Here is a 72,089-nt window from a genome sequence, read left to right as displayed (position 1 = left end):
TGACTTTGAACATGGAGCAGCTCCTCTCGGCCCTCCTGCACTTGCACAGCCACCACTCCTTGGATGAGGGGTTGCTTCTCTCGGCCGCCAGCCCTCTGTCTGAGGAGGCCTTACAAATAGCTGTGAAAAGAAGAGAAGCAAAAAGCAAAGGAGAAAAGGAAAGATATTCCCCTTTGAATGCAGAGTTCCAAAGAATAGCAAGGAGAGATAAGAAAGCCTTCCTCAGCAATCAGTGCAAAGAAATAGAGGAAAACAACAGAATGGGAAAGACTAGAGATCTCTTCAAGAAAATTAGAGATGCCAAGGGAACATTTCATGCAAAGATGGGCTCAATAAAGGCCAGAAACAGTATGGACCTAACAGAAGCAAAAGATGTTAAGAAGAGGTGTGCAAGAATACACAGAAGAACTGTACAAAAAAGATCTTCACAACCCAGATAATCACAATGGTGTGATCACTCACCTAGAGCCAGACATCCTGGAATGTGAAGTCAAGTGGGCCTTAGAAAGCATCACTATGAACAAATCTAGTGGAGGTGGTGGAATTCCAGGTGAGCTATTTCAAATCATAAAAAAAATGATGCTGTGAAAGTGTGGCACTCAATATGCCAGCAAATTTGGAAAACTCAGCAGTGGCCACAGGACAGAAAAAGGTCAGTTTTCATTCCAATCCAAAGAAAGGCAATGCCAAACAATGCTTAAACTACCGCACAATTGCACTCATCTCACACGCTAGTAAAGTAATGCTCAAAATTCTCCAAGCCAAGCTTCAGTCTTATGTGAACTGTGAACTTCCAGATGTTCAAGCTGGTTTTAGAAAAGGCAGAGGAACCAGAGATCAAATAGCCAACATTTGCTGGATCATCAAAAAAGCAAGAGAGTTCCAGAAAAACATCTATTTCTGCTTTATTGACTATGCCAAAGCCTTTGACTGTGTGGAACACAATAAACTGTGGAAAATTCTGAAAGAGATGTGAATACCAGACCACCTGGCCTGCCTCTTGAAAAATCTGTACGCAGGTCAGGAAGCAACAGTTAGAACTGGACATGGAACCACAGACTGGTTCCAAATAGGAAAAGGAGTACGTCAAGGCTGTATATTGTCACCCTGCTTATTTAACTTCTATACAGAGTACATCATGAGAAACTTTGGGCTAGAAGAAGCACAAGCTGAAATCAAGATTGCCGGAAGAAATATCAATAACCTCAGATATGCAGATGACACCACCCTTGTGGCAGAAAGTGAAGAGGAGCTAAAAAGCCTCTTGGTGAAAGTGAAAATGGGGAGTGAAAAAGTTGGCTTAAAGCTCAACATTCAGAAAACGAAGATCATGGCATCTGGTCCCATCACTTCATGGGAAATAGATGGGGAAACAGTGGAAACAGTGTCAGACTTTATTTTGGGAGTTCCAAAATCACTGCAGATGGTGATTGCAGCCATATAGTTAAAAGACGCTTACTCCTTGGAAGGAAAGTTATGACCAACCTAGATAGCATATTGAAAAACAGAGACATTACTTTGCCAACAAAGGTCCATGTAGTCAAGGCTATGGTCTTTCCAGTGGTCATGTATGGATGTGAGAGTTGAACTGTGAAGAAAGCTGAGCACCAAAGAATTGATGCTTTTGAACTGTGGTGTTGGAGAAGACTCTTGAGAGTCCCTTGGACGGCAAGGAGATACAATCAGTCCATCTTAAAGGAAATCAGTCCTGGGTGTTCATTGGAAGGACTGATGCTGAGGCTGAAACTCCAATACTTTGGCCACCTCATGTGAAGAGTTGACTCATTGGAAAAGACTCTGATGCTGGGAGGGATTGGGGGCAGGAGGAGAAGGAGATGACAGAGAATGAGATGGCTGGATGGCATCATCGACTTGATGCACATGAGTTTGGGTGAACTCTGGGAGTTGGTGATGGACAGGGAGGCCTGGCGTGCTGTGATTAATGGGGTCACAAAGAGTTGGACACGACTGAGAGACTGAACTAAACTGAACTGAAATTTTATGCACTCAGTCAAATCTTCACAAAGTCCTTGATTATTGTATAAGTACCGAGACAGTCTACAGTAAAGAAACAGATTCAACTTATTTAGCCACATAGTATCCTCTGATTCTTTATAGGAACATCTACCAATAACCTAAGATACAGCATTTGTTGGAAATAGGAACCATCCTCCCTGGATGTGTTTATGGCCCCTTTTAACTTTGACACCATTGAAGGGTTATAGAATTTCAGTCAGCTGAGCTCTGTTTACAATTTGACCCATGTAATTTAGCATATATCAATGCCGTTCCTATAAAGCCCAACTATAAGGACTCTGCTACGTATAGTGTAGTGGGTCACAACAACTCAATCATCAAGGGAGATTAACTCTCTCCTGGTCACAAAAGGTGGATTCCCTTAAACACACTAAGAAAACAACAACTTAGCTGGTATTAATATCTTATGTATGACATAGATTGTCATCACCGACATTAATCTTTGTAATATAAAGCTTGTAATTTTTCATTTTACCTCAATCAGTTTGTAATAACTTGTCAGCAAAGGGTACCTAGGTTTATATTTACATAGCATCAATTTTGTTACACTTTTGTCTTAGAATATTTCTAATATTTCTAATATATTTCTAATAAAATTATTCTTAAAATAATATCTATATTTTAAGGAATGAAGTCATGCTTTTACAAGCAGCACACTGTCAGATTGTAAATCTGGTTAAAGTTGTAAAATAAAAAAGATCAGTTATTTAGTATAGAAAAAAGACAATTTATAGATAAATACTTCCTACTTAGCAAATATTATGAAAAATTATTCAAAAATAAGGACATAAACACATGACAAGGCCATATAACCTCTCAAATTTGAAACCGTGGCACTAGACAGGAAAAAAAGAATACACATATGGAAATATTTAATTTAGTGATGTAACTGTAAAACATCTAAAGTGTGTTAACATCAAAATGATTGTCTCACGCCTGGATCACAACAGCTATTTAGACACTGACTGGTAGTGGTTTCTTGGGACCTCAGGGACTGTAGCCCATCAGGCTTCTCTGTCCTTCTCTGTCTGGGATTTCCCAGGTTAAAATACTGGACTTGGTTACCATTTCCTTCTCCAGGGGAGTCTTCCCAACATGGGGATTGTCTCCTGCATTGCAGGCTGATTCTTTACTGCTAATCCACCAGAGAAGCCTGGATACTGACTACCAGGCCTAAAACTTACCTGATTGAATTATTGCCAATATATAATCTATCTCCAATCAAGCTTAAATTCAAGCCATTATTTACAACGATGTAGCAAGGATAGTTTCCCTAGAGCCATTTGATTTCTGCTTTTTAACTTCCCCCCCAGGTTCATGATTGACTCAAGCTACTCAAACTTAATGACAATTATCAATGGATATTTCCCATCTCCCAAGTTCATAACTGATTCATATTTCTCAGTTTATGAAAGTCACATTTTGTGTCAATGCTTCTTTTGTGAACTGAGAGATGTGACCATGCCACACTTTTCATTTATGAACTCTACTTTGACCCTCTTCTGTCTAACCTGGGCTATTAAAAAAATAGCTTTTAATAGATAAGGAAAATCTCAGGTTTATGCACAGCTGTTAATTTTCCTTAGAGCATTACTTCACAGAGCCTTCTTTCCAGGAAGATATCCTCTTAGGAAAGACTTCTTACCAGGAGAGCAACTGTTACGAAAGCAACCAAATAATTTTGATTAAAAAAAAATCCCAAACACCTTAAAATATTTTCCCTCATGACCTCAATTCCTGGGAGGCTTTCATTTTCATCTACTATTTCTGTGTTGCTTTGACATAATTAGAGCAAAGTATCACAGATGTTTGGAATAATTTTTTTTTTTTAATTTGGGCTGAGGTTTACCAGATGTCTAAATCCCCCACTGTGAATTATTTACAAATTTTTAAAAAGTTGTCCTGGGAACATAAATCTACCTCAAGAGTCCCAGCAACTAACCGAATTTCTACTCTTTGAGTGTATATGTACTCAAATATGATTGAGTTTTGATTTATAAATAAGTATCATGGGTAAAATCCATATTATTTAATGGAATCTTAAAAATATATACACCATAAACATTACACTATTGGCCTAAGATCAGAAGTTTGTGGCTTATTGAGAATAATAAATGTCAAAGTAATTTCAACCTATGAGATTGTAAGCATTCATAAAACTGGCATTCACCTCTTATGATACCTTGTTGGTTAATCAGTTATGTTTGAGAAACTAATGGTTTTTATGAGGAAAGGCAAAAATGCTTTACTTTTAATTATCCAAATTTGAAAAAAATTAAACAGACTGCTTTGTTTAAAACAATACAGATTAAAAACAATTAATTTAATCAGTTATCTGAGTGTCAAATAATTTGCCAGTGAAATTTTATGTAGGAGTAAACTTGCCCTGAATGTGCCATTTTCCAATAGGAGATAAAAAGCTATATGTACCATCTGGAATTCTGGACAAGTATGGTGTTTCAGTGATTGCATCAGCAATGCAGTGCCAGTTTCAGAGATAAGTGTTTTGGAGGGGATATAGGAAGAAACAAGTCTGTAAGATTTATGCATATCACCTCATGCTCTTGGTAGTAAGAACTAAAAAATTGTTTAAAACCATGAAATGACATGGGTGAGCACAAGGCCAAGATAAATTAGCATCAGCATCCTCTTATACATTCCTGGCAAGGATCTATAGAGGAGACAATTTGAGGATAGGAATAGTAGAAGGAGGAGAGATGAAAACCACGAGAAATGAATTAAGCCTGACCAAGCAACACATTGGAGAAGGCGATGGCACCCCACTCCAGTACTCTCGCCTGGAAAATCCCATGGACGGAGGAGCCTGGTAGGCTGCAGTCCATGGGGTCCCTAAGAGTTGGACACGACTGAGAGACTTCACTTTCACTTTTCACCTTCCTTCATTGAAGAAGGAAATGGCAACCCACTCCAGTGTTCTTGCCTGCAGAATCCCAGGGACGGGGGAGCCTGGTGGGCTGCCGTCTATGGGGTCGCACCGGGTCAGACACGACTGAAGCGACTTAGCAGCAGCAGCAGCAGCAAGCAGCACATTACTCCCATATTTCAGAAATAGTTCACCAAAAATCAAATTTGTGATGCTAATCAGACAAATTCTGTACTCATGTCATCTTCGTTCCTGGTATAGTCTCTTTCAACAGTCTTTCGCCTATTCTCTGCACTTGAATTTTCTCTCTCATTGAGTTCTTCTTCAAGATATTTTAAGAATTGTTGTTTTGAAATGTAAATCTGCCTATATCACCCTACCTTTCTGATTTCCATGGGCATAGAGGGTAGAGCCTGAACTCTTTAGATTCCAGAATTTCTCATGTGTACTCCAAGCACACGATCTAGCTGAAGCTTCACTCCCTGAATGCTTACACACTTCCTCTGTTTCTTACCTATTCTTAATCTTCCTAACCCCAGCTCATTCTCAACACAGCTAATTCTAGTCAGCATCTAAGCAGGTGTATATTCTGCAGACTACTTGAAGGTGGGCAAGACAGAAACCCCATACCTTGCCAGTGCTCAGGAGGAAATGAGAAACTATCTTAGGAGAGCCTTGCAAAGGAGATACAAAGCCTATGGGAGATGGCTCCTTGTAGCTTCTCACAGACTTCTCATCCTCTGCTTTTCCAGGAGGAAAAGTGTTCTAGCAAGACTTCTATTAGTGCAGTTCAAGCCTTTGTCTGCATAGCCAAGTGGATATGTGTGAGATCACCATGTCACCACAATGGAGACATTTCCTTATATGAACAACTGAGAAATGAGACAGAATGTTGAGTAGAAAGATTTCTGATAACATTTTTCAACTACTTCTGTTGAGAATAGATGAGCAAAAAAATATTGATTCAGTGAGCATATTCTCCATTTGTCCAAAAGCTTTAATGTATAAGTAAATTATATATATTATATAATATATATTATATTTTCTTATATATATATAAATGTTAAAAATGAGTCAAGTAAGTAGTAGGTTCTCAAAACAGCTTGTTTCTATTCTTAAACAGGCTATATTAAAGATCAGTTTCTTTTACTTGATCAAACAGTCTCATTTTGTCTAGATACTGTATGTGCTTATTTGGACTCTATGTTATTACCTTGATGATGAGTTTGCTGTTTTACTTGTCAAAATATATTGTACTCCCCTGAATATCATGTTATACACATGATAAGTGAAATAAGCCTAGAGATAAAATAAGTTTTGTGGGACCATCAGAAACTAATCAATGTAAGCAAGGGAAACTTGAGTGGAGAAACAGAAACAAACAGCTCAACAGGGTATATTGGATAGTTTTTAATAAGATCAAGTTTTAAAAATCTTCAGCTGTATATATATATATATGTATATATATATATTTAATTATTATTAAATATTTATTATGCACACCAATATTGCAAAATGTTTTCCTAATTTCTGTTGTCAAAAAGTTGAGAATGACAAACAGCGTTGTCAGGGATGAAAATTAACAAACTTTTATTATCCAGAGTTTTTCTTTGGCTGCTCCACACAACTTGTAGGATCTTAGTTCCTTGACCAGGAATTGAACCCAGGCCTTCATCAGTGAAAGTTCAGAGTCTCAACCATTTACCCAAGCATTTTATGAGGCATTACGATCTCACTAAAATTTAACATTTTAAGATGTTTCCTAATCTGTGTTTTCTAGACATATTTTAAGGCATGTTCTGAACACATCTATAGGAGATGGATTTTATTTTATAATTTCAGTATCCCTGGAAGATTGGTTGCAGAAGCCCCTGCAGAAACCAAAATTTGTCAAGTCCCATAGTCAGCCCTCTGTGTCCCAGTTTCATATCAAGGATTCACACAACCACAGATGGAAATTCCAATCTGTGATTTGTTGAATTCACAAATTTATTAGTCACTCAGTCGTGTTTAACTCTTTGTGACCCCATGGACTGTAGCCCACCAGGTTCCTCTGTCCACGGAATTCTCCAGGCAAGAATACTTGAGTGGGCTGCCATTCCCTTCTCCAGGGATCAAACCTAGGTCTCCTACATTGCAGGCAGATTCTTTACTGTCTGAGCCACCAGGGAAGTCCCCAGAAAACCACAAATATGGAGGGTTGAATGTATATTTATTGAAAAACTCTACATTTAAATGGAACCAAAGCAGTTCAAAGTTCACATTGTTCAAAGTTTCACTGCAATTCCAATTTATACATGGGGAACAATCCAGGGAGAGTTTCAGAAATTCATCAAAACTCCAAAGCTTTTCAACAGCAGATTTTAACAGTGGAGTATGAATCCAGAATCCTTTTAACCTCTATTCTTTTAACCTCATATTAAAGTCTCATAATGATTTGAAATCTAGCTTTCAACTATTTTCTAGATTGTACAAATGATTACCAATGGTCCAGTGAAGTTTAAAGCAAATATGACCTATATCTCATAACTAGTAAATGGCAGAGCTTAGAATCACACTTAAGCTTGTTTACCTCCAAAGAAAACACTACTTCCACTAATTAGCCATAAACCGAATTGGTAGGGAAAGACAAATACTTAAGCAACAACCAAACAAAGAAAGAGAAGTATGTCATGAAAGAGGCCCAAACCTCCTCTAAACTACAGTGAATTACAACAGAATTATTGCAGAACATCTTCAACCGAAAGTGTGGGTCATATTGAGCATCGGGGCATCTAGATGATTCCCTTTGTCATACTGGATTGCATCCATATACCATGTAGACAGATGGTAGGGATATGTTTGACTGAGTTTGAGCTGAAAGATTCTGAAATGTTTGCTGAATGTTTCCACATCACAACTATACTCACACGCCATCACTTGAGGTTTATTTTCTCAAGATACTGTTCCTCCTCTGCTTACGTATTTAAAATTAGAGAAGATAGTGTTTCCAACATAAATCTGAACTATATGTCTATTTTTTTTTCTGCTTCAGTGATCAAATTTGATTGATTTAACATAGAGGAATTCGATCTCAAAAGCAATTTTCTATCATAGAAAGAAGGAAACAGAAGTATACTTTACCTTTCTCTGAAAAAGCAGAATTAAAATAATATAAAATGATTGGTGGTTTTGAATGCTTTGGAAGAATGACAAAGAAATAAACAAAAGTGTCCATAATCTAAAAATCTACATAATTCAAAATGAGATCTGGGAGAGTGAAGACAATATTAAAATATAGTCCCACAAGGGACATTCCATATTCACTGATGTTACTATCATCTCAGTATGAAGCCTCGTTATGTTCAAAATACTAAGACACAATTTAGAAGCTTGGATGTTAAAGAGATTAAATTATAATTGTTTCCTTTGTATACTTAGGTTAACCACATGGATTTTATTTTAATTAATTAAAATACTATGAAAACCAAACATTTATAATCCATCTAACTCAGTTCCCTAATCTGCATCATAAAGGAATTAGTATGAATAAGAATTCTAAAGTCATTTGTGAAGTCATTTATAACCTTTATGTATTTCTTATTCTCCTGATTAAATTACATGTCTGAGTGAGTCTTAATTATATTTTGCCAAGTGATTTGAAAGCTTTCTATCTTAAGGTCTGTTAGTAAACAAATGAATGTGGAAAAACTAGAACACGTCCAATGTAATTCATATAATGTAAAAGCTTTATCATTGTCTCAAACATCCCAGTGCAAATGGTTGCTACTAATATAGTCAACATCAGCAAGAGCTATCCTGGCTCATGAAAGATATATTGTAGACATCTCCTTGAAATTTATGCTCCGTACAGATTATCTTCTATTAACTGGTGAGCTTGAACCTTGAAAGAAGTTTCAAGTTTCAGATAAGTAACACACATCACTGAACATTACGTCTGCCACCTGGTAATGGATAATATAAATACAGCACATTTATTCAGCAGGGAAGGGAAACTGCTTCTATAGCCAATTCTCAATTATTCGGGGTAATGGGGGAAAACCTCCAAGTGGTTATCCATAAATACAGATAATTGGCAGAATATGTAAATTAGGTCCCATCTCACAATGTTTATGAACATTTTGGCTGAAGAGTGATAAAAGCAGAAATGAAGAATTATTAAAGTACCATAATTATTATGAAATATTTGACAGATTCACTCTTGCCTGGTTCTCCTCCCATCCCTTTGACTTTTCCTCCTACACCTCCTCCTGCGACCACCCTCAAAAGGCATATCTTCCCCTGGGCTCTGCATTCAGCTTCTTTCTGTTTTTATATACAAATTATTTCTGGTTCATCTCACCCACTATCATGGCTACAGATAGCAAGAGAGCAGATGCTTAATACATGCTGGTTGAATGAACAAATTGCTAAGATACCCTTCTTCATGGTGTTTCAGTTTAATTCAATGCTTAGTATAGTTGGTGAGGCTGACAAACCTACACGTGTATCACAGTTATATGAGGAGCTGTATTTTAAATGCAGACACCTAAGCTGTTCCCAAATCGGAAATAATTTTGAGAATGATTGGGAAAGAGAAGCAGAAAATCCTCACTAAAAGGAAACAACCAAGCAAATAAACACAGGAAAAGAGGTAGACCATTCAAAAAATGATGTAGAATATTATGATTTCTATACAAATAGAAATAATTCTCTGCATTTCCTTTCTAGTAGCTTATGGGGGTGCATCCATTCCATGTAGTTGAAAGTTCTTACTCAAAACGGCAGCTCCAACTGTGATGGAACCAAGCTCCAGCCTTGTGTTCACACGTGACCAGGAGTAATCAATCACAGAGCTGTGGCGTGGCTCTCACGATGAGTGAATTCACTGAACCATGGGGAACTGGCAGCATCAATTTAGGCATCATCAGATCTGCATCAGTCAGTGCAAGCTTCACAAACATTTTTCCAGTGGAACTCACTCTGTGTCAAGCACTATGATATCAGATGGATTGTTGAATGCTCCTAACTGCCTGGCTGATAGCCTTTTCCAAAAGACTTTTGACATCTGAAAATGACTAAGACAATTTTTCACAGAGCAGCATTCTTAACATCTGCTCATGGAATTAGATGTTGATTTTTATTGTTGTTTTTTCACCCAGTGATCTTTCAAAAAAAATTTCTTTCTTAAAATCGTTCAATAGTGCTTAGACCCGGGGATGAAAGCTGCACCCTCTGTGATGAACACATAGAGTCTTAACCACTGGACTTCCAGGGAAGTCCCTCCATCATGATTACTGTAGTGATACTTTTTCTTCATCTTTTTCTGCACTAACCTCCTCATAGCATAATTTGTTATAGCTGAAAGTTAATTATTTTTTCTCAATATATATTCTACTGTCCAGTGCAGTGTCTGGCACATATTAGACACAGAATAAATACAGGAAGAATGACTAATTAAAATACCTGCATATACCTCTAGGCTGGTCTTTGTTCTATGCCTCTCAACATTTCATCCTACTATTTTCATTCCTGTAATTTTATTCACTGGTTCATTATCTGTCTCGAACTATTGAAATATAAGTCTTCTGAGGGCAGAGGATCTGTCTCCTATAACCCCAGAGCCCTGTATTAAAATACCTGATGCATGCTGCTGCTGCTGCTGCTAAGTCGCTTCAGTCGTGTCTGACTCTGTGCGACCCCAGGGACTGCAGCCCACCAGGCCCCTCCGTCCATGGGATTTTCCAGGCGAGAGTACTGGAGTGGGGTGCCATCGCCTTCTCCACCTGATGCAGGGGAGACAACTGAAATAAGTGAAGTTGAAGAAACTACATGTAAAACCATGACTTTATGAGTTTCCTCACCTAAATTTTTTGAATCAATTCAGTTTTAAATGACCCATATAATGCCTCTGGTTATTAAGTCCATCATTCTGTCTTTCAAAAACTTTCCCTACTCTACTGTCATAATATCTGTCACCAGATACTGGCCTGGGTCTGCAGAATACACTAATTCTTTCTTACAAGTGATTCTTGCAAACCATCTAGTGTGAAGGCATGGCAACCCACTCTGGTATTCATGCCTGGAGTATCCCGTGGACAGAGGCACCTGGCAGGCTACGGTCCACAGGGTGGCAAAGAGTCAGACATGCCTGAAGCGATTTAGCATGCAAAGTTCCGCAGTAGATGTCCAGGCAACTTCAAAGATCAAGCAATGCTCTTAATTAGTCATGTCTGTCTTATGTCTAAGTTTCGATTTTCCAGGACCCTTAACACTGATAATAGCTACCATTATTGAGCACCTACTCTAGACCAGGTATCATGTTAGTCAGTTTCTGTAATTTACTTTATTTAATCCTCTCCATAATCCTATATACGTGGTAAATTTCCTAAGGTTACAGATAGTAACTCTTAAAGTAGGGATTCAAACCCAAGCAGATTGATGTCAAGCCTGAGTGCTTAACCATTTTCCAGATTTCCTGCCAATAGTCAAGTTGGTATTTGCAGCTCTTTTACAGCCAATCTCCATGCACACATTTAATTGAGTCCACATGTACCTGAAAGTCACCATCTCCTTCCAAGGCACTCAAGAGAAAGCCCCATCCATACTTCTCTTCATTGTTTCCTTTAACTCTCTCTTATTTTCATGGGCCTGCTTCTTGATCCCACCAAACTCTTGGAAAAATCCAATTTTGTAATTTTCAATTGCCCTATTGTAAAAGCTGTTGGTACATTGGATGTTTTTGTCTGGTACATGTGGGCTCAGATTTGGAGGATTACAGCTGCACTTCCTTACCTCTGAGTTAGATGACCCCTGAATCATGTTTTAGACTGCCCCTTAGGGTTCTCCAGGATTTCCCTGTGGTAAAGAACGTGCCTGCTAAAGCAGGAGATGTAAGAAATGTGGGTTCCATCCCTGGGCCAGGAAGATCCCCTGGAGGAGGGCATGGCAACCCACTCCGGTCTTCATGCCTGGAGAATTCGATGGACAGAGGAGCCTGGCAGGCTATGGTCCACAGGGTAGCAAAGAGTCGGACATGACTGAAGCAATTTAGCATGCAGAGTTCTCCAGTAGAAATGAACCTCAATTCTCGCAGCAATAATCACTTCAGTATTACATCTTTTCTCCTTGCCTCCTGTCCCCACTCCCATCCCAGTGCTTCCTAGGATCACCTCCCAGATTCACTATTTGCTTTCAAATCTGTGATTCAGCATTGGCTTTGGGGGTGATTGTCCCTAAGATCTCCTTGTAGCCTCGTTTTCCTTCAACTGCAGAGGACGAACATGGATATGGTTTAGATGAAATTTACAATTTCTGTTCAATAAGTTCCCATAATGGACTCCAGGTTTATCTGCATTTTTAAAATAAATGATTTCTGAACTGCTTCTAACTGCCTCTCTCCTAGTTTCTATTGTTTTTGGCACCCGCTACACTGTGCAGTCAGGATGGTTGAGAGGTCTGAGTCAGCCCCTCCTGTGGAAGTGGTTTGGGTGCCACTCTGACTTTTAAGTTGAATATCCTATTATCCAGAATCACTGGCCAGGTAACTGTTAGTCATGCTTTGAGTCCTTTGTGATTGCCAGAAAATTGGCCCAAGGGAAATAGTCTCTGTAAGTAAAGATTATATCCATGTGTTCCCAGCAGCTCATCAGAGGATGAGATTTAATGCTATTTCAGATTCCTATTTCAAATTCGTGTTTCCAGCCTGTCATAAAAGGCATTAAAAAAAAAAAAAAAAAACCTGTGGCTCTTGAGAACTGATATCAACTTTAAAAAAAAGTTTATAATGTAGTTACCAAATTTGTTTCCATTTATATATATATATATATATATATATATATATATATAAACAAAGCCTCAAACTGAGTCCAATGCATTTAGTTTAATTTGGCATCTAGATAGGATGCTTGCAAATTGTATTTTTTTATGGTTAAAATATTGGCTCTTCAGTCTTTCATGCCGAATCTTTGTCCAATTAGGTTAGATTTCTCACTTTCTTTTCATGGGATTCCTGTTGGGTAAATATAATCTTTTCAATAGGTGATAAACATTTTACAATTCTTTGTAATAACTCTTTGTAATAATACCATTCTCATTTTAATGTTCTCCAAGCCACTTAAATAGTACCAGTTTATTAACCAAGTAATTTATTAATATTTATACTTGATGGCAATGGCAGACTTCTTGTCTTAAATAATTATTGAGGTAGTAAATAGTTTTATTATTAAAAACTGATGACAAGAGCAGAGTGATTACCCTGATAAAGACAGATGACAGGTCTCCGTATCTGAGGCGACACTCAGAACACTGTGCAGATTGAATCTAAGGCCTCCTGCATGGATAATAAATTGTTATTTCAGAGAATAAAATGATTGATACATTTGCTTGCTGTGGAAAAAGCACTGGGGAGAAGATTCTACTCCCTAACTTATTTAAACAGGCTATGGTGAAATTTTCTTTCCTTGTGACAAATTTAACTTTCCAAGAAAGTGACAGCTCTTTGGCAGAGAGATGAGCAGAGAAGCATTCCTTTTTAGAAGCTCCTAAGAGTCAAATTCGTTTTGGAAATTCTGAATGTCCTCTGGCCTCAGTGGCGCCCTCAGCAGGCAGCCGCCTGGAGCAGAGGCGGGCTGGGCAAAGCGGGACCACGGTGGGAGGTCATGACTTGCGATGACTTGACTAGTTCAACAAGGAGACAAATGAAGTCTGTCAGATTACTTTGGAGAAACTGCCGCTGACTCTTGCACTGCCTGGCTCAGTGCACAAGCTCAGTGTTTTTTTTTTTTTGTTTTTTTTTTAATGCTATGGGTTTGATCTTACCTTTTATGACAAACTAGCCCTGGAGACCATCCATCTTTTGACAACCTGGAAAATGACTGTATTGGGAGGACCGTGGAAGGAGGAATAGAGAGAGAGAGAGAGATTGAGTTAGAATTGAAAATATATGTTCTAAGCATTTGTAAATGTTTTATTCATAACTGCTATTACTACAAATTAAAATGCAATGACAAATATTATGAAAATCCTCTCAAAGGGAATACCTAAGATTTAAAATGTATTCTCTTTAGTTTGCTCAATCTATTTGTGCTATAAAAAAGCAAGGAAAAGAATTACAAATATACAATTTGAAATGTCACCCAATAACAGCAAGGATGAACTCAAGGCAGAGAATTATTATATTTTCCAATTTGTATTTTAAGGGAACAATTGAAACATCAAATGTGATGTATATTCAATGATTTAGGATCGATTCTAAATAAACCGCTTGTTTGTGAAACAGTATCCGCCTTTGAGGTCTGAATGTATTAGATGTCTTCATTCTTCTCTGTATGTGCTTAACAATGTGAGACTAAAGCAATTTTTGAAAATTATTTCTGTGAAAATGATTTCTTTTTAGCTTTCCTTTGTTGAAACTTTCTTAGGATATATGAAGACATAAGTTACATTATTTCTGTATTATTGGAAAAGTGATATTCCTAATTGATAACTTTATTTTCTGGAATGTGGACTTGATAAGAAAAATAGCAAAACGTCACAGCTCAATTAATTTAAATGGCTAAAATCATACTGAACATATTCTTTAAAACCTATTGATACTATTTTTCTTTTCTTCTCTTTCAGTGCAGTGTTTTCGTGCAGATTTTCACTTAAAGGTACTTTTTAGTATCTCAATAGTGATACAGACATTTGCATTAGCTTAAAAAAAAAAGATCCTGCAACAGTGTGATGCCTTGTAATTGCCAAATCTTGCATTTACAGCACAAAGTAGGAATTATGGGATCACCATGGAGAGATTTTAATTTCTTTAATTTCTTCTGTGATTCTATGGTATATGTTTAATTCCCTATGAAAAAATGTTTTTTATTCATGATGTTCAAACTCCGACAGTTATCAAATTAGATTCAATTAACATTTATAGCAGCTCGATAGGATGTGTTATGCGTTTCATGGTGAAGCCATGGCTGAAAGTATATTCTGTTTTCAAGAAACATATGATTTTCTGAAGACAGAGAGGTAAACAAACAGACATTATAGTCAACTAGATAAAGGGATACTTTGCAGACATCTATTCCCTGGTGGCTCAGAGGTTAAAGCGTCTGCCTGCAATGCGGGAGACCTGGGTCTGATCCCCTGGGTCAGGAAGATCCCCTGGAGAAGAAAATGGCAACCCACTCCAATGTTCTTGCCTGGAGAATCCCATGGATGGGGGAGCCTGGTGGGCTATAGTCCACAGGGTCGCAAAGAGCCAGACACAACTGAGTAACTTCACTTCACTTCACTTCATGCAAGAAGTGAGGATGACTATCCACTCAGATACGCAGAACTCTTTCCCATCCAATTCAGGGGACAGTCACTGAGGTCACTTAGGTGCCACACATCATACTGGACACCAGAGACATAGACATGATCTATATAGGCTTTGTAGCTTTGCTTTGGTTCAGTGACCATTTATTGATTCCCAGTTTGCCAAACCCTAACCTAGATATTTAGGATATAAAAACAGTTCAGAAAGAGTTTCTGCCCTCCAACAGCTCAGAGAGGGAACAGACATACAAAAAAACACAGAGTACATGGAAGTGTTAATGTTATTATAACAGAGTAAGACATGAAGTGAACAAATGTAAGATCTTGATCATTATATCTAAAAGAGAAAGGATTTCATGGAAAAGATGTGATGAAGCCATCTTCAAAGATGGTTTGGTTTTCAACAGTATGTGAGAGGGAGGGGTTGCGTCTGGTCTGGGAAGCATGATGGCAAATACACAAAAACAGAAGCCAATTTTGTTTAAGTAGAAAAGGACTTTATTGTAAGGACATTACATTAGCAACAGAAATGGAAATAAAACTAGAAAACCACAATAACAGCATGCCTAGCTTATTCCATTAAACTAAGTTTCAGATATGGTATGGTTATTTACTCTACATATACTGATTCATTTAAACAGTAAAGTCGTGTTAGTTATCACTGACAAAATTGATGAGCAAACTATGATTCAGTGAGATGCAGAGACTTCCTCAGATTCATATGCTCTCCTAATCAGTATGCATATTCTTCACCTTAAAACAACAGCCCCAACTTTTCGGCACCAGGAACAGATTTCATGTAAGACAATTTTTTCACAGACTCAGGGGGTGGGAGGGATGGTTTTGGGATGATTAAAGCGTATCACATTTATTGTGCACTTCATTTCTATTATTATTGCATTAGCTCCACCTCAGATCTTGCGGCAAAAATCCCCAAGGTTGGGGACCACTGACATAAATGATGTGCCCTGTAAATGAAGTAGTTCTCATATTTTGGTGGTCACCATCTTAACCAAAGAAATAGATTCATGGAACATCACTTTAGACACCACACAGTAGATCCGATGGAGGTGATTCAGGGTGGATAAGAAGCATAGAGTAGAGGCTTGGGCCAACTAGGAACGTTTTTGTACAATGCAATCTCTTCACAAAACTGAACATTTGTCCGCCCTACCTTTCCTTTATGGCCAGTGATCTTTGAACATGTTTTATTATCTTTTTTTTTCTTTCTTTCTCTCTCCCTCTCTCCCTCCCTCCCTCCCTTTCTCCCTCTTTCATTCTTTCTTTTCATCTCTCCCTCTTTTCCTTCGTACATTTTTTCTTTCATTCTTTCAGACATAACTACCAACTCGTATAGAAGCAAACAGGTTCAAACACTTTAAATCCAGATTCTTGACAACCAGAAAGAACATAAGTTTGACACCTACATTCAGCAGATTAAACATTTCTGCCCAGGACTTTGAATCTGAAGGGGGTAATCCAAAGGAGGGACTTCCCATGGCTCATCGGTAAAGAATCTGCTTGCCAATTTAGGAGACTCGGGAGACGTGGGTTCGATCCCTGGGTCAGGAAAATCCCCTGGAGGAGGAAACAGCAACCCACTCCAGTATTCTTGTCTGGAGAATCTGATAGACAGAGGAGCCTGGTGGGCTACAGTCCATTGTGTTGCAAAGAGTCAGGCACAACTGAACGACTAACATTTTGGCTCCTGCTTATTTCTCAGGCCTAACTCTCTGGCCTTCTGAATTGTGTGATCTAACCTGTATCCTTTTGAACTGTGGTGTTGGAGAAGACTCTTGAGAGTCCCTTGGACTGCAAAGAGATCCAACCAGTCCATCCTAAAGGAAATCAGTCCTGAATATCCACTGGAAGGACTGATGTTGAAGCTGAAACTCTAATACTTTGGCCACCTGATGTGAAGAGCTGACTCATTTGAAAAGACCCTGATGCTGGGAAAAATTGAGGGCAGGAGGAGAAGGGAATGACAGAGGATGAGATGGTTGGATGGCATCACCGACACAATGGACATCGGTTTGGGTAGAATCTGGCAGTTGGTGATGGATAGGGAGGCCTGGCGTGCTGTGGTTCATGGGGTCGCAAAGAGTCAGACACAACTGAGAGACTGAACTGAACTGAACTGAACCTGTATCCATTCAATAGATTTCATTTCCTCTTAAGTTAATCAGAATTAACTATTTTCAACCAACTCTGAGAAGAAAAGTGGATTTTAAAATAGTTCTTTCTTTAATTTCCCTACTCCATAAACAGCTCATTTTTCTTCTGCAATGAGACTAGGTGCAAGAAACGTTTGTATGTGACAAATAGCAACTGCACTGAGTTGTCACTACATTACTATTACATATTACATATTATAAACTATTATTACAGCACCAGACAGGAAAGTCATGCTGTTTGTTCTCTACAAGTTCATTGAATTGATATGGAGCTCAGTGCCCTCCCTGCTGTTGGTGCTGTGCAAAAGCAAAAGCAAAAGGAACATAAAGCATGGATCGTATGCTTACGAGACTATCGACCAAGAACTCAAAATCCTATGTTCTAGCCAAGGCTTCTTCATGATACATTTGGTATCTTCTATCTTTTTAAAGCATAACATAAAGATTATCTTCAGAGAGGCCTGTGATACAGAACATAGAGTTCCATTCAAATACTGTAGGATTTTTGATAAGTTGCTTTTTAGAGAAGATCACTGGTGCAGTTTTCACGTCCCTAATAACACAACAATCTAGGCAAGAATAGCAAAAGGTATGCATTTAAATTTTATTGACCTTTTCAGTAAACCTAGTGAATCTTCTTCCAAAGCCATCAGCTGTATGTGACACTTTTCCTCTTATAAGCAAAGTCATCCCATGGTTTCTTTAAACATTCAGATTTGGGGAAGATGCCCTATTCTTGATGGCTTTGACACTTTTGCTTATCAATTTTTTTTTTAATAAACAAGACTCTTGTGATACTATTTTCCTCTTGACCCTTGTTATAGGAAGATGGGAATAAGCTGATTTTATCCTTTGCTCTCTTACTTAGACGTATTGGTAGCTCAATGGTAAAGAGTCTGTAATGCAGGAGACCCAGGTTCAGTCCCTGGGTTGGGATGATCCCCTGGAGAAGGAAATGGCAACCCACTTATATATTCTTGCCTGGAAAATCTCATGGACTGCCAGGCTTCAATCCATGGGGACACAAAGAGCCAGGCACAACTGAGTGACTAACGCTTCACTTCACAATAAGGAAAAACATAAAGCCATCTAAATGTCTAGAGCAAAGGTTAAAATATATATATATATATAATCTACTTCATAAAATGGAGTCTGCTTACTAAAAACATATTCATATGGGGGAAATCTGCTTACATTAAAATAGACTGTCATGCCCTTAAGCAGTTTAATTTCCATTAACCCATTCAGAATGTGTTTTTGTTATTATTTTAAGTGCTTCAAAAACAATAGCGACTTGTATGTGATTTATGGTGAGATGGTTCTATGTTTTCTACTTATGACCATCAAAACTCTATAGTAAGAAAGATTGTTTTACAACAGGTTCCTATTTTATAGCACAGGGAACTATATTCAATATCCTGTAATAAACCATAATAGAAAAGAAAAAAAAAGAAACAAGAAAAGGTGTCTCATTTCTCTAATTTCTGTCCTCAATGTGTCAAGTTCTTAGGCTCAAAAAAATATCTGTTGACCAAGTGGACAAAAATAGATGCAGTGTACATAGTCATATTAGGAAATAATTATAAGAGTTATGGTAGCAACATTACACAGAACTCTATATGGCTATTTTTACCATATGATTAAAGGCTAAGCAATATAAAAATAAATTCACCATATATCCTTTTTTTTTTTTAACCAGGTTATGTTGCAATATTGCTGTTCCTATTAACATAAGTTATATAATTAGTAAGGATTCCTTCATTAGTGTTAGGGAATGTAGGATATAAATTATATGTCCTCAACAGACCCAGAGTGCAGAGCTCAAGATCCATCTTCAAGCTGTTATTTAAATCCAATATAGCTCTATCCATGTCTCCAAACTCTGCTTGTGATTTCACAAGAATTCCTGTGTAATTACTCTGGTCTGTGTGGAGGCAAGGAATCCATTCTTGCTCACATTTAAATCAGTATGCAGGCTGTGGATATACTCTAAATGCTAAAATATATTCTAAAGAGTCAAAAATTGTTTCTCTGCTTCTCTTTCCCACAGTCTCTCTTTCTTTTTTTTGTTTTTGTTTTCCTGTTTCTATGGAGCCCAGTGTCACTGTTATGGTCACAATAGGTTTTAAAATTTGAACTTTGTGTATGTCCAAGAAAGGAGAGATGGACCCTAGACTAAAAGCATCTTTTATTGGTTGAAATCCATAAGAAAAAACAAGAATATCTGGAATTTCTAAGCCTACTTCTTCAGAAAGGACTGGTGATCTCTTTTGTTGAAAGGTCAAAGAAGTAGTGTCAATAAATCTATCTGCTATTTATTGTGGAATGACTGTGCCAAAGTACCCCAGGTACCAGGACAAGGACTTAGCCTCAGCTGTCATCTTAATTTTTCAGGGAAAGGCAATAACTCAGTATGTTACTCTCAGTCAAGGTGGTACAATGTCTTCTTTGTAGGTATTTCTTTTCATCATATGCACACCTGTGCACATACACACACACACACACACACACACACACACACACACAGAGCTACCTACAAGGGGGAGAGTTGTCAGCAGAGACAAGACATTTTCTATCTCCTACTCGTGGACTCGGGATAACCCAGGCCCTTCATCTCTTGCTCTCATTGCTAGGGCCATTCCGATTGCTCTACCAGGACCAGCTTAGTAATATGCAAGTGTTAGTCACTCAGTCACCTCTGGCTCTTTGTGACTCCATGGACTGTAGACCACTAGGCTCCTCTGCCCATGGGGTTTCCCAAGGTAAAATACTTGAGTGGGTTGTGATTTCCTTCCCCAGGGGATCTTTCTGACCCAGGGATCGAACTTGGGTCTCCCACATTGCTGGTGTATTCCTTAGTGTCTAAGCTGCCAGGGAAGCCCAGTTTGCAAGGCCCAGTGTTAAAAAAAAGAAGGCAGAAGCTCTTGTTGAGAAAATTAACAATGCCAAGAAAACAACAACAGAGCATTATGTAATGATGTGTCCTTAATGAGAGCTGGCCCAGAGCGGCTGCACACAACTCACACACTCATGAATCCACATCCATTCACTACACTGGTGACGAAAATTTCAGGAGTTCCTAGACCTTTTTTGTCTTCCTTGGTCTATGTCCTACCTGGGAATGGAATGGGGATTTGCTGTCTCCCCCTCTACAAAACAAAAAATAAACACCTTCTGGATTTTGAAAATAATTCTGTCTTCTCAGATCTCAATGTGCCACCAAGGGGAAGGGCTGGACTTTGACAAACTAAACAAAGGTTTTCTTTGTACATTTTTCTCCAAAGCAGAGGTCTGCCTGGCATAAATCTACATAAGTAAGTAGAACCCTCAAGATATGCTCCAGGGTGAATTTCAAAGGCTACTTCTTCAGAGAGGGCTGGTCATCTCTTTTGTTGAAAAGTCATAGAAATAATATCAATAGATCTATCTTTTTATCTCCCATGGGATATGCTTAAATTTATCTTTATCTCTATTCTTATTTATTTAGATGGGAAAAATCTGAAAGGAAACTGAATACCTGCAGCTATCTCTGGTTGGGTGAAATTTTGAAACTTGTTGTTACTACTACTCTTATTAGTTTATTTTGTCTTCTTCTACAGTGTCCATGCTTTTCATTTCTTTAATTAGAAAAACTAAGCTCTCACTTTATGTATAACAAAGAAGAACGTTTGTATCCTTTCAAAAATATGTGTGAATGATGAGAATTTTCTTTTCAAGTTTATATATTATAGAATATGTAAAAGAAAAAAAACCAACCTGATTTTATGATACTGACTATTGTGCCCAGTATTAGGATAAAAATCATGAGGTTGTAAGAAATACAACTACTTTACATATACCTGTCAAAGTATTCTAGTATCTAAGATAGTAGCTATTAGCCTGGTGTAAATTCTTCCAGATGTCTCAACTGGCAAGAACTGTTACTACATTTTGTGCTTTATGTTTTTATTTGGTCATTATCCCAAGATTATGTGAAGAGGTTTATCTGAGACTATACCTTTCCAAATCCTCTCTCTTTAGATTAAGTATTATTCTTGGACATAAAAGAGGATGAACTCCTTCTATAGGACCTATTCTAGGCAAAAATGATGAAGTTGCCAATATCACAAAACAGAGACAAGTATACATTACGAGCCTTCTAATCAAAGAATATCCCACTACTTACAATGTACTCTTCTGTCTCTGTCTCTATCAGTCTCGGTTCAGTTCAGTTCGGTTGCTCAATCGTGTTTGACACTTTGCGACCCCATGAATCGCAGCACGCCAGGCCTCCCTGTCCATCACCAACTCCCGGAGTTCACTCAGACTCACGTCCATTGAGTGGGTGATGCCATCCAGCCATATCATCCTCTGCCATCCCCTTCTCCTCCTGCCCCCAATCCCTCCCAGCATCAGAGTCTTTTCCAATGAGTCAACTCTCCACATGAGGTGGCCAAAGTACTGGAGTTTCAGCTTTAGCATCATTTCTTCCAGAGAAATCCCAGGGTTGATCTCCTTCAGAATGGACTGGTTGGATCTCCTTGCAGTCCAAGGGACTCTCAAGAGCCTTCTCCAACACCACAGTTCAAAAGCATCAATTCTTCGGCACTCAGCCTTCTTCACAGTCCAAATCTCACATCCATACATGACTACTGGAAAAAGCATAGCCTTGACTAGACGGGACCTTAGTCGGCAAAGTAATGTCTCTGCTTTTGAATATGCTATCTAGGTTGGTCATAACTTTTCTTCCAGGGAGTAAGTGTCTTTTAATTTCATGGCTGCAGTCACCATCTGCAGTGATTTTGGAGCCCAAAACAATAAAGTCTGACACTGTTTCCACTGTTTCCCCATTTATTTCACATGAAGTGATGGGACCGGATGCCATGATCTTCGTTTTCTGAATGTTGAGCTTTAAGCCAACTTTTTCACTCTCCTCTTTCACTTTCATCAAGAGCCTTTTTAGTTTCTCTTCACTTTCTGCCATAAGGGTGATGTCATCTGCATATCTGAGGTTATTGATATTTCTCCCGGGAATCTTGATTCCAGCTTGTGTTTCTTCCAGTCCAGCGTTTCTCATGATGTACTCTGTATAGAAGTTAAACAAGCAGGGTGACAATATACAGCCTTGACGTACTCCTTTTACTATTTGGAACCAGTCTGTTGTTCCATGTCCAGTTCTAACTGTTGCTTCCTGGACTGCATACAGATTTCTCAAGAGGCAGGTCAGGTGGTCTGGTATTCGCATCTCTTTCAGAATTTTCCACAGTTTATTGTGACCCACACAGTCAAAGGCTTTGGCATAGTCAATAAAGCAGAAATAGATGTTTTTCTGGAACTCTCTTGCTTTTTCCATGATCCAGCGGATGTTGGCAATTTGATCTCTGGTTCCTCTGCCTTTTCTAAAACCAGCTTGAACATCAGGAAGTTCATGGTTCACGTATTGCTGAAGCCTGGCTGGGAGGATTTTGAGCATTACTTTACTAGCATGTGAGATGAGTGCATTTGTGCAGTAGTTTGGCATTCTTTGGCATTGCCTTTCTTAGGGATTGGAATGAAAACTGACCTTTTCCAGTCCTGTGGCCACTGCTGAGCTTTCCAAATTTGCTGGCATATTGAGTGTAGCACTTTCACAGCATCATCTTTCAGGATTTGAAATAGGTCCACTGGTGTTTCCTCAGTCACATTTGATTGTTCCAAGTCACTGCAACATACCATTCACACCTAAAGACTGAATTTTATCTGTTTTGAAAATGAACTTCTCCTGCTACACAGAAGTAACAATATGGTAGTCAGTTTTGTATTTAGAAATGTATTGGTAGCAGGGATGTTTTCATAATTTTCAGAGATTATGCATTCTTCATGAATACTTTTGTATTGCTGGTTGCAAATATGCATTTCCAAACTTGAAATATAGGTGTGAACAGTGTGTACCAGTTTAAAGCTTTCACTTCATTTGTGTTTTTTAATTAAGGATTTAGATATTCCCCCTATTACAAACTGGTTTTAAATATTGGACATAATATCAGTTTTAATACCTGCTTTGCATTTTCACACATGGTCAACTGGGACATGTAAACTTTGTCAAATTTTATGCTGTGTGGAATACTAACTACTTTATGTATTTTAACTTAGTTTTAATATTTTCATTTCTGGGGATAAAGTGTTTTTCACTTCTCATGATAGCTGTTATATATGCTAAATCTTTATATACAGAAATACCAGTACTTGAACAAATTCAAAGCACATTGGTTTATTAACCCTTGCCCCTGCATGGTTCATTAGGTTCAAATTATAATTGATTCAATTTCAATTATATTTACTTTTAAAATGTCACTTGCCCATTTTAAAAATCAGTCTAGACACCTTACTGGTAAAAGTTGTTTAAGCTACTTATTGTTGGTAGACATACTGTCAAGTGAAGTAGTTTTATGGGTGTTGGGTTTTTCCTCCTCCAATAGGGTGGGTGGAACAAGTTAATTTGGCTAATGTGTTAACATTTAAACTGCTCTGTAAAGTAAGTGGCCGCTCAGTATGATTTGTATGTGTGAAAGGTCCCAAAATCAAAATTGTACATCCATAATCAACCCTTTAACTCTCCCTTGTTCTAAAGAAACCAAAGGGCACTGGTTAGTATGGTAAGGTTGGAGGTTGTTAATTTCTGGGATTTGGAAAGTGGACAGCTTTACTTTATAAGGTTGGAACAGCAGCACCATCCATGAAATGAAAACCAAAAATTTTACTGTTTCCAAATTTCCTATATTGCTATTAATTTTTGTCTTCATAGATTCTGTAGAAGGTAACAAGTATCTTTTTACCTCTTCCTCTGTTACAAAATTAGGTTAATAATGGATTCTTTGATCAAGAGCATCACCACTTACTAAAACGTACATGGAGAGAATAATAAACAGCCTTTCTAGGAAAAAAAAAAAAAAAAGAAATAGGTCCACTGGAATTCCATCACCTCCACTAGCTTTGTTCGTAGTGATGCTTTCTAAGGCCCACTTGACTTCACATTCCAGGAGGTCTGGCTCTAGACAAGTGATCACACCATCATGATTATCCGGGTCATGAAGATTTTTTTTTGTACAGTTCTTCTGTGTATTCTTGCCACCTCTTCTTAATATCTTCTGCTTCTGTTAGGTCCATACCTTTTCTGTCCTTTATCGAGCCCATCTTTGCATGAAATGTTCCCTTGGTATCTTGAATTATTTTGAAGAGATCTCTAGTCTTTCCCATTCTGTTGTTTTCCTCTATTTCTTTGCATTGATTGCTGAGGAAGGCTTTCTTATCTCTTCTTGCTCTTCTTTGGAATTCTGCATTTAGATGCGTATATCTTTCCTTTTCTCCTTTTCTTTTCACCTCTCTTCTTTTCACAGCTTATTTGTAAGGCCTCCTCAGACAGCCATTTTCCTTTTTTGCATTTCTTTTCCATGGGGATGGTCTTGATCCCTGTCCCCTATACAATGTCACGAACCTCATTCCATAGTTCATCAGGCACTCTATCCATCAGATCTAGGCCCTTAAATCTCTTTCTCACTTCCACTGTATAATCATAAGGGATTTGAATTAGGTCATACCTGAATGGTCTCACAGTTTTCCCTGCCTTCTCTACCTATCACTAAACCTCGGGTTCTAACACCAGCATGCTAAAAACCAGCACAGAGAATGGACAAACATTTCAAGCATAATGCCAAATGTGTGTGCATCTGTGTCTGTGTGTATATATGTAGGTATATAATCAAGCGCATGTTTGTGTGTATGTGCATCTACATCTATCTATGTTCCATTATGTATCCATCAACGTGTGTGCATGCCTATGTGCTCAACTTGCCTGTGTGACTGCTTTAAGCACTATGAACTCTAGCTTGCCAGGCTCCTCTATCCATGGGGATTCTCCAGACAAGAATACTGGAGTGGGTTTCCATTTCCTCCTCCAGGGAATCTTCTAGACCCAGGAACTGAACCCACATCTCTTATGAATCTTGGATTGTCAGGCAGGATCTTTACCACTAAAGCCACTTGTCAGCTCCGTTTAGGTACTCAGTTATGTCCGACTCTGTGACCCCATGGATTGCAGCATGCCATGCTTCCCTGTCCACCACCCAACTCCTGGAGTTTGCTCAGACTCATGTCCATCGAGCCAGTGATGCCATCCAACCATCTCATCCTCTGTCATCCCCTTCTCCTGCCTTCAATCTTTCCCAGCATCAGGGTCTTTTCAAATGAGTCAGCTTTTTGCATCAAGGTGGCCAAAGTATTGGAGTTTCAGCTTCAGGATCAATCCTTCCCATGAATATTCAGGACTGATTTCCTTTAGGATTGATTGGTTTGACCTCCTTGCAGTCCAAGGGACTCTCAATCTTCTTTCCAGAGTGACAGTTCAAAAGCATCAATTATTTGGCACTCAGCTATCTTTATAGTTTGACTCTCACATCCATATCACTACTGGAAAAACCATAGTTTTGACTAGACAGACCTTTGTCAGCAAAGTAATGTCTCTGCTCTTTAATATGCTGTCTAGGTTGGTAACAGCTCTTCTTCCAAGGACCAAGCGTCTTTTGATTTCATGGCTGCAGTCACCATCTGCAGTGATTTTGAAAATATCAAAGCCCAAGAAAATAAAGTCTGTCACTGTTTCCATTGTTTCCCCATCTATTTGCCATGAAGTATAAAAGAACTGGATGCCATGATCATAATTTTTTGAATGTTGAGTTTTAGGCCAGATTTTTCACTCTCCTCTTTAGTTCCTCTTCACTTTCTGCCATAAGGGTGGTGTCATCTGCATATTTCAGGTTATTGATGTTTCAGCAATCTTGATTCCAGCTTGTGCTTCATCCGGCCTAACATTTTGCATAGTGTACTCTGCATATAAGTTAAATAAGCAGGGTGACAATATACAGCCTTGAGGTCCTCCTTTCCCAATTTGGAAGCAGTCCATTGTTCCATGTCCAGTTCTAATTGTTGCTTCTTGACCTGTATACAGATTTTGCAAGAGGTAGGTAAGGTGGTGTGGTATTCCCATCTCTTGAATAATTTTCCACAGGTCAAACAACAGGGAGCCTTACCCATTGAAAATTGTGCTGAAGATGCTGAGCATGGCCCTGCCTGTCAGAACAAGACTCAGTTTACCCCATAGTCAGTCTCTCCCATCAGGAAGCTTCCATAAGCCTCTTATCCTTACCCCTCAGAGGATGGGCAGAATGAAACCCACAATCACAGAAAACTAATCAAACTGATCACATGGACCACAGCCTTGTCTAACTCAACGAAACTATGAGCCATGCCATGTGGGGCCACCCAAGACAGGTGAGTCATGGTGGAGTGTTGTGACAAAACACAGTCCACTGGAGAAGGGAATGGCAAGCCACTTCAGTATTCTTGCCTTGAGAACACCAAGAAGATTATGGAAATGCAAAAAGATATGACACTGAAAGGTGAACTCCCCATGTCAGTAGGTGCCCCATATGCTACTTGAGAAGAGTAGAGAAATAACTCCAGAAAGAATGAAGAGATGGAGCCAAAGTGAGACCATAGCCCAGTTGTGGATATGACTGGTGATGGAAGTAAAGTCTGATGATATAAAGAGCAATATTGCATAGGATCCTGGAATGTTAGGTATATGAATTAAGGTAAATTAGAAGTGTTCAAACACGAAATGGCAAGAATGAACATTGACATTTTAGGAATTAGTGAACTAAAACGGACTAGAATGGGCAAATTTAATTCAGATGACCATTGGATCTACTACTGTGGGCAAGAATCCCTTAGAAGAAATGGAGTAGCCCTCATAGTCAAAAAGAGTCCAAAATGCAGTACTTGGGTGCAATCTCAAAAACAACAGAATGATCTCCGTTCATTTCCAAGGCAAACCATTCAATATCACAGCAATCCAAGTCTATGCCCCAACCAGTATTGCTGAAGAAGCTGAAGTTGAATGGTTCTATGAAGACCTACAAGATCTTCTAGAACTAACACCTAAAAAAAGATGTCCTTTTCATCAAAGGGGACTGGAATGCAAAAGTAGGAGCTCGAGAGATACCTGGAGTAACAGGCAAATTTGGCCTTTGAGTACAAAATGAATCAGGGCAGAAGCTAACAGTTTTGCCAAGAGAATTCACTGGTCATAGTAAACACCCTCTTCCAACAACACAAGAGAAGACTCTACACATGGACATCACCAGATGGCCAATACCAAAATCAGATTGATTATATTCTTTGCAGCCAAAGATGGAGATGCTTTATACAGTAAGCAAAAACAAGACCAGGTGCTGACTGTGGCTCACATCATGAACTCCTTATTGCCAAATTCAGACTTAAATTGAAGAAAGAAGGGAAAACCACTAATCCATTCAGGTATGACCTAAATAAAATCCCTTATGATTATACAGTGGAAGTGACAAATAGATTCAAGGGATTAGATTTTATAGAGAGAGTGCCTGAAGAAATATGGACGGAGGTTCGTGACGTTGTACAGTAGGCAGGGATCAAGACCATCTGCCAAAAAAAGAAATTCAAAAAGGCAAAATGGTCATCTGAAGAGGCCTTACAAATAGCTGAGAAAAGAAGTGAAGTGAAAAGCAAAAGAGAAGAGGAAAGATATACCCATTTGAATGCAGAGTTCCAAAGAATAGCAGGTAGAGATAAGAAAGCCTTTCTCAGCAATCAGTGCAAAGAAATACAGGTAAACAGTAGAATGGGAAAGACTAGAGATCTCTTCAAGAAAATTAGAGATACCAAGGGAATATTTCATGCAAAGATGGGCACAGTAAAGGACAAAAGTAGTATGGACCTAACAGAAGGAGAAGATATTAAGAGGAGGTGGCAAGAATGCACAAAAGAACTATACAAAAAAAAAAAAGAAAGAAAGAAAGAAATAAAAAGAAAAAAGCCGCCTGTACCCAGTTAAATTAATTAAACAAAGAGGCCATTAGACTGAGAGGGCGCTAATGCCTTGGCAGCTTAGGCAAGCAAACCAGACTTACATCAGAGTCAATACACGTAAGTGACTCAAGGATAGGAAACTAAAACTTAAGAACAACCAATCAAAAAAAAAAAAAAAAAAAGAACAACCAATCACAAACAGCCAAGTAGACATTCTAAACAAGGGCACCATTTAACCTATAGCTGGTCAAGTTCTCCCCTTGCTTTGCTTCAAGTCTGCTCTTTAAAGCCTTTTCCTTTACCTCTTAACAGTAGAGTAGCTCTAAGCAGATTTGACTTGGCTCTGTTGTTAATAGATTTAAATCAGTGTTTGCTCAAATAAATGCTTAAAATTTTTATTTTTATGCCTCAGTTTATCCTCTAGCACTATTTCCCCATCATCTTTGTGACATAAATAATAATTCATTGAGCATATCCTCTGTGTTGGGCCCAGTAAGAAGTGTTTTACTGTTGTTCAGTAGCTAAGTCTTGTCTGTTTGCAACCCCATGGACTGTAGCACATCAGGTTGCTCTGTCTTCCGCTATCTCCCAGAGTTTGTTCAAATTCATTTTCATTGAGTAGGTGATGCTATCTAACCATCTCATCCTCTGCCTTCTCCTTATACCTTCAATCTTCCCTAGCATCAGAGTCTTTTTCATCGAGTAGGCTCTTCACATCAGGTGGCTAATATATTAGAGCTTCAGCCTCAGCATTGGCCTTTTCAATGAATATTCCAGGTTGATTTCCTTTAGGATTGACTGGTTTGATCTCTTTCCTGTCCAAGGGACCCTCTAGGGTCTACTCCAGCATCACGGTACAAAAACATCAATTAAGAAACATAAAGCCTTCTTTATGGTCCAACTCTCACATCTGTAGATGACTATGGATGAAAACAAACAAAAAAAAAACTACATATAAGAAAAACTACGTATAAAAAGCTACGGATAAGATGACTACAGACAAAACCCATAGCTTTGACTATACGGATCTTTGTCAGCAAACTGATGTCTCTGCTTTTTAACATGCTGTCTAGGTTTGTCATAACTTTCCTTCTAAGGCGCCAGCATCTGTTAATTGCATGGCTGCGATCACGGTCTGCAGTGGCATCACACCATTTGGTTCAGTAAATGCTCCTACAAGGTTGAGTAAACTGAAAGTCGCTCAGTCGTGTCCGACTCTTTGCGACCCCATGGACTGTCGATGGAATTCTCCAGGCCAGGATACAGGAGTGGGTAGCCTTTCCCTTCTCCAGGGGATCGTCCCAACCCAGGGATCAAACCCAGGTCTCCCACATTGAAGGTGGATTCTTTACCAGCTGAACCACAAGGGAAGCCCAAGAATACTGGAGTGAGTAGCCTATCCCTTCTCCAGCAGATCTTCCAGACCCAGGAATTGAACAGGGATCTCCATATCTACCTGTATTGTAGACAAGATTTACCTGGATAAAGCAACTCTTCTGATTGCATAGCTAGAAAAAAAAATGGACTTGCCTATGCCTGGAAATTGATTAATAAAGCATTTGACTTTTCAAAATGTCTTCTGAGGCTCCCAGGTGGTGCTAGTAGTTAAGAAAGCACCTGCCCATGCAGGAGATGTAAGAGACATGGATTCTATCCCTGGGTCAGGAAGATCCCCTGGAGGCAGTCATGGCAACCCACTCCAGTGTTCTTGCCTGGAGAATCCCGTGGACAGAGGAGCCTGGTGGGCTACAGTTCATAGGGTCACAAAGAGTCAGACATGATGGAAACTACAGCACAAACACACACAATGTCTTCTGAAGGAAAAGCCTGAAGTAAGAGCTACTGTCCTTTCTGTCTTGGGATTGAATATCAGTTTCCCCACTTTTTTTTTTTAAACTACTTGGCTTTGGGCAACACTGCAAACTCTGTCCATACTCCATTTTATTTTTATGGACATAATAATAACTATCTCATATGTTTACCACCATCGTGTATTTAAATGAAACCATGTAACTTGTTTGCTACAAATTAAAGTCCAGAAGAACAGAGGAGTATCTCTTTCCGTTTTTTTCCTTCTCTTTTTTAAATTAAGCTGTATAAGTGTGTTTCCTTTTTGTTCTTGTCAAAAAATCAAGGTCTTGGAGAGATGACGTTCCCTGAGTTATTTTAAAGGCAAGAAGTTGAACTACAATCCAGACAGCTAGTAAAATCTTGTTGACAGAATTTCTGCTGACCCGTTCTTGCCCTGGCACCTGGCGGGTGAGAGAGCACTTGAGAATAGCAATCAGCGACCCATTTCCTCACTTCTCAGTGGACTCGAGATACTAATTGCCTGCTAGTCCCACCCACCCTGCCTCGATCCTCTCTCCAAAGGCTCTTTTCATTATACGTGTTGTTTATGGCCAAGCCAAGGTGTCATATTTAGAAATAGAAAAAGAAGAATCACCCCACTCCCAGCACTGCCTGAAGCTTTGTTGAGTGGTTAAACAATGAACAAGAGAAATTGTTGCTGTTAAAAATTAAAAAAAAAAAAAAGCAGTGGCATGGAATTTCAAGACAGCATTTCCATTTGAAGCCATGAATAATGTAGTTATGGTAATATAGCTGCTATTCATAATTATGAACACTTCATTCCTCCACATGTTCTCATGTCACACAGAGCAGGCTGGTGAGATCTGGTCTGCTTCTGATTGTTTTTGCTGTGTTTTGCATTATAAATTCCACTCTGCTCCACCCTGATTACCCCAACTATATGGCAGCCGTTGGTGACATTATAGTCAACAGCAGCATGTCTCCTAACCTCCCCTGTAGGACTGAATGTGTCTTGTAAGTTGGAGGTTAGAATTTAATTTCAATCAAGAATTAGATCTAGTGTGCCATTAACCATTTGAAAGATAACAAGAAATTTTACTGTGAAATTATACATCAAGATTATTTCCTTATATGGACTTCTCCAAAGCCCTGAGAGAAATCCTAGCTTTTTAGTAGTCACATACTTTGTAGAATTTGCTAACGTAATAGGAAAGATCATGGAACTTGACACCAGTCACATTTTGCTATAAATCTTCTACTTAGTAGAACTTGATACAATACTGTTGATATTTTTTGTGAGAACTAAATGCCACAACTCTTAAATGTTCTTAGCACATAACAAGCACTAAGTAATCAATGAGTGATAGTGTTTACAAACAACTTAAAAATTTATGATTAGAAATAATAGCTATCTCACAGCAACTTTGTGAGTTTGAGTTTAACATTTTCTCAAATCTAAACCTCAAGAATTTGCATTTTAATTTTTCTACAATTACTCTTTGTTTTAAAGTCAGTTCACACATTTGACACCATTGTTCCTTTCTGCCCCTGAAAACTGGCTAAATTGAGAGTATGTATTTTCTTTAAAGGTTGTATTTGAATTTCCAGACTCTTAAGAAAACACAGATTTTTATTGACATGAGTAGTGAATGTCTTTGATTTTTGAGTAGTTAAGTGGCACACATAAATTCACACCACCAGTTGGTCATTGAGCTGGGACATGGGTTAGATAAGATATTCAACTATAACAACAGTTCTGGCACTTGGTTCCAAGCACTTTTGTTTTTCTTGGAAAAATATAAATTTGAAAAATAAGTAAAAGGGACATTGACATGGTATTTTCCAGAAAATAATTTTAATAAAGAAAGGAGGACAGAAGGAGGAAAAGATGAGAGGAAGAAAGGAAGAGAGAGAGGGAGGGAGTGAAACAGGGAGGAAGGAAAGAAAGAAAGGTAAGAATAAAATCTATAACCAAATGCCACCATTTTACTCCTGATAATATAAGCTAATGCTAAAATTTAGAGAGTACATTATATTTGAAAATACATGTACAAGTTATTTTGCTTCCGATGAACTCAGAGTATTTTACTAATTTTTCTCTTCTGCCCTGTCTTTGTCATAGTACAATAGTACTCAAATTAATACTAAACTTCATTACAAACCCTGCCCCACTACTATCTGGGCATTTCAGTGAAATAGCCAATAGGGTCATTTACAATTTGACTGTAAATTATCTAAATATATATGTTCCCAGGTGGTGCTAGTGGTAAAGAACCAGCCTCCCGACGCAGGAGACTCAGGAGAAGCAGACTGTTAGATAAAAATTTCTGACGTCCAAAGACTTTCTTTCTCCTTCTCTGCTTTCTTCCATTCCAATTTCCCTTCCTCCTCCTGCCCTAAGCAGAGTTTTTTGTCTTCGTGCATGTAAACCATTAAAACAGAAGCACTGGATCTCTCTAAGGTAAAGGATGAATGACAAAGGAAAATTATATTCAACCACATTCAGAAACATTACTATCACTCATGGTTATTGATTGTCCACTGAGTACAAGAAGCTATGCTTGGCTTTCCAGGTGAATTACTGTTTAAAGAGTTTGAGACACAATGTGGTAAGCTACAACTAGAGAATATATAGACTGTATCAGTCCTGTATGGAAAATTATACTTTTGCTAAATTTTCAGTGGAAAAAAAAGAGCCTTGAATCTTAACTTGCTACATGGTTACCATCTGTGTCACTCAGAGCAAGTTTCTTAACCTCTTTGAGCTTTGGTTTACTTAAATGTAAAACGGATGCTAATGATGCTTATATCTCTGTGCTTTACTGTGAGAATTAAATGAGGGGAAATAATTGTAAAGTGCTTAGTACTAAATAAATTCACTAACCCCTACTAAATACCGTAGCCCCTGGCCTTATTTTTCCTTTCTGAAATTCCTTGCCTTAAAAATTCAAACACATTTTCTAAGCTCACTAGCAGATTCCTTGATGTACATACCACATTCTAGGTGAGTGATGCAGACTTCAAGGGTTACCCTAGGGATCAAAACAACATTTCAGAAACAGTCTTAAACTTATTTAATGAATGAATAATTAATAGTGCACTTTCTCCTATGTTTTTATTTCTGTGTCATTTCTGTATTCTATGCTGTATTTCTCAAAAAAAAAGCCTCTACACTGACAATAGGTGAGAGATTGCTTTAAAAACCAACAATAACTACAGGACGCTTGAGATTATATCTGAGTATTATTGAATCCAACTAGCCCCCTTCCCCAACAGGGATTGTTCATACAAATTATTTTGGTACCCAATTAAATTGAAGATCCACTTCAACATCCACATCCTAAAAGCATCTTCTGGAAGTTAGAGACAAGAAGAGCAGAGTCAAATGATGAAGTTCTTCAGGGCTACCAACCCCATCCCTTTTCTCTTTGCAGGGGCACTAATGTTAAATATCATCATTGAGGAACTAACTGCTGCCAAATTAAGAAATGTTGTCCATCTTCCAAGATGGCACTCATATCTTCCAATGGAAACAATGCTAGAAATCAGGGGGGTTATGGCTGAAAGGGAATCCTTGCTTTATGTCCTGTGCATGTCTGGCTTCCCACGTGGCACTAGTGGTAAAGAACCTGCCTGCCAATGCAGGAGATGTAAGAGACGCAGGTTCGATCCCTGGGTTGAGTAGATTCACTGGAGAAGGAAACAGCAACCCACTCCAGTATTCTTGCCTGGAAAATTCCACCGACAGAGGAGCCTGGTGGGTTACAGTCTATAAGGGTGCAAAGAGTAGGACATGACTGAAGCAACTTAGCAGCACCATGTTTGGGGAATAGCCAATTACATATGCTTGGATTCTCAGGGTACACAGATTTGGAACACTTCTCATCTAAACCAGAGAGATACATGTGGTTTCTACTTCTTCTCATGTGTAGCCAGGTTCTCTGGTTCACTGTATCAAGACAGGGGAGAATCCAGCTTCCTCACTCAGTGTGTCTTTTACATGAAGAGTCGCTGCCAACCTGCCTAGTTGAATGCACTATTTCAGATGACGTGGCAACTACATGTTTTTGTAATTTACCTTTTGACTGTTTTACCTGGGAAGTCAGTGAAAAGTAGCTTGTGGATGAGGTTCAGAAAAAGAATAAGGATCTATGAATTGCTTGCCAGATTTTGACCTAGGAACTTTTATATTCTTAATTGTATTTCATTTTCACAAGTTTACTGCCAGGTAGATAATTTTAATCTTCTTTCACAAATGTAGGATCTGAGGTGATATTTAGGGAAATTAGGTGATTAATTAAAGTTAGGCTGTTATTGCTGTTGTGTAGTCACTAAGTCATGTCCAGTTCTCTGCAACCTCACAGGCTGTAGACCACCAGGCTCCTCGATCCATGGTATTTCTCAGGCAAGAATACTGGGGTGGGTGGCCATTTCCTTCTCCAGGGGACCTTCCTGACCCAAGGATCAAACATGCATCTCCTGCATCGGCAGGTGGATATGTTATCACTGAGCCACCTGGGAAGCCCAGCTGGAGACTAATCAAGTCTTGGAAATCCAGATCATAATCCAGAACAGAGTAGGACCAGATCAGGATCACAGAGCTGAGTTTGCATCTTGTTTTATATTTAACTAAGTGGCTTTCTATTTCAAGATCCACACTGTAAAATCAGATAAGAATCATACCTATGTCCAAGATGTTATGAGGTCAAGGGAGCTAAAGCATTTAGCATACTTCCTATTGCATTCTCAATAAATTTATTATTTATAATAATTATTACTATTATTTATTATAATTATTATTATTGCCATGACTGTTTTCCACTTAAGTACAAGATCTATGAGGATAGGAGACTTGTTTTTCCTATTACCTACTTTATTTCTACTGTCTAGTATGCGTGCATGCTAAGTCACTTCAGTTGTGTCCAACTCTTTGTGACCCTATGGACTGTAGCCTGCCAGGCTCCTCTTTCCATGGGGATTTTCCAGGCAAGAATACTGGGGTGGGTTGCCATGTCCTTCTCCAGGGGATCTTCCTGACCCAGAGGTTGAACCCATGTCTCTTATGTCTCCTGCATTGGCAGGTGGGTTCTTTACCACTCACACCACCTGGGAAGCCCTGTGTCTAGTATAGTGGCACATAGTAGGTGCTAAAAAATGAATATTTCTTAAATAGCAATGAAAGAATCATTTCCACATTTGTAGTGACTGCCTTGCAATGACTGCTCAACACAGTATTCTAAAATGAGAAAGCCAATACAGCCAATGACGAAATCACATTAAATCCTCGGACTCTACCTTCGGTCAGTTGAGTAACAAGAGCAGAATCAACAAATTTCCTTATGTGCTTGAGCCTCAACTGAGTGTCAATAGTCAGTGTGACCAGGTTGAGCTGGCATCTCTTCCTGCCAGCTGAGCTGTCCTTCCCCTTCCTGGAAACTCTCCCAGAGACTCTATTCCATGGCAAAGTGTTCCTCTTACATAAAATATATTCCTTGGAAAGGTCACCTTGGGAAGAAACAACTTTGAGGGATAGGAACATTAATTTTCTGATCTAGAAAAAGAATCATACCTGCAGAAAGGAAAAGGTGCTGGGGATCTCAGTGACACAGAAAGCCATACGCTCTCCATCCTCATCAGCTCCTATGGCTTCTTTCTGTTGACTGTTATGCCATGGCTGTAGCACACATAATTGAGCCCTGTAATCATCCCACCCACTGTTAAAAGACAAACCAGGTGTGCTTCCCTAGTAGCTCAGTGGTAAAGAATCTGCCTGCCAATGCAGGAGACACGGGATGGATCTCTGCTCTGGGAAGATGCCACAACTAATCCCACGGGCCAAAACTACAGAGCTCACATCCTGCAACTACAAAAGCTCCCATGCTCTAGAGTCTGTGATCTGTAATAAGAGAAGCCACTGCAACGAGAAGTTCCTGCACCAAAACTAGAGTAGCCCCCTCGCAGCAACTACAGAAAGTCCATGCACAGCAACAAAGACCCAGCACAGCCAGACATAAATAACTAAACCTTAGGGAAAAAAGGAGGCATATGTATTTTAAGAGTTTATCTGAACAAAAATTAATTCCAAGTAGAAAGCACCAAACAAGGAATGGTTAGAAATGTTACACGAAAAGGAGCTGCAGGAAAGACATTTATGGAGAAATAGTGGAAGTAAACCATTTGATTTATTATAGGTTAAACATGTGCCTTATTTGGAAAAGCCTAGTTCACTGTTTGTGATTGGTTACACTTACGTTTTGGTTTCTCACCCTTGACGTACTCACAGGCTTAGGTTTGGTTTCAAAGGTAAGCTAAGGCAAAAGAACCACCCCAGTCTCACAGCCCTCTTGTTAACACCACTGAAAAACACGTACAGATCCATAGAATGATAATGATTTTGACGAGTAAAAAAATTCTAAAACTGGGGGGAAATCTCAGAAATAATCTATTCTGAGAGACCAACTTTAAGACTATTAGAGTCACCTGCAGAAGCTGCAAAATGAATGACTCTACATTCATTCATACATGAACATCCTAAAATGTTCCGTCTCAGTTATTCTGGGAAGTGGGTCAAGGGAACTGTTTATAACAAGCCTCTCTGGTGATTCTGACGCCCTCTGCGACTGGTTATAGAACCACTGATCTAGTCAAAGATATTAGGTTTACAAATGGGAAGCCCAGAAGAAAATAACACCCTAATTATTGACAGAGCCTGCATTCTGTGTATCATTCTAGGAACATTTCCAGGACACCAAGGAGTATCTGTATAATTATGCCATCTTTTTTTTTTTCATTTTTGATGGCAAGGTTAAGTTTCAAGGACCCCAGATCTCCCATCTTTTCATCAAGTTCTGGCTCCCAACAAGCTATAGTATTTAAATTTCTATAGAATTCATATAATTATAATTTTAAATATATGCATGCTTTATCTGAAATAACATATTTCATACAAGAAAATATCAGGATTGTGTAGAAATAGAATTTAGGGACAATCAAAAAGATGAAATGAATAGGAATGGTTCTTAGTAGTATGAATCGTGACAATATAATTTTTCCTTGAACTGATGCTGTTAATAAAAGGTGAATTACTATATAGTATTTGTATGGTTTATATGGTATTAAAAATGACAGAAAAGCCCCATTAGAGGCATGAGTCATTGTAATTTAAAGTATAATGAAGTATTATGTTGATTTAAGCAAAAACAGATAGCAAATACAAATAAAACCTTTACCAAGATATTTGTGATTTTGGCAAGAAGCATATTAATAAGGGGTAACAATGGCTATTGAATGTCCTGGGATATGTTTTCTGCATCAGAACAAGACCTTGAAAAAGATGTCTATGTGATAGAATGGGCATAGAGGCCCTAGAGGATTTTATGGTATTTGAAATTCAGGTGTTCTTTCATTTGTAATCCTAGGTTCCTCTTTGCTAGCTCAGTGAAGCTTTACTTAGCTTAAGAAAGGTACTGAATGCCTATAACCCTCTATTTTTATTCTGTGCTCTTTCATGAGGGTGTTGTAAAAGTTAAATGAGGTACTACATGCAAAATATTTTAGCATGGTGTTTTCATGCATGCATATGTGCTAAGCCACTTCAGGTATATCTGACTTTTTGTGACCCTATGGACTGCAGCCTGCCAGGCTCCTCTGTCCATGGAATTTCCCAGGTAAGAATACTGGAGTGGGTTGCCGTGCCCTCCTCTAGGGGATCTTCTTGACCCAGGAACTGAACCCACATCTTTTACATCTCCTGCAGTGGCAAGTGGGTTCTTTACCATTAGCACCAGCATCTAGTAAATGCTTATTGATGTCATTACTACTGCTGTCATTGTTATTGAGTTTAATTGGAAGGGAAAAATAGACTTAGTTACATAAAGTTGAGCTTCTGTCCTGATGTATAAAGTCTTCATCCCCTCCTGCCATTCCTGCCATTTAAATTACTAGGAATTCTCAGCTTGCAGATTTGTGGATGAGTGTCCATTTGATGGATAAGTCTTCTTAATGTTTTCAAATAGAATTGTCAGGAAGGGGGAGTTCTTTGGGGCTTGACAGATAATATAATTGTCAAAGAATAGGTTAATAGAAGGAAAAAAAGCAAATTTTAATTCATATGCATTGAGGTCCATAGAAATGGGATCTAAGAAGTGGCCAGAGCATGTGGCTTTTATATTTAGACAAAGTAGCAATAAATTTGTGAAGAATTGACAGGACAAAGAAACTTAGGCTTCAGGTGCTTGGTTAGTGAAGAATCTAAACAGCGTTTGAGCTTGGGTAGTAAATTGTCTAGATAAATTGGTTAGATAGCATCACTAGCATTAGAGTCAATGGACATTAATCTGAGCAGACTCCAAGAGACAGTGAAGGACAGAGGAGCCTGTCATGCTGCAATCCATGAAGTCGCAAAGAGTTGGACATGACCTAGTGACTGATCAACAACAAAGTAAAGTAACAAAGTTTGTTTATGCAAGTTTCTCAGCCTCAGATTTCCTTTCTCTAGAGGTAAGGATGGAGAAGGCAATGGCAACCCACTCCAGTACTCTTGCCTGGAAAATCCCATGGACGGAGGAGCCTGGTAGGCTGCAGTCCACAGGGTCGCGAAGAGTCAGACACGACTGAGCGACTTCACTTTTACTTTTCACTTTTATGCATTGGAGAAGGAAATGGCAACCCACTCCAGTGTTTTTGCCTGGAGAATCCCAGGGATGGCAGAGCCTGGTGGGATGCTGTCTATGGGGTCGCACAGAGTTGGACACGACTGAAGCGACTTAGCAGCAGCAGCAGCAGCAGAGGTAAGGATGTCCTTCTACCTCCAAATATAAAGAAGTGAGCCTTTCATGTGAAGACATTTTTCCAGCTTTCAGGATTGCAGAGAGGAAGGTCAAAATATACCTCTTGCATAGTTAATTAACTGGCTTTAATGCAAAATAATCAATATCCCATTGAGGCATAGCTTGATATAGCCTGCCCTGGGGTCCAAGGGTCATATGGATGATGTATTCATTTTTCTATATGGAACTTAGTTATATATATTATGCTGACTGTATGTGTTAGTCTTCTCTGGTGGCTCAAATGGTAAAGAATCCACATGCAATGCAGGAGATTCAGGTTCAGTCTCTGGGTTGGGAAGGTACCCTGGAGAAGAGAATGGCAACCCTCCCTAGTATTCTTACCTGGAGAATTCCATGAACAGAGGAGCCTGGCATGCAGATTCAAATTACATACAATGGGCAAGATCAACTCCCAAATCAACATTTTGAAACCTCAGTAATATCAAATTTCCATTGCATCCAAATAATAGATAAATAATTTAGACATAGACTTTACACTCTTCACAAAAAATATAACTCAAAGATGGATCACAGACCTAAATGTAAAATACAAACTAAAGCTCCTAGAAGGTGCCATAGGAGAAAATCTAGATGACTTTGTGTTGGACAATGACACTTAAAATGCAACATCAAAGACATGGTACGTGAAAGAAAGAATTAATAAGATGGACTTCATCACAATTGAAACTTTCTACTCCATGAAGGGCATTGGCAAGAGAATGAAAGAAAAATAAAAGCCACAAAATGAGAGAAAATATTTGCAAAAATCGATCTGATTATGACCATGACTCAAAATGTATGAAGAACTCTTAAAAACTCAACAATTAAAAGAAAAGAAAAAAAGCCTTTCTGTGATATTGTGATCTACTAATGAGTATATATTTTATCCTTCATCCCCAGTTCTTAGCCAAACTCCTAAAACCTTTGTAATTTCCTAAGCAATGAAGGTGCTAGAGCATCTTTTGATCTAACATTTGGATTTTGACCCTTTTTTCTGATGTAGAGACTCCTCTGGAATTCCCTGAGTGATAGGAGAATCTTTTGTTCTAAAGAGGCAAATCTTGGTGAGCTCCTGAATAGTTTCAGTATGGTGCCTGGTCACCAAAAAGACCAAGCCAGGGTTAGGAGCTGGAACTTTCAACTCACTCCTCATTGACTAGGGAGGGAAGAGAAGCTGGAGAGTTAGTTAATAACTGATTGTGTTTTTATGATGAAGCTTCCATAAAAATTTCTGAACCTGGAGATGTGGAGAGCTTCCAGGTTGGTGAATACCTGGCATGCTGGGAAGGGGACACACACGGAAAGCTCTGCACCTTCTTCCCATGTGTTTTGCCTAATGCATTTCTTCCATCTGATTGTTTCTTTGGTAATAAACTGATAATCTAGTAAGTAAACTGTTTTCCCCAGGTCTGAGAGCCATTGAGCAAATTAAACTAAGAGAACCCAAGGAGAAAGCTGTGAGAACCTGCAGTTTATGGCCAAGTTGGACAGATATTATGGGCCACCTGGGGACCCACTACTTGGATTCTAAAGTGGAGAGAGGCAGTCTTTTGGGACTGTGCCCTTAACCTGAGGGGGTCTGTGCTAAGTTCAGTTAGTATCAGAACTGAATGGAACTGAATCATAGATGCTCACTAATGTCAGAGAATTGATGGAATAGAAACACACGTACATATACATACCTCATAGCAGAAGTATTGCAAGTGTAAGAGTAAAAGAGAAACTTTTTTCTTTTTTTTTCCACTTACACCCACTAAAAACTGGGCCAAAGGCTTTAACAGACACCTCACCAAACAAGATATGCAGATGGCAAACAAATATATGGAAAGATCCTCCACAACAGATGTTATCAAAGAAACTCAAATCAAAACAACAAGATACCATCACTCACCTATTAGAACAGCCAAAATATAAACACCAAATACTGACAAAGATGTGGAGCCAGACAACCTCACATTCATTTTGTTGTCACAGTTCATTGTTGGTGGGAATGCAAAATGGCATAGCCACTTTGAAAAATAGCTGAAAGATAGCTCATCAGTTTCCAATACAACTGAACATATTCTTGCATTACAATCCAATGAGCCTGCTCCTCGTTATTTACTCAAAGGAGTCTATGCACAGGTAGGATTAGGGAGTATAGAGAAGTCCCTATACCGTTTGCTTAATTTTGCTATAAAAGTAAAGCTGCTCTGAAAAATAAGGTTTATTAACACACATGCAAACACAAACACACAGAGACACTGAATTTTCTCTGCTGTCATTCACTGTGTTTTAGCTCCAGTCACTAGTAGCATTTTTATCTATTTGGTTTTTTGCTCATTTTTTCTTAGAAGGTAGTAATTCCAGGGTTTGAAGAGACAACAAAAACCCAAAGCTGAATACTCTAGAGAATTTCCCAAAAAAATGCATCTTAGTTCTCTTGGGAGGAAAGTAGATTCAGAAGGGGTATAATGTCTTCTTTAAATATCAGAAAGAAATCAAAATTAGGCATGATACAAGGGTGAACATCTTTCACCAAAATGCTAAAGGTGAGAGGCAAAATGCCAAAGGTGAGACTTCCAAGAAATAATTAGATCCCAAAAGACAGAATTGCATGTTTAGAAGCTGAATTCCTTATTTCTATGATGTTTCAAGAATGTCTACAGTTAAATGGTTATTTCTGGGTGATGGGAGTAAGAGTAACTAGTTCTCCACTTCCTTCCCCTTATTTTCTCTCTTTTCCCTTCCCCTTTCTTTTCCTCTATCCCTTCCTTCTTTCTTTATTTTCTTTTTCATTTGTTTCACATTTTTAGTATCCATAATTGCTTAACATAATTTTTAAAAGTCTAAAATATAGATGATTGATTGATAGAGATGATACTGAGCAATCACATCCTGAACTACCAGAGCAGATGATATCTGTGTCCCTGCCAATCCTAGGAATTTAAAGACCCCCTGACTCCCAGCCCAGCCTCTCTCCTCTATATCATACTGAAACCACTGGACAGTGTTTCAAAGGTCTCCGAAGACCTCTGATCCTTTATATCTCAGCCAGAAGAGAATTCAGCGAGAGGCAAACTAACAGATAAGAAGTCACTTGTTAGGATAGGACGCTTGTAAGGCTTACAAGTGGATGGATGAGAGAGTACCATGCCCTGAGAGCTGACTGGGCTATAGTCTTATAATCAAGGATAAGCGAGGAGGGGGAGAAAACCACTTTCTTCCTCTTTCTTGAGTAGACATCATATTTCCGTCATCAGCTCCTCCTCCAGTTTTCTTGTCTCTACCCGGTCAAGCCAGGCCCCCAGATTACTATTTTTGATCTGTGCAGAGAGTATGAGCTGACTTCCTGAACTCCCTGGGCAGGATGTGGGCCTTGTAGCTCCATTGTCTTATTGTCTGGAGGCATGTCTCATGGTTATGCTGCATGGTTTGTTGCTAAGTAAGCCTGCTTGACTGCGTGGTTAACCAGACCTGCTTTCTTAAGTGATCATTAATGTACAGGGGTCTTCCATATTTTTTCTACTTACAATCCCACAGTAGGATTAACTATTTAATCACCTCATTTTGTCCCTTTACTCTGTCCCTAGAAATCTAGAATTTAAATCTAGACGTTAAAATCGGTTCTTGGCTGTTTTGGGGCCATCCAGTAAAACAAATTTGACTAGAAAAGGAGAAAATTGTTCAGTTCAGTTCAGGCACTCAGTCATGTCTGACTCTTTGCAACCCCCATGAACTGCAGCACGCCAGACATACCTGTCCATCACCAACTCCTGGAGCTTTCTCAAACTCATGTCCATCGAGTCAGTGATGCCATCCAACCATCTCATCCTCTGTCATCCCCTTAGAGGAGAAGACTGTACAAATATCCAAAAAATTATGATGTCAGACTCTTCAAAAAGGAAGAAAACAAGTGGGTACTAGTCAGGTAGGAATGATCAAATATAACCTCAAAAGTTTTGTGGGTTTTTTTTTTTTTTTTCGAGTTTTGTAGACTGAAAGTCAAGCTGTGTCTCTAAAATGAAATGGCTTCAAATGTAGTGTACAACACCATTAACCTGACTTTTAAAATGAAAACCAGGATCCTTTGATCAAGGACATTATTCTTTTATTCAGAGAATCACCATGGGAACAATCAGTAAGCAAAATAGAATGCTCACAAAAGTTTAGACTCGTGATTTGAGAAGCAATAAAGTCCTATCAATGCTGTGCTGATTAGGAGATAAGACAGAAAAGTCTCCTAAGCTAACTTAAATTATGATAGATAAGATGATATATCTTGCATACAGAAGTGATAAATATACTGGTCAGTGGAATTTGAGGATAGCACTGATAATTTTTTTCCGTAACAGTTAAACATAATTTGTGTAAGCTCAATTTATTCAAATCCTCTTAGCTAAGGAATATGTGATTTGTAATACACCAGACAGTATGAAATCTGACTTTTGTAGGTTACTTTATAATAATGCAATACAGATTTAGGCCAAGAGTCCATGTTGCTGCTGCTACTGCTGCTAAGTCGCTGTAGTCATGTCTGACTCTGTGCGACCCCATGGATGGCAGCCCACCAGGATCCCCTGTCCCTGGGATTCTCCAAGCAAGAACACTGGAGTGGGTTGCCATTTCCTTCTCCAATGCATGAAAGTGAAAAGCGAAAGTGAAGTCGCTCAGTCATGTCCGACTCTTAGTGACCCCATGGACTGCAGCCTACCAGGCTCCTCTGTCCATAGGATTTTCCATGCAAGAGTACTGGAGTGGGGTGCCATTGCCTTCTCCAGAGTCCATGTTAGATAACCTTATTTTGGAGGTCAAGTGACTGGTCTTTGATATTATAGCTAAAAATCTTCTCATTGCTATAGAATTGACTGGATCTTAGCAGGTTATTTCCCCTTTAAAAATATCACTAGAGATTGACTTATACAACTGGAATGCAAATAAATCCATTCAATTTTGTTCAAGTAATAGTTATTGAAATTTTATTTGATGTACAAACTGGTAGCTCAGCTGTAAAGAATCCATCCACAATGCAGGAGACATAGGAGACAAAAGTTCAATCCCTGGGTTGAGACGATCCCCTGGAGAAGGAAATGGCTACATACTCCAGTATTCTTGCCCCGGGAAACCCCATGGACAGAGGAGTGGAGGGCTCCAATCCGTGGGTTCCCAAAGAACACTACTTAGTGACTAAACAAAAGCAACTAAGAAATATTGAATCACTATTAAACACCTGCAACTAATATAATAGTGTAGGTCAACTATGCTTAAACTTAAGAAAAAGAAAGTAATTATTATTGAGCACCTTCCCTACCCCTTTTAATGAAGTATGAGATGTTCTCTTCGTGATATATTGTCAGTCATGTAATTCTTTCCCCATAAGAAAAATATGTGGGAAGCAAAATTATCAAAGTTGCTTGGTAAGCATAAAATTTACATATGATAAATGGCTATATGATTTTGATGTTTAAAGAGAACAGGTTATGATAACCTGAGTCTTTTATTCTCTGAAACAGTCATAGTTTTACTGGGCAAACCAGCAATTGTGATTGTGATTGCTTTTCTTCTATCTCATTCAGTCACCAACTCCTCGAGGCAATTCTTTGTGTATCTTACAGTATAATCATGGTGTGAGTCAAAGAAATGCGAATAATACCTTCAATTTGACAATTTAGCCATAACATCCAATGATTTGTTTGTTCTATGTACTTTTACTGAATTTTTCCAGATGAAAGATGCACCCTCCCAAAAAAAAATGATGTTAGTCTTGGGAAATTCATGTCTCTTCCATTCTGACAGCCTGTGTGTCTGGGCACTTGACTGGGTGTCTGCCTGTAACATGGAGAATAGAAGCATTTGTATAACAATGTGGGCCTTTGAAATGCCTGTTCCAGCTGCATTTCAGAGAAAGCTTGCTCCAGCTGTAGAATGAATGCTTTAATCAAAGCTACAGCTGGGGTCCTCTTAGGAAGAATGGAGTCTTTCTGGAAAAAGGAGGCCAAAAGTAAGGTGTTCTATAGGGCAAGCAAATACATCTTGTATTTTGTTAAAAGCCAAGCCAAATGGCCAGGAATCTACCAAAAGGCATTCAGGAGAACATGCATTAAGGCATAGTTCATTTTCACATAAAATATAGAAGCATCTTGTTAACACGCAAGGAAATAACAAAAATTCCTGTCTGCAATTTTCTTTGAAAAAAAATGGAGAATTTTCATTTTTCATAAATTTATGTACTTATATGAAAAAATCAGTGACTTTGTTAGGGAAAGCACACTGATTGAAACCGCCCACCATGGCCAGGCACCATAGTAACCATTTGCATGAGTTGTTTTATGACAAGAGATCCTGATATAATAAGCCACCACCAACTGGAAGAGTTTGGGAAAGGTCAAAAGGAGACACCGGGTGTCCGTCCACTTCCCAGAATTCCTCTCGCTAGCATCCATCTTGGCTGTGATGCGTGCACCACCAGGAAAGACTCTGAATTAGAATGATTGGCCAAAGACCACCCAGAAACTAATCCCATCACCATAAAACAGGAGACTGCAAGCCAACAACTGCAGAGCTGTTCTTCTGTGTTGCATTACCCTACTGCTCTCCACCTGGTGCCCTTCCCAGTAAAATCTCTTGCTTTGTCAACACATGTCTCCTTGGACAATTCTTTTCTGAGTGTTAGACAAGAGCCCAGTTTTGGGCCCTGGAAGGGGTCCCCCTTTCCTGCAACAGCTTCATCATTTTGGTTAAATTATGGGTTCTTAAATAGATGTAATCCCACATGGTGTGTATCTATTTGTGTTTATAACATAATAAAAGCTAGATTCAAAACACAGCACAAAACAGGAATAAGGCATAGCCACATAGGAAGAAAGCATGAGTAATTAATGAAGAAAAGATATGACAAGATACGGATTCAGAAATGTACACCCACCTGGATTTTTTTTTTTTCATTAAATGAAAGAATGATTAGATTGAGACACCTTCACCTGAAAACCTGAATTTAAATACCAGATAACAAACAAAAATGAAATTTATATCTAATGGATATGAGTACTAAGAGTAAATTCCCATTAACTACAAACATTTAGGTATTAATTTCTGAATTGCTATTCTGAAAGAAGGGTCAGATTCATTCTATTAGAGATAAAATAACAAAAACCCTGAATTAATTGTCTTTCTATTCTAATCAACTTGAAAAGTGTTTCTCAAATTTTAATGCGCATAGGATTACACTAGCATCTTGTTAAGCCAGATTCTTCTTCATCAGGCCTGGAGTAGGATGTGTCCCTACATCTGCAACAAGCACCTAAGTGAGGTTGCTAATGCTGATTTACAAGACATGCTTTGAATAGCAAAGGACTAGAAAACTACTCTCTTCTTTAAAGTACAATATAAAAAGAAAATAATTGAACTTTTCAGAAGTAAATCTATTAAACTTTAATAAAAGAGATATGTGCAACCCTCCACTTCAAATCTCATACTTAGTAGAAAAGTTATTTTTAGAGACATAAATTTCAGATACATTGACACTGAAGAAAGTCAAACTTGAAGTTGATTTATAATTTTAACTTACATTAGAATTTATTGCTATTAAGGATGTTTCCCCCTTTAAATTAAAAATATATATGTTATCAACATGTATATCTGTATATGACCAGTGTTCTTGAAATATCAAGTGAATTAACTTAATATCACTGGAGATCTTCGTTTATTATTCATATATTTAAGGCTTTGTACATGCTTCATCTCTATTCCTCTTGATTGTTCTCTGGAACACATTTAAATTTTTCAAAATTAAAATCAAGTAAAATCTTTTCTTGTATTCCCTGACATGTCAGTGTCATCTCTACTTTGCATCTCTAAATCCCTATGCATGGCTTAATTATTTTCAGAAAATATATCTAGTTATCTAGTTAAGTACTCTATCTCCCTGAATTATACTTAAATATTTCTTTTAACAAAGATTCTCTCATTGACTAAACTTTACTCAGGCATCCCTGAACTCTTTTTCAACTAGTCCTGACTTTTGAACTTAGCTGTTTGTCTCTATGTTGTCCAATATTAACACATCTCCTACTAAGTCAGTTTAACCAGAGCCACCCGCCCCTCACCATACCCCCCACCGCCCCCAACACTCAATATGCCAGCAAATTTGGAAAACTCAGCAGTGGCCACATGATTGGAAAAGGTCAGTTTTCATTCCAATCCCTAAGAAAGGCAATGCCAAAGAATGCTCAAACTACTGCACAATTGCACTCATCTCATATGCTAGTAAAGTAATGCTCAAAATTCTCCAAGCCAGGCTTCAGCAATACATGAACCATTAACTTCCAGATGTTCAAGCTTGTTTTAGAAAAGGCAGAGGAACCAGAGATCAAACTGCCAACATCCGCTGGATCATGGAAAAAGCAAGAGAGTTCCAGAAATACATCTATTTCTGCTTTATTGACTATGCCAAAGCCTTTGACTGTGTGGATCACAATAAACTGTGGAAAATTCTGAAAGAGATGCGAATACCAGACCATCTGACCTGCCTCTTGAGAAACATATATGCAGGTCAGGAAGCAACAGTTAGAACTGGACATGGAACAGCAGACTGGTTCCAAATAGGAAAAGGAGTATGTCAAGGGTAGATTGTCATCCTGCTTATTTAACTTATATGCAGAGTACATCATGAGAAACGCTGGGCTGGAGGAAGCACAAGCTGGAATCAAGATTGCCAGGAGAAATATCAATAACCTCAGATATCCAGATGACATGATCCTTATGGTAGAAAGTGAAGAACTAAAGAGGGTCTTGATGAAAGTGAAAGAGGAGTGAAAAAGTTGGCTTAAAGATCAACGTTCAGAAAACGAAGATCATAGCATCCAGTCTCATCACTTCATGGGAAATAGATGGGGAAACAGTGGAAACAGTGTCCGACTTTTGGGGGGCTCCAAAATCACTGCAGATGGTGACTGCAGCCATGAAATTAAAAGACGCTTACTCCTTGGAAGAAAAGTTATGACCAACCTAGATAGCATATTCAAAAACAGAGACATTACTTTGCCTACTAAGGTCCATCTAGTCAAGGCTATGGTTTTTCCAGTAGTCATGTATGGATGTGAGAGTTGGACTGTGAAGAAGGCTGAGCACTGAAGATTTGATGCTTTTGAACTGTGGTGTTGGAGAAGACTCTTGAGAGTCCCTTGGATGGCAGGGAGATCCAACCAGTCCATTCTGAAGGAGATCAACCCTGGGATTTCTTAGGAAGGAATGATGCTGAAGCTGAAACTCCAGTACTTTGGCCACCTCATGCGAAGAGTTGACTCATTGGAAAAGACTCTGATGCTGGGAGGGATTGGGGGCAGGAGGAGAAGGGGACGACGGAGGATGAAATGGCTGGATGGCATCACTGACTCGATGGACATGAGTCTGAATGAACTCCCGGAGTTGGTGATGGACAGGGAGGCTTGGCGTGCTGCGATTCATGGGATCACAAAAAGTCAGACACAACTGAGCAACTGAACTGAACTGAACTGAACTCATTGGAAGGAAAGTTATGACCAACCTAGACAGCATATTAAAGAGCAGAGACATTACTTTGCCAAAAAAGGTCCGTCTAGTCAAGGCTATGGTTTTTTCAGCGGTCATGTATGGATGTGAGGGTTGGACTATAAAGAAAACTGAGTGCCAAATAATTGATGCTTCTGAACTGTGGTGTTGGAGAGGACTCTTGAGAGTCCCTTGGACTGCATAGAGATCCAACCAGTCCATTCTAGGAGAGCAGTCCTAGGTGTTCATTGGAAAGACTTTGTTGAAGCTGAACCTCCAATATTTTGACCACCTGCGGTGAAGAGCTGACTCATTTGAAAAGACCCTGGTGCTGGGAAAGATTGAGGTCAGGAGGCGAAGGGGACGACAGAGGATGAGATGGTTGGATAGCATCACCGACTCGATGGACATGGCTTTGGGTAGACTCCAGGAGTTGGTGATGGACAGGGAGGCCTGGCCTGCTGTGGTTCATGGTGTCCCAAAGAGTTGGACATGACTGAACGACTGAACTGAACTGAAGTAGCGTGAATAGTTTTTCTTTAACACTCCTCAACTGGACAATAAACTCCTTATGGCAGGCTTTCTGGAGGGGTTAAGAAGAGATCTGTTGCTCTGGGTTTACTTTCTGGTTCTGTACTGACATAATCTTTAGTCTTAGAAATGTATAACCTATATTTTGCTTTGTGGTTGTTAATGCTGTAACTCTTGGTGAATTCTGCAATTTCTGGAAAAAGCATAGAGGCTCATACCGTCATCACACAATCCAAATGCTCACTAGTCAATAAGTAGGCTGAATAAAGGAAAATGGTATAGATCTTTTCTTTTCCCCTTATGGTTTATAGTGCCAGTTCCACTGGAGGCCAGAAATATCCTTCTCTTCTAGCATGTTCAGACTATTTACATTTAATTAAAACTGATATTTTAGGTCTTATATATGCTGTTTTTGTTGTGGTGGCTTCTGTTTTTGTGTTTGTTTGTTTTTCCACTTTTATTTCTTTTTCTTGCCTTATTGTAGATACTTGAACATTTTTTAGAAATGGATTTTAATTTTTCTACAGTGTTTATAAGTTTATATCTTTGTACAGTTTTTATTGGTTGCTGAAGGTAGTACTAATAATCTCAAGTTTCCTGATTTTACTACTTCAAGAAAAATCTAGAAACTTTACCTCTGTCCTGTCTAGGCTTCTTGAAAAGAATTATCTATTTTGAAGCACATCAGATAGTATTATCTCTTGTTTCAATAATCAACATAGTTTAGAAAATTCAAGAGGTGGATAATTTTGCTGGATATAGAATACTGGATTAATAGGTCTTTTCTTTTAGCATTAGAAAAATGTCGTGCCACTTCCTCTTGGCCTTCATTGATTCTAAGAATAAATCAGCTGTAATTCAATTTTTTTTTTTTTCTAAAGTAAACTGCCATGTCTTTCTGATATCAGGGGATTTTCTTCACCTTTATTTTTCAGAAGTTTTATTAGTTCATTCTTCATGGGGAGTTTTTGAGGTATATGCGGTTTGGAGTTTGCTTAGCTTCTTGAATTTGTAGGTTTATATCCTGTAAAATGCTTCAGAAGTTTTTAGACATTATTTCTTTGAATGCTTCTTTTAGCTCCATCCTCTTTATCCTCTCTTTCTGAAACTTTGGTAACATGAATTCCAGATCTCTTATTACATTTTCACTGATCTCCGAGGCTCTCTTTTTTTCTTTTCTTTTCTTTTTTCTTTTTGTTCTTCAGATTTTGTAATTTTAGTTATCTTATCTTCTAACTAACCAGTTCTTTTTCTCTGCCCTCTTCCTGCAGCAGTTGAGCTCTTATATTGTGTTTTTAATTTTATTTATTGTTTTTCAGTTCTATAATTTCCATTTAGTTCTTCTATATATATACTTTTTTTCTGAGATACTCTATCTTTCTGCTGAGATTTCTAATTTTTTTCACTTTTCAGATGTGTTCATAATTACTTATCAAAGTATTTTTATGATGGTGGTGGTGGTTTAGTTTCTAAGTCATGTCTAACTCTTGCAAACACATAGACTATATAGCCTGCGAGGCTCCTCTGTCCATGGGATTCTCCAGGCAAGAATATTGGAGTGGGTTGCCATTTCCTTCTCCAGGGGATCTTTTCCACACAGGAATCAAACCCAGGTCTCCTGCATTGCACATAGATTCTTTACCGACTGAGCTACAAGAGAATTTAGAGCAGTTTTTCTCAACCACAGCTTATATGAATCTTTGTTTTGGGAAGTTGTCTTCCCCATTGTAGGATGTTGAACAGCATGCCTGGCCTCCACTAACTGGGTATCAATAGTATTCTACTACTGTTGACAACCAAAAAGATCCGCAGATGTTTCTTCAGTTCAGTTCAGTCGCTCATTCATGTCTGACTCTTTGTGACCCCATGAATCGTAGCACGCCAGGCCTCCTTGTCCATCACCAACTCCTAGAGGTCACTCAAACTCATGTCCATCGAGTCAGTGAGGCCATCCAGCCGTCTCATTCTCTGTCGTTCCCTTCTCCTCCTGCCCCCAATCCCTCCCAGCATCAAAGTCTTTTCCAATAAGTCAACACTTCGCATGAGGTGGCCAAAGTACTGGAGTTTCAGCTTTAGCATCATTCCTTCCAAAGAACACCCAGGACTGATCTCCTTTATAATGGACTGGTTGGATTTCCTTGATATAAGCAAATCATCCCAAAGTTGAGATCTATTTCTACTGAGTAAAAATTAAAACTTACACCTTGACTCTGCTTCCTTGGAAAATATCCATTTTACAGGCACACTGTGGCTTACACACATCGACAAACATCTAGTAATTAGTAGCATTAGTAATCTTTCTAAATTTTGTGTAGTTGGAAACTAAGTAATTTGTGAATGATGGAGAATGGTCAGAGGAAAGCAGTCTACACATTTCAAAGAGAATCAGAGGTCATGGGTAATTTTACTATCAACATATTAGCAAGAATTATTTGAATTATAATGCTTAATTGGCAAATTTTTAACAACTAGAAAAATGCTAGTTGTACATTATGACCTGTTGAGGATACTAATGATTGAAGCAGTCAAAAAACAACAAAAGTAACAAACATCAATGGTTAGCTCAGACCATATTCTATTCCTTGATCAAATAGTCTCCATGAAATTATCAATTCAAAAATCTCATGTAGCCTCCTCACTTCTTTAAAATTATAAAAAAGAAACCCTTCATATGTCATCAAGAAGAATCCTGGCATGTGTCAAGAAGTACATTCAGTTCAGTTCAGTTCAGTCACTCAGTCGTGTCCAACTCTTTGAGACCCCATGGACTGTAGCTGCCAGACTCCTCTGACCATGGAGTTCTCCAAGCAGGAATAATGGAGTGAACAGCTGAGCCTTCTCCAGAGAATCTTCCTGACCCAGGGATTGAGCCCAGGACTCCTGCATTGCAGGAAGATTCTTTACTCTGAGCTACCATGGAAGCCCAATTACCCCTAAATAATTTCATTAATAAACTAGATATATCTCTTAGCATTCCATCTACCTAAAAGTTTAACTGCACATGCCTTTTAGTTTAGTTATTTGATAATAGCTTATTTCAATGTATTTTTATATAATTGTTTCATAAGTACAGTCTTCTCCAAGATCAGCTAAGGCCAACTCACTTTTAGCTCACCTTCTAAATGGGCTTTCCAAGTATAACACACCACTTCACTGCCTTCACATAGAAACACCCTTGTCATGTCCCAGGATCTTTCAAGCTATGTATAGTGCCCTCCTGTTTAGTTTCTTCTTTACTCATTCCTTTTCTCCCAACCATTAAAAAAAAAAAACAAAAAACTGTTGAGTCCACTTTGAAAATTTACTTGTATCAAAGCTATCCTTTTCCCCACTATAAGTTAACACCATAGTTCACTTAACGGAAGTACATACAAGATCTTTAAAATGTTGCTCCTTGAGGAGAGTTAACTTTCCAGTTAGTTTGTGGAAAGTCACAAAAGACCAGCATTTCCTTGGTTTCAACTAGAGGAAAATAAGATAAATGAAAAACCATACATTTCTACAAAGCTATCTAAGGAGAGTAGATTCAAAGAACTCATAATGGAGTAAATTCCAGAGAGGGATGAGCCCTTCATAGACCTTTGCAACAAGAAATGCAAGTTCTTTACTTGAAAGGGAATTGATACCAGATAAAATCTCAATTTCCACTGGAAGGAATGAAGTACAGTGGACATTTTAAATACAACTATAAAAAATATTTCCCTTTTCATTTTCTTATTTTGATTTAAAGATAACTACTGATTTGATGCAAAAATAAATGCAATGTATTTTAAAGTTTATAACACATATAAAAGAAATACAGATGAACAATAATAGCATAAAGGATGGGAGAAAACAAATATAAATATACCATCATAAGTTTCTTATTTAACACATACAAAAATATAATTGAATTCACATTTTATTGTGGTAATTTATGGGTGAAATTTGTAATTCCTAAAAGCAAGTACTAAAAGCTATAAACAGAGCAAACAAATTTAGGAAAAGAAATATAACTAAAAAGTCAAAATAGGAGAAAAATGTGAAAATTGAAACTGCAAAATATTGGTTATTTCATCAAAAATAGAAACTCTTGGGGTTTCCTTCATGGTTCAGTGGTTAAGAATCCATGTTGCAATCCCAGTGACACAGGTTCAATCCCTAGTCCAAGAAGATTCCACATGCTGCCAGACAACTAAGCCCATGAGCCAGAATCACTGAGCCTGTGCTGGAGGTGCAACTACCGAGCCCATGTGCCACAAATACTGAAGGCTCCATGCCTTAGAGCACTACACAAGGAAAGCCACTTGAATGAGACGTCCCTAAACCACGGCTAGAAAGGAGCACCCTCTATCCACAACTAGATAGAGCTCGAGCAGCAGTGAAGACAAAGCTCGGCCAGGAACAAAAAGAAGAATAAGGACACATACTGGGAATATACTCAGGCTGGGAATATAAAATAACACTATGACTTGGAAAACTTTTTACCAATGTCTTATGAGGTTAAACACACTGTATACTATCTCCTGGCATCATGACTCCTTCAATTGAATGCTTTCATCCAAAAGATTTATATGTAAATGTTCATAGAAATCTCAGCTCAAAACTAGAACAATCCAAAAAGTTGTGGCATTTTCTTTAACCTCAATATTTTTCAACAATTAAAAAAAAGCCAAAGAGTTCCTGAGAAACCTCTACTTCTGCCTTATTGATAATGCCAAAGCCTTTGACTGTATGGATCACGGCAAACTGCAGAAAATTATTCAAGAGATGGGAATACCACCTTACCTACCTGCCTCCTGAGAAATCTATGTAAGGGTCAAGAAGCAACAGTTAGGACCAGACATGAAATAATGGACTGGTTCCAAATTGGGAAAGGAGTACATTAAGGCTGTATATTGTCACCCTGCTTATTTAACTTATATGCAGAATACATCATATGACATGCTGAGCTGGATGAAGCACAAGCTGGAATCAAGATGCCAGAAGAAATATCAATAACCTCATATATGCAAATGACAGAAAGCAAAGAGGAGCTAAACAGCCTCTTGATGAAAGTGAAAGAAGAGAGTGAAAAAGTTCGCTTAAAATTCAACATTCAAAAACTAAGATCATGGCATCTAGTCCCATCACTTCATGGCAAACAGATAGGGAATCAATGAAAACAGTGACAGACTTCATTTTCTTGCACTCCAAAATCACTGCAGATGGAGACTGCAGCCATGAAATTAAAAGATGCTTGTTCCTTGGAAGTAAAGCTATGACCAACCTAGACAGCATATTCAAAAGCAGAGAAATTACTTTGCCAACAAAAATCCATCTAGTCAAGGCTATGGTTTTTCCAGTGGTCATGTATGGATGTGAGAGTTGGACTATAAAGAAAGCTAAGCACTGAAGAATTGATGCTTTTCAGCTGTGGTGTTGGAGAAGACTCTTGAGAGTCTCTTGGACTGCAAGGAGATCCAACCAGTCCATCCTAAAGGAAATCAGTCCCGAATATTCATTAGAAGGACTGATGCTGAAGTTGAAGCTCCAACACTTTGGCCACCTGATGTGAAGAACTGACTCATTGGAAAGACTCTGATTCTGGCAAACTTGAAGGCAGGAGGAGAAGGGAATGAAGACAATCATCTCATCAGATGGTCGGATGGCCTCACTGACTTGATGGACATGAATGTGAGTAAGCTCTAGGAGTTGGTGATGCACAGGGAAGCCTGGCATGCTGCAGTCCATGGGGTTGCAAAGAGTTGGATATGACTGAGCGACTGAACTGAACTGATTCAACAGTAAATTAAAAATAATACCTGGATAAATCTTGAAACATCACTTTGAACAAGAGAAATCAGACCCCAAAAAATGTATATATGACCTGATTTCTTTATGTTTTAACAACAGACAAAAACAATCTAGGCTAAAAGATGTCCCTGCTTTTTCCTTTTCCTGTTGCTGGGAAACTTTGATGGCAAAAGGAGAAGGGGGTGGCAGAGGATGGGATGGTGAGATAGCATCACCAACTCAGTTGACATGAATTTGAGCAAACTCCACAAGATAGTAGAGGACAGAGATGCCTAGAGTGGTATAGTCTGAGAAGTCACAAAAAGTTGGGCATGACTTAGAGACTGAACAGCAACAACAATTTATGTTCACCACAGAAACACGTAGAGTAGTTTCCTTTTGTTGGGAGAAGCTGTAGTGGAACGAATCTCTGTTGAGAAGAAATGGATCTGGTGAAATTTTCTAAATTGATGGATATGTTCTGTATCTTTCCATGCCAATTTATACATTTATCAAATATGTATCAAAATATATTTCAAATACTTACCTAACTGTAATCTTAAGATTTGTGCATTTAACAGTATATATTAATTATTTCCATAGGTTGGAAAAGTAAGTTTAAAAAATAAAAGAGACAGTTTGCATTGACTCATAGTCCATCTCAATTCACTGACCTATTCAATTATTAGACTCCAGTCTATAATGTTTTAAGACATTTATGCATGCTCTTCTTTCTTTTGGATGCTCTTAGGACCTGGAACTCCTGCATTGAGGGCAGATTCTTTACCATCTGAGCCAGAGTATCCCACCCTTAGGGCAATTCTGCATATTCCTGGCTCTTCACATTCTTCAAAATTCAGATTAACTTTCACTACTTTGGAGAGTTCTCCGATCAACCAGAAAGAAAAGTTGAATTATAGAATTATGCACAAATTATTCCATGAATGCATCACATTTTGAAATTTTATATACACACACAAACACACACACACATGCACAGCACTTACTTTTCAATTGTGTTCCACAGTGATCATGTCCGTTTTGTTCTTCATCATGAAACAACTCCTTGTACAGTCCTGTTACCTCAGAAAGATACAAAGGAAGAGCTAAGGTAACAGATTCATGGACTCAGAATGATGAATTCAAAGTCTTGGGATGATGACTTCACAAGTCATCTTCCACAATGTTTTAGACCTCTTGGTGATAAAGTTGGATGTAGACCCTTACTGAATCAGTAGAAATGAAACTAACCTTCAGATATCTGAGATTTCAGCCTTTGTTTCCTTCTAAAATGATTGATTATATTCTTTGCAGCCAAAGATTGAGAAGCTCTATACAGTCAGCAAAAACAAGACCAGGAGCTGACTGTGGCTCAGATCATGAACTCATTTCCAAATTCAGACTTCACTGAAGAAAGTATGGAAAACCACTAGACCATTCAGGTATGACCAAATCCCTTATGATTATATAGTGGAAGTGAGAAATAGATTTAAGGGACTAGATCTGATACATAGAGTGCCTCATGAACTATTGACTGAGGTTCATGACATTGTACAGGAGACAGGGATCAAGACCATCCCCATGGAAAAGAAATGCAAAAGAGCAAAATGGCTGTCTGGGGAGGCCTTACAAATAGCTGTGAAAAGAAGAGAAGTGAAAAGCAAAGGAGAAAAAGAAAGATATAAGCATCTGAAAGCAGTGTTCCAAAGAATAGCAAGGAGAGATAAGAAAGCCTTCCTCAGCAATCAATGCAAAGAAATAGAGGAAAAACAACAGAATGGGAAAGACTAGAGATCTCTTCAAGAAAATTAGAGACACCAAGGGAACATTTCATGCAAAGATGGGCTCAATAAAGGACAGAAATGGTCTGGACCTAAGAGAAGCAGAAGATATTAAGAAGAGGTGGCAAGAATACACAGAAGAACTGTACAAAAAAGATCTTCATGACCAAGATAATCTCAACGGTGTGATCACTCACCTAGAGCCAGACATCCTGGAATGTGAAGTCAAGTGGGCTTTAGAAAGCATCACTATGAAAAAGCTAGTGGAGATGATAGGATTCCAGTTGAGCTATTTCAAATCCTGAAAGATGATGCTGTGAAAGTGCTGCACTCAATTTGCCAGTAAATTTGGAAAACTCAGCAATGGCCACAGGACTGGAAAAGGTCAGTTTTCATTAGTAAAGTAATGCTCAAAATTTTCCAAGCCAGGCTTCAGCAATATGTAAACCGTGAACTTCCAGATGTTTAAGCTGGTTTTAGAAAAGGCAGAGGAACCAGAGATCAAATTGCCAACATCTGCTGGATATTCAAAAAAGCAAAAGAGTTCCAGAAAAACATCTATTTCTGCTTTATTGACTATGCCAAAGCCTTTGACTGTGTGGATTACAATAAACTGCAGAAAATTCTGAAAGAGATGGGAATACCAGACCACCTGACCTGCCTCTTGAGAAACCTATATGCAGGTCAAGAAGCAACAGTTAGAACTGGAAATGGAACAACAGACTGGTTCCAAATAGGAAAAGGAGTACGTCAAGGCTGCATATTGTCACCCTGCTTATTTAACGTATATGCAGAGCACATCATGAGAAACACTGGGCTGAAAGAAGCACAAGCTGGAATCAAGATTGCCAGGAGAAATATCAATAATCTCAGATATTCAGATGACACCACCTTTAAGTCAGAAAGTGAAGAGGAACTAAGAAGCCTCTTTTGAAAGTAAAAGAGGAGAGTGAAAGAGTTGGCTTAAAGCTCAACATTCAGAAAACGAAGATCATGGCATCTGGTCCCATCACTTCATGGGAAAAATAGAAGGAGAAACAGTGGAAACAATGTCAGACTTTATTTTGGGGGCTCCAAAATCACTGCAGACGGTGATTGCAGCCATGAAATTAAAAGACACTTGCTCCTTGGAAGAAAAGTTATGACCAACCTAGATAGCATATTGAAAAGCAGAGACATTACTTTGCCAACAAAGGTCCGTCTAGTCAAGGCTATGGTTTTTCCAGTGGCCATGTATGGATGTGAGAGTTGGACTATGAAGAAAGCTGAGCACCAAAGAATTGATGCTTTTGAACTGTGGTGTTGGAGAAGACTCTTGAGAGTCCCTTGGACTGCAAAGATTTCCAACCAGTCCATTTTGAAGGAGCCCTGGGTGTTCTTTGGAAGGAATGATGCTAACGCTGAAACTCCAATAATTTGGCCACCTGATGCAAAGAGTTGACTCATTGGAAAAGAGTCTGATGCTGGGAGGGATTGGGGGCAGGAGAAAAAGGGGACGGCAGAGGATGAGATGGCTGGATGGCATCACTGACTCGATGGACATGAGTTCGAGTGAACTCCGGGAGAATGGTGATGGACAGGGAGGCCTGGCGTGCTGCAGTTCATGGGGTCGCAAAGAGTCAGACACGACGGAGTGACTGAACTGAACTGAACTGAAAATGAGATAGTTGTAAGAGAAATAATATCCTATGTCTACATAGAAAAACTGTACAGAAAATTTCAAAGCAACTATATTCATAATAGCCAAAATTTGGGGGAAAAAAACAAGCAGCCATCAACAGATGAAGGAATAAACAAACTGTGGAATATCCATACAGTGAAATGCTATTCAATAATAAAGAGGCAATGAAATTTTAATATAGCTAAGGACATGCATGTTTCTCAAATATTATGCCAAATGAAATAATTGAAATATAAAATATACTGCAGAGTGCTATATACAGAAAACTTTAGAAAAGACCAAGCAACTCTAAAGTGATTTTTAAAAAGATTATATCTTTGGGACTTTCCTGGCAATCCAGTGGTTGAGACTCTGCACTGCTAATGCAGAGGGTGTGTGTTCAGTCCCTGAATGGAGAGCTAAGATCTCTCATGCTGCGTGGTACAGTCAAAAGGTTAAAAAACAAAAACAACAAAAAATCAGCTGTCGCTTGGGCTAGAGTGGTGGGTGAAGTTGACTAGAAAGGGGAACAAAGGAACCTTTTGTGGTGATGAAAGTGTCCCATAGTACAATCTCGGTGGCTACACTGTGAATACATTTGTCAAAACTTGTAGAACTCCTACTACATTTAAATGGAATGGGTTTTATTGTATGCAGATTACCTCAATGGAGTTGATTTTTTAAAAAATGAAAGGGTTGGACTCTATGATTTTTAGATAGCTTTCAACTCCATCATTTTGGTTCTATTACATACAACAATAGTATGTGAGAAAGCACTCAAAAGAGTTAAAAAAAAATGCTGAATACATATTAAGGGCAATTATTAGCAATCATGTTAGTATTCATTCAACAATTTTGAAATGAATGTATTTATTAAAGGGAACAAAACACACTTCCCAGTGTTCAAATCTCTGTATAATTTTGGACAGATTGGGAGGAAAGGTATACTTGTGTGGTTTGTTTTAGTGTGAGCATTTGTGCATGTTCTTGTTTGTTTTGGGAGACCCTGGGAATCTGGGGCATTGATAAGATCTACAACATGGTGACTTTATGTAACTAGGGATGAATAAGAACCATCTTTTGCAATTTCTCTTAACATTCAAATCGTTTTCCCAGTTAGGAAAAAAAAAAGTGTTTGACAAACGCTATTCGAGGTTTCATCAAATTTGCAATGTTTGAAGAACAGATCAAGATGTTTGATGAAAATAAACAGCAGCTGGATTTGCCCTTCTCTGCCACACACACAGAGTTTGTTGGGAACAGCTCATAAATCCAACTGTTCACTGACTCTGGGAACAGATGGCTCTTGGAGGCCACACTGATGGCCAAGGACTCATCACATTACTATCATGGAAAGCATCTTCTACTCTTCACTTAGATGAATGGTGCAGTGGTATTTCTATTCACTCCAAAGAAGTGTAAATTAAAATGAAAAGACATTTTTAAAAAATGAATCTTGGTGAGAATCAGGGCATCACCAGGCTCTAAGATTTCCAACCCTCCACTCCCTTTTTAAGACACTTAATTTTAATCTCTAATTTTAATTCCTTAATCCGAAACTAGACATGTTGGCCCCCATCTGTCACCCGACCTTCCAAACATCCATTATCAACCATATCACAGATGCTAGAAAAAAATATGAGAGAGGAACTAGCTCTATTGAATGCAAGATAATTTATATGCATTATTATATCCTTTTTACATAAAGATGGAAATGCTTTGGCAATCTTGAATGTATGCGAGTCTTAAGTTTCAGACTAATTTAAAACTAGTTCTGAAAATTTGCTTTGCCTTAAAAATAACTAAGACAATCTGGTTTAATAAAATGTAATGAATTTTGGAATCCAACTGACCTGGCCTCAATTCATTCTACTTTACTAATTATTTACATTGGAAAATTCCTTACCTATCTAAACATCAAGTTTTTCATTTTTATAGTAGGAGACATATTATATTTCCTAGGGTTATAAAAATTTAATGAGCAGACATGTATGTGAATACGTAAAAATGAACCTGGTGCATAATGACATTTATTAATACTTTGTACCCTTTTGTTTGAAAGCTTGGTGCTAATCATATCAACCAGTCAATAGCAAGTATTGAAATCCTAGCTAACTTGGGTAATTTTAGCAACTTAATAGAGGCTTGCAACAGGGAAAACAGTACATGATTTAAGAAGTTCTGAGTAACAAAATCTTGGGTTCAAGAGGCAGGATGGTAAGTAATGATGCTAAAATGGTAAGTTGAAGTAAGACTGTGAAGAGTTTGTGTATCGTCTTAAAATTTAGATTATATATATTATAAAGTGCTATTGATCTTCAGAATGATCTTATGAATTAGAGAAGATATTATCTTATTGGGATGATATTATCAAAACCAAACATATTTACTTATGCTATCTCTGTAGAATGAAGACAGTAAAGTTATCTCCTGTAACCATTACTAACAAGTTTGGTGTGATTTAAATGTTTCTTTATAACCTAGTGGTTAATAACATTGGAGTTGGAACATGTAGATTCAAAATTTGCCCCTTAATTAGTTTATAAACTTAAGCACCTTTCATGTCTCCATTAAGCTTTTCAATTTTTATTATTTTTATATCTACCTGCTATGATTTATGTGAATTTTAAATGCTCAGGATCGTATTTAGAACCAAGCAAGCCCTTAAAAATTTTTCAGCCACTTTACAAAGTATCATCATCTTGCAAAGTGGTTTTTGAAACCAGCCTTGAATCAGATGACTTGAGTTCAAATTTTAAGTTAACTCTTCAAAGCATTAGTTTCTTCTCATTTAAGAACAGAAAAGATTAATACAAATTTTTTCCTTGTACATTGGAATTAATTAAATGAGAAACTTCATTTAAAATGCATATCACTGCGTGTAGAAGTAAGTTGTCACTTCTCATGATGCGGTCCTTCTTACTGTTTAAATAATCATTTTACTTATTCTATTGGGCAACCTTTACCTGAAGGTAGTTTGTAGTACACTTTGTTCTTTCATCTGGAACACTCTTAATTCCACATTTTGCCTACTCGATCCTTCCTAATTCCTCAAATTTTAGTTTAAAAATGACTAAATTTTCAGAAATATTGTCTGAAAACTTGCAGAAATGTTCAACACTCTTATCTCCCTGTCTCATGGGTTTGTAACTTTCATGGAGTGATAATGTCCATTATTGTCTCCCAGCATCTTCCATGCCTAAGATAGTGCCAGGCACATACAGACACAATGTAGTTTATTGTGTAGATACATTAATATAAACAAAGATCATTGTATAATACATTTTATCTTATAATTTTATTTCTCAGTTCAATGGCACCCCACTCCAGTACTCTTGCCTGGAAAATCCCATGGATGGAGGAGCCTGGTAGGCTGCAGTCCATGGGGTCGCGAAGAGTCAGGCACGACTGAGCAACTTCACTTTCGCTTTTCACTTTCATGCATTGGAGAAGGAAATGGCAACCCACTCCAGCGTTCTTGCATGGAGAATCCCAGGGACGGTGGGCTCCTGTCTATGGGGTCTCAGAGTTGGACATGACTGAAGTGACTTAGCAGTAGCAGCATACCTCCATAAAGCTGAAAAAAATGGTCAAAAAGAACTGTTGATAAAATAATTAGGAATTAAAAACAGGTAATATTTAATGTAATGAGAAATAAAGATACGAGACTTTGAAAGATTCAGTGATTCTATCTTAGGGAAACTATTATTTTCTCTATTATATAATTTAGTCACATTGTGTGTGTGATATGCTATTAAAATTGAAGACAATCTCATCTTCACCTTCACCGACAGATATTAGTTGGTTGATCCATTCATCTATTTATCCATCTAACAAAGCTTTAATGCCTATAAATGGACCTGGAATGGGATAAAGTTTTGAGCTACAGAGAAACATAGAATCAAAGATCCCAGGATGTTAGAATGGCCCAGACTCTTTGCTGAAATGTGATGAATTGTTTTTTCTTTTTCTCATAGTTTTCTCAATACTCTATTTTATTTATTTTTTAGTTTTGTTGGCTTCACTGCTGTGCAGGAGTTGTGGCAAGATGGAACCGCAATCCATCCATGATGATGTGCCAACCTCTCACTAAGGTGGCTTCCCTGTTGCAGATCAGTGGCTCCAGAGCAAGTGGGTTTCAGCAGTTGGGGCATGAGAGCTAAGTAGCTGTAGCACATGAGCCCAGCTGCCCTAATCATCAGGAATCCTCCCACGTCAGAGATTGAACCCACATCCCCTGCATTGTCAGGTGGACTCTCCACCACTGGACCACCAGCAAAGTCCACAATAGCTTTAGAGCTGAATGAAATAATTCATCTCTGCTTACTTGCTGTTTATTTTTTAAATTCTTGAATCTTATCTTTGCTGTTGCTTAGTCTTGAAGTCATGTCAGGCTCTTTTGCAACCCCATGAAATGTAGACCCCATGAAGTGAAGCCTGCAGACTCCTCTCTCCATGGGATTTCCTAGGCGAGAATACTGGAATGGGTTGCCATTTCCCTCTCCAGGAGATCTTCCTGACCCAGAGATTGAACTTGCATCTCCTATACTGTTAATCTTACCTTAAAGCTATCATAATAACATTGGTAAAATATATGTGTTTTAGTATAAAACATATTTTTAATTGACTTATCTTCAACAAAGTGTCCTTAGATACTGGAATACTTTTTTTTTCTGTTTCTTCGTGTCCTCTGAGAAATCATGACAGACAATGCCTGCTTTTTAAGAAGAGTTGTTCTTATTGTACCTCAGCTATCCAGCTCTTAGTTCACCGTGATTTTGTGTACTTCTACATATAGCTTGCTTCAGTAGATCTTAAATTTCATTTCAGTTTGCCAAAGTTATTATGCCTTGCTTGTGAGACAGACTACTTGGGAAACAGTGAAATGAAAGGAACACAGTTCCTGCCCTGAGGGAATTTACACACAACAGTAGAGATAAATATAGGCACAAATAAATAAATTACCTGAGCTGATCTATGCTGATAGATATGTCAAACAAGAGAATACTAGCACACATACTATTTTTCATGAGTTGTAGCTACCACAAATATTTGAAAGATGTAATAAAAAGATAATAGCAAGCAAACAAATGAATAAAGCATAATTATTCATATATGAGGAAGTGTTAAAAGTCAAAAAAATCAAACTCTTTCAAAGTTACCATTTTCACATATTTTCTTTCTTTTTATTTAACCATGCTACCTTCAAATTTTCATAGCATCTTAGATCATTTAAAAAATTAAAGGGAGTAATGGGTTTTCAGATATAGGTACTTTATAGAGTATATATCTTAGGGAATTTGCTTTTATTCGTAATAAAACATCAAAGATCAAAATTCTGATGTTTTAGAATGATTTTATGGAGTCACGAGATGTCTGCTTGCTAACTGACATTTCAGCTTTACATTAAATTTAAAAAAAGCGTAGTATATCGTTTCTCTTTGCAATACATGTTCCCTGTAATATCAATTAGGAATTACTGTGTAATGAGCTTTTCCCAATCCCAGTGGCATGTGCCACTGTGGATTCATTTCTCATACATCTTCGAGATTCAGCTTATATAGCCAGGGGACATCTGACCTTTACTAGTCTCACTTAAATTTCTACACATCTGTTGGGCTGCACATGCCTCCGTGGGCTGACTAGTTGCTTCACACTTCTCTCAGTTTCTTTTTTAAACGAACAGGTCAGCCTCGGGATGTTTTTCTTATGATAGCAGTGTCCTAAGAGTAAGAGTAAGAGCAAGACCCAACGTGAAAGCCATTTCAAGCCTCTGCTTATGTCATGTCTGCTGACAGGTCATTCAGAGTAGGATGGAAAGTGATATATCATCATGACTGCATATGTGAAGTACTGAAGAATTGGGACATTTAAGAATCTATCACAATTTTTTTCCCACAGTAAGCTCACTGACACACGGTTTCAGGTGGCCATAATCCTGAAGTAGCAATATAGTATAACTTATAAAACATAAAATTAAATAAAAAAATAAAATGGATATTGAAATAAAATAGTAAAGTATTTTGGATTTAGGATTCTCATATTATTTAAACACCTATCTTCTCGTTTTATAGATAAGTTATCTGTTGAGGCAGTGCAGTGCCACAGATTGTACAATGATGAGCAGTCCAAAATTGAAAGTGTGTCTCCAAATTCAAGTATAACGTATTATACATTTATTCATTCTTTCTTTAACTAGAATCATATACTTTTGTCTAAGCACCAGGGTTAAAATTTTCTAATTCAACTTCCATAAACAAATCCCAATAAAAAGAACTTTTCGTTCTTTAAAAAAATAATTCTATTTATTTATTTAAAATATTATTTATTTATATGACTGTTCTGGATCTTAGTTATGGCACAAGAGATCTTTAGCTGCAGTATGCGAACTCTTAGTTGCAGCATGTGGAATCTAGTTCCCTAATCAGGGATGGAACCCGGGCCCCCTATATTGGGAGCTTGGAGTCCTAGCTACTGTACCACCAGAGAAGTCTCCCAAAAGACTTTTCAAATGTGACTAACAGTTCAGTAAATTATTAAAGAGTTATGAATTCTAAGATGCATTCAAAGAAAATTTTCATATCTACTACATATTTTGTATCTGACTAATTGCTTTTGATACATTGATCTTGAATGTGGTCCTATACTTATACTAACTGGCTGGTCCTCCTTTACCCCTTTCCACATTCCTCCCATATAAGGCTTTATTGCTGTGCCAGGCTGTTCCAGACACTCAAGCTAAGGTGCTAGGGATTAAAGAGTGAATAAAAAGGACATGGAACCTGTTGTTTGGAGTTTATATTCCAGTGGGTAGGGAAAAAATATAGCAGTGAATAAAAAAGTGCAAATTGTAAATAATCTACATGGGAAAAGAAGTAGCTTGGGTGGAGGGGAAAAAAAGAGAGAATTACTTTGAAACGGTGCTCTTGGAAGGGGATTATTAATCTGAAAAACAGAAAAGAAAAAAAAAACTAATAATGTAGAATGAACATTCTAGGCAATAGGAATGTCAAGGAAAAAGATCCTTTGTAAGGAAGAACCAGATCTGTTTGAATAACTAGAAAAGGATAAACATGGCTGGACTGTAATGAGTGAGCAGGTATATCCAGAGTATTTAAGTGATACAACATAATTTTGGCAAGAAAGGTATTGTATGAAGTGTTAGTGGCTCAGGTGTGTCCTACTCTCAACTCTGTGGACTGTAGCCTGCCCAGCTCCTCTGTCCATGAAATTCTCCAGGCAAGAATAATGGAATGGGTAGCATTTCCCTTTTCCAGGGGCCTTCCTGACCCAGAGATAGAGTCCTGATCTCCTGTATTGCAGTCAGTTTCTTTACTATCTGAACCATCATAGAAGGGAATGGCTACCTGCTCCAGTTTTTTTGCCTGGAAAATTCCAAAGACAGAGGAGCCTGGTGGGCTACAGTCCACAGAGTTGCACGGAGTTGGACACACCTGAGCAACATTCACTTTCAAGAAAGTAGGGGTCTATGCAAAACATATTCATTTATTTTTTTCCTAATTTCATGGTTTCTGGTTTGTTTGTTTTTACTGTCTAGGAATCCAAGCTTACTAGAAGAAAAGGGCTCACCAGTTTCTTTTGAAATCACTGCTTAGGTTGACTTTACTACTCTTTTGTTCTCTACAAAAGCAGGCTGTTAGTTCCACCCTCTGCAATGGCAGTCACTCTTTATGCCAAAGGGAAAGTGTATCAGTTAACTATGTCTATGTAATGGATTATCCTAAAACTTAGTAACTTAAAAAATATGTATTATTGTCTCAGTTTCTGTAGTTTAGTAATTCTCCTGTGGCATAGTTGGACCCACTGCTTGAGTGTCCTCACAGGTTGCAATCAAGGTATTAGCGTGGGCTCCAGTCATCTCAAGTCTTGACTTGGGAGGGGTCTCCTTCCATGATCATTCACATTGTTGCTGGAAAGATTCAGTTTCTCAGGAGTTATTAAACTGAGGGCTTTGGTTCCTTGCAGGTTATTGGTTGACTATTGCATTTCTTTGATACATGGGCCTGTCCATAGGGCAGCTTGCAAAATCGGTGATGCTTCATCAGAACAACCAAGTGAGAAGAGCTAGCCAGATGGAGTGGGTGAGCCAAGATGGAAGACAAAATCTTTCATAATCTAATTTTGTAACTGACATCTGATCTCTTTCACTGCATACAGTTTATCAGAAGCAACTCACTAGATTGTTCTTACATGCAAAGGAAAAGGAGTACATACAAATATCAGTTCCAGAAGACAGAAATCAGTGGGAACCATTTATAAGTTGTTTACCATAGAAACTCTCTCTTATACTTCCAGCATTAAACAGCTATCCCAATTTCTTTTAAAATAGATTGAAACAGATTAGAAGGATTTTGAATTTACAGAGATCATTAAGACTATCACAAACCTGTATTTTATTTGTGTTGACCCTGTATATAGCTACCCCAAATGGCTAATAGCAAATGTCTTTCTATCTCTATCCAAATTGCAAGAGGTTTCTATTATATAATAATAATAATATAATAATATTCAATATTCAATAATAATCCATGGCACATGACTTGGTAAATTTTTCTTAGAGTCATACAGTAACAGGTCTGAACAAGAGACAAGGCATAATGTAGAATACTCACATTATATGTGAGAAAAACACATAGATACACTCACAGATGGAGAAGGCAATGGCAACCCATTCCACCATCCTTGCCTGGAGAATCCCATGGACAGAGGAGCCTGGCAGGCTGCAGTCCATTCGGTAGCAAAAGTTGGACATAATTTAGTGACTAAACCACCACCATCATACTCACAGAAATCAAATTTTCCATTGTCTAGAATTTTAAAATTTGAGGCAGAATGAGTACTAGAACCCGTTTCTTTAAATTCAGTGGTTTTCTTTTTCTGCCATATTAAAACATTTTGTTGTACTTTAGTGACAAAAATGTACACTGGAATCCTACAGTATTCATTTTTTCTGGGTTCAGACTGATGAAAGGAAAGGCAAATATGCGACCTAAAATTCCATGAATAAATGAACTATTTTATCTGCTAATGTTGTTATTCTGATATTTTTGATAGAAATTACTTTCAGTCAAAATACATTTGCATTATTTATTCTGAGAAATGCATTAAAGTAAAATGAAAATTTGTGGACCCTTAAGCTGGAATAATGAGCTAATTTGGCCCATGCATAAGGAAAGTAAGACACACATTCTCAAGGTTACTCTCACACAGACTTCAATATTTTATCCCTTAAACAAGAAGATTTCTTCATGAGCACTATTGATAAATATATAGCAAAGCTTGTCCACATACAAACACATACACATGTATGCATACATGTGAACACACTTTCAGGGTAGCTAAAATCACCACTATTCTAAACTGTTTTGTTCATAATAGAGATGTCATATCCAGATGGATAATTTCCACCACTTAAAAGTGATACTTTCCATTCATTTCTCAAATCTTTAAATTGATATTTGTGTAGGCTGAAGACAAGAGAAATAAAATTATGTGAAATGTGTTAAGAAGCGGTTGCAAATGTAGATGCATGTTAGCACATCCATTCCAGCAATCACTTTCTAAAGCGACTTAACATGTCTTTCTTGGTGAATGATGGTCATATTAAACTTTAAAGCAGGCACAGATCTCCTTATCATCACTGAGCAAGGGATTTGGAGTGACAATTCAATATATGGTGTTATATTTTATTTATAATTCACAAATGGCTTTGAAATTTTGACTTTACCCTTTCTACAAGTTCCTGTCAGTTTCCATTACAGCTGATGTCTAAAGGGCATATTGGGTACCTCCATAAAAAAAACTAACGTTTTGCTACAACTACCTTTGATGATGTCCCCAGCTTATCAGACAAATATCGACCTTTTTGCTTCTAAAGTTCAAATCATAGAGCTCTATGTCTTGCATTGGATATGAATGAAGCCTTTTTTCCAAACCTTTAATTAGTACATTTTTTAAACATTTTTTTTCTTCTTCTCAAACTTCGAAAAATTAGACTCATCCAATTCCAGGCAAATTTCATAAATACTGCACTCAGTTTTGGGAAGATAGGGTTGGCAGTTTAACATGATGAGGGTCCTGGCAGAAAACCAAAGGCGCACTCAAGAGACATAATTAAGGGAATTGAATGAAAGGAGTATGCTGTTGTTCAGTCGCTGAGCCGTGTCCAGCTCTTTGAGACGCCATGGACTGCAGCACTCCAGGCTTCCCTGTCCTTCACTGTCTCCTGGAGTTTGCTCAAACTCATGTCCATTGAGTTGGTTATGCCATCCAACTGTCTCATTCCCTGTCACCCCCTTCTCCTCCTGACTTCAATCTTTCCCAGAATCAGGGTCTTTTTCCAATGAGTTGGCTCTTCCCATCAGATGGCCAAAGTATTGGAGCCCCAGCATCAGCCCTTCTGATGAATATTCAGTGTTGATTTCCTTTAGTGTTGAATGGCTTGATCTCCTTGCTGCCCAAGGGACTCTCAAGAGTCTTCCCAGCACCACAAATTGAAAGCACCAATTCTTCGGTTCTCAGCCTTCTTTATGGTCCAACTCTTGAAGCTATAAATGACTACTGGAAAAACCATAGCTTTAACTAGACGAGCCTTTGTAGGCAAGGTGATGTCTCTTCTTTTTAATATGCTATCTAGGTTTGTCTATCTTTTCTTCCAAGGAGTGAGTATCTTTTAATTATATGGCTGCAATCACCATCCAAAGAGAGAGGGGTATATGCAAGGGTGAAAACAGAGTTAATGGAAACCAACAAGATGATGAAACACATATAGGCAAGCAATAGAAAGTGCTTCTTAGCACTTCTAGACCTATAGGCATAGGTGAGGGATTGTGTTATACATTGAACGGTGTCTTTCAAAAAAATACGTATTGAAGTCATAACCTCCAGTACCAAAGAACGTTGATCAAATTTGGAAACAGGATCCTTGCAGATGTAATTAGTTAAGTTAAGGTCGTGTTGGAGATCAGGTGAACCCTTAATCCACTGAGACTGAGGTCATTATCGAAAGATGGCCATGTGAAGACAGAGAGATATGAGGAGGCAGGGATACAGGGAGAATCTCAAATGATGATGAAGACAAGAGACTGGAATGATACACCTACAAGTCAAGGAGTAACAGGGAATGACTGTGCGGGGTTAGGGCGGGGGGCTGTTACCAAGGAAGAATCCTTTTCTTCAGGCTTCAGAGTGAGCATGGCCCTGCCGATACCATGACTTCAGACTTCTAGCCTCCAGAACTATGAGACAATATGTTTTTGTTTAAATGGTCCAAATTATGGTATTTGGCTATGGTAACCATAGACGCTAATATAGTTTGGTTGCTGTAACTCAGTTGTAGTGTACCTCTGGGGGTAAAGAGGCCTCTGATGGGAGCTATGATCTTTGATAGAGGAGCACGTGGTCCAGTGGGGCAGGACGACGGGGAATAAATATTCGGACCTATCTCTTCATCATTCTCTCATGTCCTGCCTGTGACTTACATTGACTGAATCTAATAGGAAGTCAGGGATTAGGATATCTGCTTGATGTAGACTAACAGGTCAGCCTCCCAGGTCCCAAATAAGGTGGAAAAGCATGGAAAAGGGTCTGGAGAAAGTAAGATTATGAGTATGAAAAGTAGATACCTCTTGAATGGAACAATGTTATCAGTAATACCCCTTTAAACAATAAGCAAACAAAACTCTTGAATATTTTAGCATTTTTTCTGTATTATACATATTGTGCTATGCTGTACTCAGTTGCCTGAGTCATGTCTGACTCTTTGCAACCCCATGAAGTGTAGTCTGCCAGGCTCCTCTGTCCATGGGACTCTCCAGGCAAGAATACTGGAGTGGGTTGCCATGCCCTCCTCCAGAGGATTTTTCCCACCCAGGGATCAAACCCACATCTCTTGTGTCTCCTACATTCTAGGCAGATTCTTTATTGCTGAGGTACCTTTCCTTAAATTACTTGTTTTGAGATAAACTGTACATCAGCCACTGCTTTAGGTGCTGAAATGCAAATATAAACTAGAAGTCAAGGCCCTTGTCATCATGAAAGTTATAGTCTAGAGAGAAATGGCCACTAGACAAATAAATTATACAAACAATTAAATAATATTATTCAGTGCCATAAAAGGATTTCAGGGGACTATGAGGAGCTGTGAATAGGTCTGTAGATTGAAGAATCTATAACACTACCTACAAGAGGTTGCTTCAACATGACATCTAGAGTCAAAGTCCTGGCCCAGAACTATAACACACACACACACACACACACACTCTAAGGAAAGACAGGAACAAAGTCAGGGAAACGAAAGAAGATTAATAGGCCCTAAACACCATGGGAAGAAAATAACACACATCAAACATGGACACATTTCTTTCTTTCATCCAAGTGTGATTGATACGTTCATCAATTCCGTGGAGGAAATTATAAGTTCATGTAAGAACCACACTTGGTAATATTAGGTAGCATAAGCTCCATTGTAATGTTGAGGTATAGAATGAGAAGAGAGAAGTAGTATAAGAAATTCCCTAGTTTTCACACTAGTGTGTGAGTGCAGTTGTTATCGACTTTTCTATCTCTGGCTCAAAAAATCAGCCTGATTTACTGTCCTCAACTCTGCTCCTCCTAAAACTGTCAATTTTAAAGTTTCTTGTTGCTGGACAAATTTTAACATTTCTGTCTGAATATGCCCCATTACAAAAGCACAAAGTAAGCACTCAGTTAATGTTAGTTGACTCTGAATCTGAAAATATATATATATAATAAGTTACATAGAAAATAACAAAAATACACATTTTTGCTTTTGTCAACAGCTATTCCCCTTTCCATCTAGATTTCAAGAACTAATTTAATGCCCCTTGGTGGACAATGAGTGATGAAATAAAGTGAACAGTCAAGAAAAAAATTCACCATGAGAATGTGGTATAATAAAAATAAAGTCAATTACATAACTAGAAGAAAAGATATAAATATGCCAACTTGAAGAGTAACCAGTGTAAGTAATGTATAGCTTCAATAACCTAATATAAATAAAGCAAAATCGATATTGCTGAAATCAACATATATCATAAAAATAATCAGATTTTATTACTAATCCTAATAACTGCTATATATTTATTTGGAATTTTAGTGCACTGTGTTTAATAAAATATCAGAGCTTTCATGAATTTTATGAAGCATTCCATCATGTTAATATTACATCCCTTTCATATAATTTGAAATAATTACCAAATATATCCAAACTACTTGTGTGTGAATAAATCCATCAGCTTTGTGAAGCTGAAAGCTTTGCTCTATCTTCTACCACTTTTGAAATGCTAACCTTCTGATTTAATTTGTTAATTCAAAATATCTTAGGACATGAAAAGTGAAAGAGATAGTTTTTCCTTTCCTTCTGATGTCTATATTCTATCCATCTCATTTACTTGCAAAGCATTCCCCATTGTCATTTCTCTTTCCCTTGACCACTAATCCCACTTTAGGGCAGATTCTTTCTTGCAGTCATCTGAAGTACTTCAGTAATCTCCTAACTTCATTTTCTGTGCTCAGGAACTTGCTTCTAAAATCCAGGCTTCATACAGTCACCAAATTTATCTTTGACAATGTCACTACATTTTCAAATACCATAGAAGCTTTCTCACTACCTGGAGAATGGTATCTAATCCCATTAGAATACAATCAAGAACATAATCTTGATATATGCTGATTTCTGTGGCCATTAAAGTTCTTGTAATCACCTTAGCAAACCCTCAATCAAGACCAAACGCTTGTGAAAAGACCATCCAATATTGTGTTGAAACCCTGGACCTTCTACTGTTTTTTTTTAAATCTTTTCAAATAGCTCTCTTTCATAAAATGTATACAATTCCTGTTTTTATTATTGTGTAGATCAAGGGAAACAAACATGGTAAACATCCAATAAATGTTAGTTTCTGTTACTATTCAAGCATTTTTGTCAACAACTCTTCA

The sequence above is a fragment of the Budorcas taxicolor genome, chromosome 18 (assembly GCF_023091745.1).
Source record: "Budorcas taxicolor isolate Tak-1 chromosome 18, Takin1.1, whole genome shotgun sequence".
Taxonomy (NCBI): Eukaryota; Metazoa; Chordata; class Mammalia; order Artiodactyla; family Bovidae; genus Budorcas; species Budorcas taxicolor.
This window is presented reverse-complemented; position numbering follows the sequence as displayed.